Source organism: Cupressus sempervirens, chromosome 9 (assembly GCF_028749045.1).
Source record: "Cupressus sempervirens isolate cs-2001-9-10 chromosome 9, ASM2874904v1, whole genome shotgun sequence".
In the NCBI taxonomy this organism is placed as follows: domain Eukaryota; kingdom Viridiplantae; phylum Streptophyta; class Pinopsida; order Cupressales; family Cupressaceae; genus Cupressus; species Cupressus sempervirens.
This window is the reverse complement of record NC_143126.1, coordinates 510,308,225-510,380,313: the sequence shown is the minus strand read 5'-3', so window position 1 is coordinate 510,380,313 and position 72,089 is coordinate 510,308,225. Positions and strand designations below refer to the sequence as shown.

Here is a 72,089-nt window from a genome sequence, read left to right as displayed (position 1 = left end):
AAATAAATAAATAAACTAAATCTTGGAATCTTTACCATATATTATGATGATCATACTGTTTCTTGTGGTTTTTTCTAACTTGTTAAAATTGATATTATGCTTATGCATTTATCCACCGAACTCATATTGTTTTTGGGGAAAGGAAGGAACGATTAGGTTAGTTACATTTTGGGGGAAGGTGCTATAAAATAATAATAATAATAATAAATTCAGGGGGCTGTTAATAAAATAATAATAATAATAAATCCAGAGGGGAGTGGCTGCAGCGACTGGAAAGAAAGAGTGAGAGTGGTAGCGGCAACTAGAAAGAAAGAGTGAGGAAAACAAGAAGTCCACATTCGACAGCAAGAAACTTATACGTTCCTCTCCATTGGGTACACAAACTGCTACAAATCCCAATTATAACGAAATATTGGGGTTATTGGGTATTGAGAGTTTGAGGTCGTAAGTGGTTAGCTTTCTTGTAGGGAAACGTACAACAGTTATCTATTTTCTGAATCACTTTGGGTGTCTCAAAACAGGTCATTAAATACTCTAGTGCTAATTCTTTTGTCGATTGCAATGCTTTAAACATGTCATCCACATAGTAATAATGGCAATCTTTGGAGGGATGCCTTTGAAACATAGTTAAGCTCCACACCAACACGAGCCTTATTAATTTCTTCTAGATATAGTTGCTTTAGATTGTTAGGAATCATAAGATGTATGCAGAACTACCTTAAAAATATTGCAAATGCAGTCCATTCCTAATATATAGTAAGTAGAAGATGGATACTTGAATAATTCTGTTAAAATCATTCTTTGATCGTATTACATTAGTTATGTTGAACCGTGTTTTTTTTTCATCCTGTGGGTAAGATTGGGATTCTAGTTTGAGCATCTTAAATATAAATGATAAACGGAGATACAGCAAATGACAAATGTGTGATTAATTTACTTCATTTAGATTTTAGTGTACTATGATACTTGTGAAGTAAAGAAGTGAGAAACGCTATTCCTTTACAATATCATTGGGAAACCTCTCCACTATATATATATATATATATATATATATATATATATAAAAGGTGAAATCATGGCCTAAGTTGAACATATATCCATTTGATACAACAACACATGTTGTTTTCAGTACACCTCTACATCCAGGTACATGTTGAGCTTTAAATTGTAAAGACTGAAATCCACAACAATTGCCAGATATGCAGACAACCCCAAGATGCAAAAATACATGAAATTTGAAAAGTCAAAAGTCAATTTTATTCACATAAATATATAATTCAATATCCATTTCTCAGATGGAAAATCAATACATATCAACAAATGGTCGAGAATAACTAGAAACACAATCATTATTACATATCATCATTCTTTCTAAATACACTTGATCATACAAAAAGTCGACCACATATCAACACCATATACAAAGCAAGGCATAAATGCTAGAAATGAATCATATGAACATAACATCTTTTGCCCAAACTATGTCGACCTGTACGTCAAACATGAATGTATCTTCATTACATGATATGATATAAAGCATATATATAACATAAATCACATAAAATAACATGCCATCGAACCTTTGTGTCCATCTACATGTAATCTTGTCTCCGAGCCATCGAAACAATGTCCATCTGCTATCATGAGACAGAAGACTGGTCAAGGCACTTTTACCACCCTACCATGGAGTGGTTAGCTCCCTGAGGTTCTTCGGTTAAGGAGAACTACCCAACCCTGGCACGAAAAGGCTAGCAACTCGGTACAATTGGATCTGAAAAATTTGGTGCAGCCTATGTGCCTAATCTACTTACACATATGTCTAGTAGAACATACACAAGGATGTGGAAGAGGGAAAACAATGTAATAATAACCAATGCATCTCAAACATATGTATAAAAGTTTTACCGAGCTTGGCCAAGCATCATGAACCAGTTAGTGTAAAAGACTGGTAGGTAATACTTAAGGAAAACTAACACAAGTTTTCGTAATTACCCTCCTCTTTTATCCCACATTCAGCACCCGTCTTACAATCAAATGACATTTCCAAAATAATTTTATAAAACCCAATATACACCTATTTCAAAAAAATGAAACTTGTAACAACTTGATTATTCTTTGGCAACAAGCATTAAATTCATATCAAACTACAAGATTTAAGAGTGAGTAAAATCTGAAATTTTAACTAATCTCCAAATAAAAATGTTATTTCTAATGATCACTCATATGAGTAACATAACAAGACATAAATCATGCTCAACATGCTACCATTTAAATTGAAATTTATGCTTTTGAGTAATATTTTTTTCATTCATGGTTCTTCCTTCGATCCGAAGTGGCACTGTCTATACATTTAAACAATTTTCTATTACTCTACTGAAGGGTGTCTGTGAGTTCTTTTATCCACATATATTCTCGTCTTGGAACTTCCATTGGCATGACATGTAAGCTATTCTTTTTTAAACCCAGCCAGCCAGTTAAATGAAAATGTTTCATGTTTGGTTCACCTTTTACATCTCTAATGATGAATTGGTCTAATACATTTAAAAAAGAAACACACAAATGAGAACCTAATGTTTGGTATCATAGTTGCTGAAATCTGAACTGGACGCATTTGCCAAGATTACATGGTTTAGAAATTGTCTAGTAAAAGAAGAAACTCGGCATGAGTGCTACATGGATGTAAATGCAATAACCTGGTGTTTCCGCATTACCAATGCCGGTGAGAAAAAAAAAAAAAATTTCAAATACATGGACCTAGTTGTCTTGCTGTTTCATAAGCTATTTTTAGCCTCGTAGACGTTAAAATTTTATCTATCTATCTATCATATGTACCCTTGTTTAAATCTGTACATAACACCTACAGCTAGCTAATCAAGACTCAAAAAAAACCTAAAATCAACTACAGTGAACAAACTCCATTCCTACCATTCAACATAAATTGAAAAGGAAAATAATAATAAAAATAAGGTAATAATTATTTATACGAGCCATCCCTAACTGAAAAGAAAAGGTAAGCATCTAAATTATCCTTCTACAGGTTTTTCCAAATTTGCTATTGGATCACAAATAAATAAATAAAAACTTCACTTTATCAAATCTGTATCTTTCTTTTTCTTTTAACTGTCCAAAAACATTGTAAAATCTCAAACCCACAATACATTCTCTCCTGTAGTTAGTTAATTGGAAATAACTTAAATCCTCCTACTGTGTCTAATTTCCAAGCATTATAATTTAAGAGCTCATTGTTTAAACCATTGCTGATCACCTTTTTTTCCTAAAGACTTGCTAATCACATTTTTTCCTGAAAACGTCTTTGCTCCCCTTTCTTCTCTCTGTTTTCTTCCAGTTTGACCCTGGTTAAATTCGCCCTTTTCAAGTGGAATAAGTTTAGTCTCCTCCTCATGCCAAGAGATCCACTATTTACTCCCACATGCCTACTCCTTTTTCCCATTATGCTTGTAACTAAAGAATCAGAAGGAAAAAAGATTGCCATTTGGCTAATCTGAGATTTTCAAACTAAAAGTTCTATTCAATATAATTTTAAACTGACTCAAAATTACTTCCATTTTTATCGTCTAAATTAAAACTCTATTTAGCACAGGATTGTTAGTATCCTACGGTTTCAGATTGGGTCACTTCCTTTGACTTTTCTTGGCATTCCTATTGCTATTTCTAGACAGCCACGTCTCTTCTGGCAAAATTTGATTACCAAGCTTCAGGATAAGGTAAATCATTGGACTCATAGATGGCTTTCTACTGCTGCCCAGGTTACTCTTCTTCAAGCTGTTATCCAAGCTCTTCCTACTTATAGAAGCATGGTTCAGGCTGCTCCTATTTACTTTCTCAAGGAGTTTGATGCTCTTTCCCGACAATTCCTTTGGAGTGGTAATTTGCGTAGTACTAAATGGAGCTTGGTTAATTGAGCAACTGTTTGTAGGCCTAAAAAGGAGGGTGGTCTTGGTCTTCGATCTGCTCTCTTGAGTAGTCAAGCTTTGGTTGCTAAACTTTATTGGCGATGGTGCTCTGGGCAACATCAACTTTGGGCTCGTATTATCACTCATAAATATTTTCATGGTGCTGATCCTTGCTCTGTTTCTGCACTTCCTCTTGAAGGTCGTGGCTTAATGGTTAGGCATACTTTGAAGACAGGTGTGATGTTGGTGAAGAGGGGTCTATTCTGGATATGTAAAGGAGGTTCTCAGGCTTTGTTTGGGTCTGATGCTTGGGATGGATTCCCTTCCATTTTATCCATGTACCCTCATCTTCAGCCTCTTTGTGACTCTTTTCTTGCCGTTGGATGGGATAAAGTGGCTCATTACAAGACTCCTTATCAATTGGGACCTATTGTTGGTTACAGATGGAAGCATTCTTCTGATTGGCCTCCTGGAGGTACAGATATAGATCGTCAAGAGCTTTCTCAAATTCTGGCCTCTAGAGAGTGTTCCTCTTTGCTTGGTCCAGATGTTTTGGCTTGGGGCAGTACCTTGTCTGGTAAATATCATGTCTCTGTTGGGTATCAGGAGATAACTAGACAATTATTTGAGGATGCTGAGGTCCCTTGGTGGAAGCAAGTTTGGAATAAAGTTTCTTGGTCCAAGTGCAATTTTTTCATGTGGCTAGTGGCTCACAACCGTTGTCTTACCTGGGATAATCTTTGTAAACGTGGATTTCAGGGCCCCTCTTATTGTGTTTTGTGTGGTAATGGAGAGGAGTTTGTCTCCCATCTATTCTTCCATTGCTCCTATTCTACTCAGATATGGCACCTTTGGTGGAGCGCTTGGGGTTGCTCTTGTAGACATGCTTCCTCTTTGCCTGAGTTCTGGGCCTGCTTGGGTAGTGCTCCCTCCAAGTCTTCTTCTCTCCATGCTGCTTGGATTGCTGGCCCATCTTTCATGCTTTGGCATATCTGGTTGGAGAGGAATCGTCGCATATTCCAAGATGTTCGGCTTGGTGTTTTGCATCTTTGGTGGAAAATATCACATTCTCTTTAGGAAACTATTCATGTGAAGTGTGAGCTTGATGGGGGTATGGATCTGGTTGATCTTGCTATCTGTAATCGCCTCAATTTTCATTTTCAGGATGGGGCTGCAGCTCATAGGTTTCCTTCTGTGTCCAGGCAGCTTCACCATCAGAGGAAGGGTCGGGTTAACCGGGATGGGCATTGGACTCCTCCTCCTTGTGGAGTTCTAAAAATTAACACTGATGGTTCTTCCCGTGGGAATCCTGGCCCTGCTGGTATTGGGGGAGTGGCTCGTTCTAGTTCTAGGGATGTTAAATTTTTCTTCTTAGTTCATAAGGGTGATTACACTAACAATCTCATGGAAGCTCAGGCTATTTTATATGTTGTGGAACAGTGTTGCTTGCGGGGATGGAGTAAGATTATATGTGAGTCTGATTCCTAGGTGGTGGTGAACATGCTTTCTTCGCAGGAGCTTCAGGATGTTAGTTGGCAGCTGGCCACTATTTTTAAGCAGATTGTTCTCTTCTCTACCTCTTTTCAGTTCATTAGGTTCACGTATATTCCTCGTGAATGGAATAGAGCTGCTGATTGTTTAGCCAAATGGGCTTCTAGTCATGATCCGGGTTGGAATATTAGTGATAGGAGGCAACTGTCCTTTGAGATGGTGCAAGAATTTGATGATCTTGTTGCTCAGGATCGAGCTCCTTGTTGAGCTCTCCTTGTTGTATTCATTTCTATCTTAATAAATTTTTACCCCTCTTTTCTCAAATTAAAACTATTAATTACCATTTAAAAGCTTCTCCGATTGAAAACAACTATTTATTACCTTTTTAAATTAGAGCTTATAATTACTTATAAAAATAATAATTAAGAGTATATTACTTATTTTTAAATCTAAATTTTAATATTTAAAAAATAATAATAGACGATCTACATAATTTATTAAAAAAAATTCAAAAGTAGTAATAACTAAATCTTTTCTTTTAATCATTTATGCTACTTATAAATACTTCATCATTTAACTCATCTAGATAAATTAAAATTCAAAGCAATGATTTAAATTCAAATAAAAACAACTAAGTGTGTGTGTGCGACTAAACCATACAAATTTCGAACCAACCCTACCAAGGAGCTAAACTCCTCTACCTCAACCACCCTTCTACCTTCAGTACCTGCACACTCACAAACTCAACACCACCCAATGCATCAATAATGTCATCATTATAATAAATAAATAATATCCTAAATACAAATTTTTTAAAACATTCAACATTCATCATCAGATATAAACATATAAATGAAATCACAATTTTAACCGTCATGCCAATATAATGACTTATCATAATGACAAAATAAATTAGCATTACCATCTAATAACATATATGTTCAAATTCTAATTAAAGTCTATAAAGTATTTGACTCAAGTCTAGTCATACATAGTCTTAGTCAAAAGGTCAATCACACAATTAAGTTTGTATAAAGAGCATGTCGAATTTTGAGTCATGACATAAATTAATATAGTAAGATAGGTTTTCTGATACTATGGTAGTGACACCCGAATATAAGAGAAGAAATGTCACCTCAAAATTAGGGTGGTTTGAGAAGTTATATACATCTATAATAATCTATAGGATTTTGTTACGTATGAGCTAAAACTTAATTGGGTTATTGTGGGTTGGTTGATAGATCACAGCATGGATAGTATGCCAGAATATTTAATGGTCGAATGTACAATAATCTTACTATTGTATATGAATTACTATTGCTCAATTTTTAACATGAATTCGGATGTAGATTACTCTTACTTGTTGAACATAAATTTAGAGATAGAGTGTTCATATTTACTGAATGACTCAGAGATAGATTGTTAATCGATTATTGAAGTTCTAAGTGGTGATGTGTAATTCTTTCATGGTTGGGTGTAATGTGCAATAAGGGAGGGCGGGGATGGATGCAGAATGTTTTGCTTCTCTTGACCTATCAGAATTCTAAGAATAGGATTCATTATGTTTTATTTCATTCTTTGTATTGTTGATGAATATAGTGCTTGGATAAGTCATTTTCTTGTGCATTTAAGTATGTTATTTTTCTGACATGTAGCATATGTATGTGACTATGCTTATTTCATCTTGCATATGTGTAGATATGCTTTATTTAAAATAAATTTACATGTGGGTAGATAAGTTACACTTTTTCTTTCGTTGCATGTGAGTAGATGTGTAGTGTTCTTTTCTTTTCCTTGCCACATTTCGTGATTAGGCTACTAGGTACATGGTTATATGTAGTATGTTTCACAGCTACACCGGATCCATCTAATTCATCTTGTTCTGAGAAGCTAGGCATCTCATGTCAGGGTCAAGGTATTCTTCATGTCAAGAAGAATCTCAGGGGAGTAAACACTCAGTGGTTGGTGAGGTAAAAGTGCCTAGGTGACACTCCCATCTCAAATAGCAGATGGACGTCGTCTGATGGCTTTGCATATCGGGTCACACAAAAGGACACATGGAAAGATTAAGTAACCTATCTCATGGTTTGGTACCTTCATCCTCATGATGAGTATGGTGATATTCAACTGATGTAATTTTTTACTATTGGATAATGTAGTTATAAAGATGGTGATGTACTCTTGTTCATGCATATGATGGGCATATGATGTAAAAGCAATGTAAATTAGCACCATAGTTGTTATGTTGTTTTGTACCAGTTGACAACTAATGACTATTGTTTAAACTCAATTATTCAGATAATGAATAGTTTCTTCTGACTTTTCAACTACATTCTTATTGGTTCATTTCCACATTTTTTGTAATTGTATGATGTGGCATTTCTTGTCTAGGACATGATTCTTACTATGATGATTTATGATTTTTTAAAGTAGCTAACAATTTAAATATGTGAAGGAAAAAAAGGTGGGATGTATTTTTGGGTGGGATAGATTGTATTGAGATATAAAATTCATGTCTTAGAGTGTAATATTGTTGTTATTTTGTTAGACTATTTTTCAAGTAAAAAAATTATTTTTATTTATTTAAGTTGATTATATTTTAAATTAAGAGAATTGATTATGTATAGTTAATTTTGAAAAAAAATAATGAAACTAATATGTTTTTGATGTGATATCTACTGTTATTTAAGATTTTGACATAATTTCATTAAAATTTTGATTTTATAATTTTTTATTAAAATTAATTCTTTCATAATCATGAGCTTCTTGAAATCTAAATAAATTAATATTATGGTTTATTTTTCAAAATACAATAAAATATAATATATTTTTTGTTTAATTAATCTCCCAAATATATTTATTTATTAGTAATATGACTAAATAAAAATGATTCCATTTCTCTAATAATACAATCACAGATGGGAAGCTATTAATATGCCTCTCAAGCTATGCTGGGATCCAACATGCCTACCAAAGGCAGGAATTTTCCTCTGGGCGGCAATTCAAAAGGGGATTCTAACAATAGATAGACTAAAGAAGATAGGAATTGAGGGACCATCAAGATGCTATTTATGTAAACAAGATATTGAGTCAACAGAATACCTATTATTTCAATGTTTCTTTGCAAAAGAATGTTGGGAATGGCTCCAAGAAAAGCTTAATTGGACTTCTCCCCTACTAGGGGATCTTGAGAGCCTCTTGAGAGGATGGCCTAATGGATGCTCATTTAAAATTTACAAAAAACTATGGAAGATTAGTCCATCCATACTTATGTGGGAGATCTGGAAAGAAAGGAACAAGAGGATTTTATGTGACTCGAAACTCAATATATCATCATTACTTAATAAAATAGAAGCCTCTATGATAGAAGTCGTGAATAATTATTTAAGGAGAATGATAAAAGAGGAAGGATCCTTCACAGAATGAGATGAAAAAATGAAGCGAAATTGGAACAAACTTATAAATCCACCACTAGTATACAATAAGAACAACCAAAAAGCTAAGGTGGAATGCAAATGGGAACCTCCACCCAAAGGATGGTCAAAATTGAATTTCAATGGAGCATCTAGGAGAAACCTCAGAACTTATTAATTCAAATTCTGGAAAATGGGTCATCAAAAGAGCCAAGCCTATGGGTATCATCTCGAACAATTTAGCAGAATCAAAAGCCCTCCAAGAGGGTCTTCAACTAAGTTTAAATTTAGGAATTAAGAAACTAATAATAGAAGGGGATTCCCAAATCATTCTTAATGCCTTAAGGGAAAGAAAAACCCCAAATCGGGTGTTGAATTGTAAACTATAAGAAGTATTAAAATTATATGGCCTATTAGAAGAAGCCAAAATTTGGCAGATATTTCAAGAAAGCAACATAAAAGTAGATTATCTTGCAAATAAAGGAGTTGATGGAGAGGATATATTAATATATCGAGACAAGTAAATAGATGACTTAATACTAAAAATTATTTATCCTTAGTATAAATATCTCATATAATATAGTTGCTAACCACATCAATCTTTAAGCTTAAAACTTCTTTTTTTAAAATACCAATTAGGCTACAAAAAGGCCGATGTCCTTGCAAATAAGGGAGCGGATGGAGAGATTATATTAATTCATCAAAACAATCATTCATATGACTTTATTTTTAAAAATTAACGTAAGTATACCTTTTTTTCCTTTTCCCCCCTTTCTTTCAGCCTTTAGGCCTTTAACTTTTAATTATTTTCGGCAATGAGTATGATAATTTGCAATCATGGTTTCAATAGTTTACATTCAATCATGTAGCCTACGCTTCAATTTTTCTAGTTGTTTCTAGATCCTTTGTTTCTAGCATCCTTAATAAAAGGGGCTTCCTTCTTAATCGCACCCTGTCTGTCGCTTGTGTTCCCTATTATTTGGGTCAATATCTATATTAAATGGAATTGGCAATTGTTGTCTTCCATGCCCTGGAAACGTGAACCATGGCATTTAGGGAAAATGTAAAACTAGAAAGGTGGAATAGAATCCTGAATCTTATAGATGATCTATCTAGGGTTGTAATTAGCAAAGTGTTAGGTGAGTGGTCTTTCAATTACAACTTCACTTGGTGCACTAAGAGCTCGGTCATAGGGTTTTTTATTGCTTGTCTGGCTAGGGATAATGTAGGTCATTCTAAGATTATTAGCCTCTATCAAAACATCTTCGACCCAACATGGTTGGAGGGGTTGGAAAATGCAGTTTGTAGTATTAATCATCAGTTAGGATTCCCCTTCTAGAGGTCTATATGAGCTAGGCTCTAGGAAGTTTAGAGCTACCAAATGTTCATAAGTGTCTTATCATGTCAATTAGGGACAACGTATTGTTTAACCTTAAATGGCCAAAGATGGAAGCCAATATCAACTTCCTCCTGTGTTGGAGAGGGATTGTGGAGGAATAGAGTATGATATGACTCCAAAATTATTCAAATATGTACTCTACATATGTTGAACCTAGGGTGGATTTGGACAATCTTAATGATGTAGAGTTCATTCTCCCTAATCTATTCAAGTCTAGCAAAGAAAAGACGGCATATGTTTTTCCTCCTGGGTGTCTGGCAACAAATTTACAGGAAGCTACAAAAATCATAATGGTATGTGTGAAGGAGGAGGACTAGGCTCTATCCATGGTTTTTATAGTATTCGAGTATCAAGTCCTCAAGTGTTGCCTATTGTTTTTGTTGGATCCTAGTTTACTTGTGTTTCATCTGTTCCCCTTGTATTTGGGATCCTTTAGTCTCAACTACACCAGAGATTTTTGGGTTTAGTAGGCGACTTCATTTCTCTTGGGCTCCCCTATTGGATAGGGGGTTTTCTCTATGTTGTTTTTTGCCTTCATATATAGTTTGTCTCTGTTGTTGTCTCAAGGATGTATCTGTTTTTGTAGCTTGATATCATCCTTTGTTGAATCTTTTTGGACAGCCTTCAAAGTCTCTATAGACATGTAAATTAGAATGTATAGGAACAATTATGAATATCTCGAAGCATCTTATGTAATTCTGTATTGTCAATATTATATAATATTAAGGAAATCGATTTTGTTGCTCCTTGTATTGATTATATTTCTCTACAAAAGTTAGTTTGGTATAGGAAATGGAGTTGCATGTTATGTAAAAATTAATCTTTAATGTTGAGCATTTTTTTTCTTTCATTAATCCTGTAAGTTTTTTGGTCATTATGATGAGGAACTTTTGGTTCCAAAATCAAGCATTATGTATCTTTATGCATGTTCAATTGGACCCATCATACTTTAAACCTAAAAAGGAAGCAAAATCAAAAGAAAATCGTAACAGTATGTTAAATTTTAAAAAATTTCTTGTATGTTAATGGCTAAGGAAATAGAGATGAAACTCATCTCATCTCAGGCTCATTTGATTAGAAGATTAACCTTGTCATAATTTAAGAGGTTATCAGAAACTCGATTTAAAGGGCGATCTTTCTAATATATCTTATTTTAGTACGAATCATAATATCAAATAGAATCTTTAATTATATCCATATCAGTCTAAGAGACATAAGAATTTTTCTTTAGTGTATCTCATAATAATGGTTAAGTAGGTTCATTCTTCCTTACAAATATATAGTATAACTTGGGAACCTTAACTCTTTAGATCATCACAATCAATCAAGCACCACCTATTAGGAAAACAGGGATTCCCAAATCTGTTGATACTATTTTCTAACAGTACTAACATTTTTATGAGTTTTAATATGAGCAAGTAAGAAAGGAGTAATTTTGAAATTCAGTGTTGTTGTGGTATAATCTTTTCCAATGAAAATGAAGATCAGGATGTCTTTGTTTCCCTCTTTCTTTTTTTGGAAATGTTAATGCGTCTTTAACAATGTTTGTTGTTCTTCCACAGTGTCGTGAAAAAAATGGCAAGCGCGAGCAGAGGTAAGGGAGGGTTTCAAAATTTGAATTTCAAAAAGGGTGGGATTCTTTAGGAATATCGTAATTGGAACCCTGGACTGGAACACAGGTCAAAGGTGGGGGACAGTCAAGTATCTTCTAGTACAGGGGGTCAGTCAGAGAATGTTGATGGGGACCTAGATGCTCCCCCCAAGGGAATGGCCAAGATCCTCTAAATGGTCATCTCTTTTTGGGGTTAAGCCCTCAGGTAAGTCTTCTTTCCCGCCTGTTAAGACTCTTCCTGAGACTGAGAAAGGTTCTTGTGCCATTGCCATCTCGGATGAAATTGTGGATCATAACATTCGATCCATGGCTTCTACCTTGATTGGTAAATTTTTGATGCCTAGACCAAACATAGATGATGTCAGGACTTTCATTAAGAAGAAATGGGCTCTCAAAGGTCAAGTTTCGATCACAGCTATGGCGAAGGGCTTTCTGTCATTTGAATTCACATGCATGGAAGACTTTTCTAACATTCTATGTGAAGGATAGTGGACTATTGGTCGTTCCACCCTGGTTCTCCAAAAGTGGTCAGCTCAGTTGAATTTGAATGAATCATTCTTTGTTCAAGCCCCTATATGGGTTAGACTTCCCGAGCTGCCTTTATAATTTTGGAATGAAGATGTTTTTGTAGGGCTAGCCAGGACTTTTGGAGAACTTTTATCTATTGATCCGATCACAGCCTCTAAAAGACGTCTCAACTATGCTCGCATCTGCATAGGGGTTAGGGAAGGCACAGACATGCTAGAAATAGTGGTGTTTCACTCCAAACTTGGAGTGCATGTTCAGACACTGATCTATGAAATAGTGCCTTTTTCCTATTTCCTTTGTCTCAAGGCCGAACACAAGGTAAATCAATGCCCTAGGGCTGACAAGCAGAAGAGTAAGGCTCTTGAAGACAAGTAGAAGAGTAAGGCTTTTGATACCTCTACCAAAGCAAAGAAGAAATCCAAACTCACTAGCACTTCGGTCAAGGGGAAGAAGAAATTGATTTGGAGACAAAAACCTTCTAAGCTGTTAGAGACCTGGGAGAGCAAGGAGGATAAGAAGAATGGCAATGGTCCTAATCACCCTGTCTCGAAAAAGCTGGATGGAGTCTAGAATAGTGCTACAGTACCAAAGGAACCTACTATTGTAGACCCAACTATTGATGCCATAGTTGTGGCAGGAGACAATGTGCCGGTTGAGAAAGAGCATAATGTAGAAAGGTAGGAGACTCCCCATTTGAATGAGGAAAGACAGGAGACCCCCCGAATGGAGATCACTTGGGTCTCTAACTCAGGATCCCTAAAAAATGGTGATGTTGTTCCCCTGAGGTCAGAGGATCACAATCGATGTGATGGAATCACTAATCACAATCAACGTGATGGATTTTCTGGTAATGGATCTGGTCAGGAGAGAAGTTTGGCTACTCCTCTTAAGAATCTGCCAACATCCAATGGGGTGGGGAAAAAGCTCCTAGAGCTTATTAACAAATCCTCCCCAAATTAGATCTCTCAATGGGAAGATTGGATTGATAGTTGTTCTCAAGATAGTATAAAAGGCTAGAGTCTGGTGAAAAAAAAAAGAAGAATCAAAATTGGGACCACCCCCCTTTGTCACTAGTGACAACTAGAAGCAAGGTTAAGGCTGATGTTGGGGTTACACCCAAGAATCCAAGAAGGAAAAAATCTAATCAGTTATTGCAAGAAGAAACCACAAAAAACTTGGCAGATGGGAGCCAGAGAACCATCAAGGAATTCTCTAGAAGTAAAAAATGAAGATCTTATCTTGGAATATAAGGGGCCTAAATGGGGCTCATAAATAGGAGATAGTTAGGAATATGATCAAAGATCAAAGACCTAATTTTTTGTTGATCCAAGAAACCAAGATGAGAAAAGATGTGGTAGGCAAACTCTCTTTCAATAAATACATGAGCAGTGAGGCCACAAACTCTGAGGGAGCTTCAGGAGGGGTGTTGATGCTCTATAACAACAAGGTGTATCAGATCTCTACCATTTATAATGCAAGTAATGCCCTCCTATGTAAGGTGTCCCACATTCACAATGATGACTCTTGGTTTATTCTAAATCTGTATGCCCCCAACTCTAAAAGGGAGAGGAAGGCCTTTTGGGCCAAGATTTTAGAAGTTATTAGCATTAATAACATAAACAAAGGGATTATCATTGGGGACTTCAATTCCCCCCTCACTAATGATGAAAAATGTGGAGGTCTTGCTCCAGATCAGTAAAGTAAGTTAGATCTCTTGAATTTCATTAACAATTTGGCTTACATGGATGTTGATCTCTTGGGGGGTAGATTCACTTGGTCTAACAGGAGAGTTGGAGGGGAATGCATCCAGGTTTGTCTTGACAGAGCCCTTATTTCCCCGATTTGGTTGCAATCTCATTCCTACAAACTCTCCCTTCTCCCCAGAGTGGGATTGGACCATTCCCCCATATCACTCTCTGTTTTCCCTTTAATGATCAAACGGACTTTTCCTTTTCAGTTCAAGAAAATGTGGATTTCCCACCCAGCTTTGGAAACCAAGATTTCTTCATGGTGGAACATTGAGGTGAAAGGTACTGCAATGTTCAGGGTAGCCCAAAAATTGAAGAATGTGAAAAGAAATATTAAAGTCTAGAACAAGTCAGACTTTGGCCATATTTTTCATGATAAGGATGAGAAGACTAATCAGCTCTGCATAGTTCAGGAAGAGATTCAGCAACTTGGATATAATGACTTGAATTGGTTGGAGGAAAGGTCTATTCTCTCTTACCTCCACAACATCATTTCCAAAGAAAAACATTTTTGGAAACAAAGATCAAGAGTTCATTGGCTGAAAGAAGGGGACTAAAACACCAAATTCTTCCATTTATCCACCCTTAAACACCATGCTAACAACAGGATCTCTAGCATCAAGAAAGGTCAGACTGTGTTATCCAAGGATGATGAGATAGTGGAAGAAGTTGTGCAATTTTTATCCTCTCTTCTCACCAATGATCCTTCTCTCTTGGTGCCTAACCAAGAGGACATTTTACCAACTATCCCCTCTCTGTTGCAAGCCCACCACAACTCTATGTTGAAAGCTATCCCATCCCCAGAGGAAATCTTTCAAGCTCTCAATTCCCTTCCGGGCAATAAGGCTCCTGGCTCGATGGCTTCCCGTCTTTTTTTTTCCAAGTGTATTGGGAGATGGTCAAAGAGGACGTTGTAAAGGTTGTGCAAGAATTCTTCAGGGCCAGAAATCTTTTGAAAGAACTCAATGCCACTTTTTTGGTTCTCATACCGAAAATCTTGCAGGAAAATTCGATGGATAAGTTCAGGCCTATCAGTTTATGCAATTCTTTCTATAAAATCATATCTAAAGTCCTTACCACCAGGCTCCTTAGTGTTCTCCATCTTATTATTTCCCCACAGCAAACTGGTTTTTTCCCAAGGAGGCAAATTCTTGACTCCATAATCATGGTGCACGAGGTGATTCACTCTCTTGAGGCGGGCAAGAAGGAAGGCTTTCTGCTTAAGCTGGATATGTCTAAAGCTTATGACAAGGTGGACTGGAATTTCTTGATGGCTGTCCTCCAAGCTTTTGGTTTTGATGCTCAGGTTTGTAATCTTATCCTTCAGCTTGTCTCTTCCCCTTCTTTGTCTATTTTGGTAAATTGTTCCCCCTCAAATTTATTTTTCCCTTCGAGAGGGCTGAGACAGGGTGATCCCCTATCCCCGATTCTCTTTATCATTTTGGCTGAATGTTTGGGAAGGCTTATTCTGAGAAAAAGATAGGACTAAAGTCTGCAAGGTCTCAAGCATTCTTCTGGTCATTCTTCTTTCACTCACTAGCAATTTTTGGATGATACTATTTTGAGAGGAGATGCTTCAGTTCAAGAGGCCAGAGTGTTTAAGGGTTTGTTGAACTCCTACACTAGGGGTTCTAGCCAAGCTATAAACTGGGATAAGAGTTCGATCTACTTCATTAATACACCACTGGAGAGACAGAGGAAAATTGCTTGGATCCTGGGAAGTGGTATTGGGACCCTTCTAGCTACTTACCTTGGTTTGCCTTTGGGGTCCAGATCCCCGGATTCTTTTTGGAACAGCATCATAGATAGATTCAATAAGAAATTAGTTGGCTGGAAAGGTGCCACGCTCAGCTAGGCAAGCAAATGCACTTTGGTGAAATCTATATTCCAAAATCTTCCCACTTATGCTTTAAACCTTTTCGAGATTCCGGCCAAGCACGCTGATAGAATGGCAAAGATTTAGAGGGACTTTCTCTGGATAGGGGTTGAAGAGCATAAGAGATAAAATCTTGTTTCTTGGGACCATGTTTGCCTTCTCAAATGCTATGGGGGTCTTGGCATTAGAAAAATCAGACATCTTAATATTGTCGTATTAGCCAGACAGATCTAGCACATTTTTCAGAGCACCGGAATGTGGAGGAATATCATGATTGAGAAATACCTGTTTAGGCAGTCTCTCAGTTTCTTGCTCGATGAGACTGAGTCTCCTCAAGGATCTTACATATGGAACAAGATCCTAAAGGCAAAATTCTTGGCTAAGTCCAAGGCTAAATGGAAAGTTGTCAAAGGTGACAATATTTTGTTTTAGCAGGACAACTGGATGAGCTTGGGACCTCTTATTGATCATCCTAGTTATGGAAGATGGGCAGAGTTATGCATAAGAAAATATGGCCCTAAAGTTAGTGATTATAGATCTGGCCTAGGTTGGCATGACCTATCTTTGATATCTCCGGACCTTAATTCTTTGATGATCAGCCTAAATGCTATAATTATTAACAGCAAGAGGGATGATGTCATTTGGGGAGATAACCCAAATGGGCAATACTCTGTGGCCTCTGGATATTTCTCTTTGTGGGATAGAATGGAGAAACCCATCTAGGCTAAGGCCTGGACTCCTAGTCTTACACCAAAAATTAACATCCTTTTATGGCTTCTTCTCCAAGACAAAATTCTCACTTTGGACAATTTGGCTCAGAGAGGTCAGATTATCCCCAATAGGTGCAGTCTATGTAAGCATAATTTGGAGACGGTCAATCACTTATTTATTCACTGCCCCTTTTGATCCAAGGTTTGGAACCTTCTGACCAGGGATTTTGGGGTCAGCTGATGTCCCTTGGCTAACATCCAGGAGTTCTTCAACCAATGGAAGAGCTCACACCTTGGCTTGATAACATAGTTAATTAGCTCATGGTCCCTTCCGCACTTTTGTTGGGGAATTTGGAAAGAACGTAACAACCAAATCTTTAGAGACAGAGAATCTCCCGAGTTTGTCATTGCTGAGAAAATTGATGGATTAATGAAGGAGAACTTCATTATCACAAAGGAAGGAAACATTGAAGAAGGTGGGATCAACAGAGAAAGGAAAAAGGACAGGGACAGGAAAAGACAGGAGGCCAGGTGGTTTTTCCCCCCTAAAAATTGGCACAAAGCAATTTTGACGAGGCGGCCAAAGGGAACCCCGATCCTAATGGCAGTGGAGGCATCATCAGAAATAGTTACGGAGGAGGTGTAGCGGTTCTATCCTACCCTCTTGGTCATCAGACTAATCATTTCGCAGAAGCCAGTGCGTCTAGTCACATTGTTAAGCTGGCCCTGGCCTTTGGGATCGAAAACCTCTGGCTGGAGGGGGACTCTTTAAATATCATAAATTAACTTAAAGGTCAGTCTAAGCCTTCCTGGACTATAGCGAATGTGATAGGGAAGCTAAAGTCTGACCTAGGTAAATTCAAAAAGATCCATATTAGCCACGTGTACAAGGAGGCTAATTCAGTTGCAGATTGGTTTGCTAATGAAGCGGTAGCCAAAAATTTGATGATGACGTGGCATGTCGGTGACGGCTTTTTGACGGCTATGATGATTTAATCCGGCAGGACCAAATCCAAGGAAGTACCAAAATAATCCCAATTTAATAATGGTTAGATACACCATATTGCACGTCGAACTAGGAGTTATTAAAAATCATGCGAAACTCTTTTCAAATAATTATAGCGTGTACGTTTGGCACGCTTTATGAGCTGTCATGAACAGAACCACAAAAATTTGCAAAAACATTTTTGAGTTTCGCATTTCGAAGTAGGCCAAAGTTTGTAAATCTATGAGCAGTGAGGGGCTTTTTGAACTAGAGGAAACCATGGTAGGTGAGAGAAGTATAAGGGAGCCGTCGAGGGAGGCGGAGAACAAAAGGAAGGTTTGGCAGAAACTGGAAAAGGGCGGTATTACTAAATTTCTAGAGAAGCTCCATGGTTTTGATGTGGGAATCACCAAGTTAATGGTGGATTCATGGAAAAATGGGAAAGTAAAGATAGATGGAGTCACCCACCATGTTAATGCGGAGTTGATTGCCCAAGTTACGAAGATCCCTCTAGAAGGGATTAACTTCTTCAAGGATAAGAAAATGTCGGCCAATGCTGTCAAAGAATTTGTGAAGGAGGAAGATGAAAGGAAGAAACTTGTCAAGGCAGGAACATATTACGAGATGGAGTCCATCAAAAAGTTGTGGAGGTATGTCCTTAGGGTCGTCATTGAATATATTTCTCTGGACCCAAGATTTGATAGGATCAAAACGCATCATTTCGTTCTGCTTAATCATTTTAGGCATGGTATCAAAATCTCTTTTCCTTTTTATCTTTTCACTTCTATGAGCAAGGTTATCGAGGGTTTTAAGAGGAAACCCACTGCTAATCTCGCCCTTCATGAAGGATTACTCCTCCTGGTCTATGAGTATCTGAAGACTCAGACAAGGGGAAAATCCCTCAGTGATATTGGGTGTGCATCTGAGGAAACTGGGAGTTCGGACTCTAAGGAAGTGCATACCATAAAATCTAATGACGAGGATAATACCTCCTCTAAAGGAAAAATTGTCACCCCTTTTGCTTGCATCCCCAATAGAAAGAGTCCTAGAAGCCTTCCCCCCATTCCCCCCAAGTCTGAGCCTCAGAAGGAGGACGACGACGACGATGAAGATGAGGAGATAGATTCAGAGGAAGAGGAGAAGGGGGAGGATAATGTGAAGGAGGAGGTAAAGGGGAGGGAAAGTGAAAAGGAGGAGCAGGTTTTAGTTGATATACCGGGGAACCCCAGGAAAAGAAAAGTTGATGAGGCCTCGCTGCAGGAAGATACCAATGTCCAAATTCCAGAGACTCTTGGCCTTGGCCCTGCTCTTTCTCTGCCTGAGGAGAGGATAGAAATTATGGTGGAAAAAAGCAGGGAGGTGATAACAAAGAACAGGAGGAGGGCGTGGAGGAGGTTTAACACAAACACCACGAATATGGGGATTGTCAAGGAGCCGCTGAATATCCAAGTGATGGAAGACATTGATGGCAATGCCCACTATGATAAACTCATTGATCTGGCTTTGGTCGTTATCTCAAATCTTGCGCAGGAAACTGGGTTTAACCTTCTGAACAATGTTAAGAACAACATGATAGACAATTTTTGGTCTATCAAATGGTTGTTTCATGAAATTGAAGACCTTAAGGGGAAAAGAAGCCAAGAAGGAAACCAAAAAAATAGCAGCGACCAAGGGTACAACGAAGAGAAGAGAAACCAAGATGGAAGCCAACGACACAACAAAGTCCAGGGACACAATGCTAACCAGGAGGACAGAATCACCAAGGTTGAACAAAAAGTCCAAAGGTTGGCATCCACCCATCAGAACCTAGCTAATCAGATGATTGCCACATTGAATACCTTGAACGAGAATACTGTTAGTCTGGGGGATTCTCTAATGAGTGCTAGATTTGGCAAGGATACGATGGAGAAGGCCAGCTTGGACATTGGGCAGGCTGAGGATGATTAGAAAGAGACCAAGGATCAAGCGAACATCCAAAACCAGGACCAGGAGGGCACGGACAACTGAAAGGCCAATGAAGCTGCAAAGACCCTACAGGTTCTTGATAAAGAGAATTAATATTTAGTGTTATCTTTTTGTTTCGTCTCTTTATAGGGTTGTTGGCTTTTTGTCTCCTGGCCGCGGGCCTGTTGTTCATTTTTGGCTTTTATAAGTAGTTGCATTGTAGTTGGACTTTATTTTATATCTATATTTCATATATGTTGTAAAAACTTTCGAGTTTCAAGATCCCTATAAAACCTGTTTTACTTAATAAAAAACAATGTTTGTTGTTCTCATCTTCTTTTAGACATTCTTAACTATTCTCTTGTATACAAAACAACTTCTAAATCTTTTGAGACTGGGGTATGCCCCTTTTAATCATGTAATAATAAAGGACTATGGTCTCGGGCAAGACTAAAGGTTTTTTTCTCTGTTCTTTCCTACTAGTGCCCGTTTGAGAAGAGATACATGTACTTATTTTATTTAATTAATATAATTCATAAGGCTTCGGTCGTTTATAGATCGGAAAAAAAAAAAAAAAAAAAAGATTCCATTTCACTCTATTTTAGTTTTATCCCTTTATTTTTAACTTCTCACTTGAGAATGACTTTATGTAATGCAATGGTCCTCTTAGTATTTGTTTAAGATTTTAAGGGGAAAAAATCATTTTTGAAAATTAAAACAATAATTAACCATTCTAAAGGCCTATCTTAGAGTTAGTGGTGACAAAGACATGATTTTGGCAATGTCTCGGTTTAACCAAATATGCATGTGAACACGATTGAACTAAGTAGAACCGTGTCATTATATCATAGACATGCAAATGCATTCTCCTCACACTATGTCAAAGACATAGAAGTGATTTATCTATATAAAAGGCATTATAACTTGATTCTCACATCTTATCAAAAATGTATTAGCCTCGGCTTTGGCTGTCCCATCACTTCTGATTGTAACTATTCGTCTCCTACACCTAAGAGTTAATTTCTTGTGCAACATATTCATAAACTTGAACTCATCTAATTTGTATTATGTAGGGTTGCATTTAATCAAATTTTACAATTGGTCATCTTCATATCTTCTAGGATCACACATGAATAAATTTGATAATTTATGCAAAGGTAGAGACCATTACATAATAGTTGAACATAACATTATAATCTTTTAAAATAAAAGTCTTATGCTTTACATGTAAGGTTGCATTATACATTTCATTATCTATTTGAATTATATGTTAAAGAACTCTTTAACCATAACTACCTATTCCTTAGCCAAACATGCTAAAGAAGAAGCCGAACAATCTCAATTGAGTGTCATGTCGGATGAAGCAGAAAATGAGGAGGAGAGCCAAGAAGAAATAAAGGCTCAACATAATGGATTGCGGATAAGAATGATAAATGTTACCAGATGAAAATTCTTTTTTCAAAGCCCTAGCAAATCATCTTGAAGGACCAAGATCAGCACTCAAACTATCGTACTATGGTAGTGGACTACATTATGAAGCATCGTTCAAACTTTGATCCTTTCTTTTCTTAGGAAGATGACATGAATTTTGAAGAATTCTATGAAAAAGTGGCAGAAGATGGAACTTAGACAGACCATTGCGAGATTTATGCAACCTCATGGTGACTCGAAATAAAATTCATGTGCACCATTTGATGGGCCAGGTATCCCAAATCTACAATTTTGATAGTTCTGAAACACCCACACTCCATGTCTAATATCATGATAGAAACCACTACAATACTTTTGTACTCCATTAATTACAATGTCAATGCTCCTGTAGCACCCATGTTTTTGGAGGAAGTTAATCGAAGTACAAGCCATAATGACCAAGAGCTTATAAAGTTCATTATAAATAAAAAAGGGTGCAAAGATACTGACAATAGTTGCAAAGAAGATAAATTATTGAAAAGACGAGATGAACCTCAACAAAAGAAAAATTTAACAAGGTCTATTCCATGGGTACCAAGGACAAGAAAATCATAAAGATTTAAAAATTATCTTACCAATATTTTACTATGCACAGAAAATATTATGAGCAAACTTTTTGTGCTCATACATGTGCAAGCACACCTTTGCATCTTCCCCATGACAAGTGTCCTTCCCAATACTTCCATCGAGTGCCTATTTTTACTAAGTTGAGCCCTCAAACCAACTCATCCTCTCATTCAATATTTGCCCTTATGCCACTTTGAATTTTAACCATCCAATTCATCTCCTCTAAATCTATAATTTGGTGTCTTCTCCATTCATCTCATCATCACTTGCAATCATAAGTTCATAGTGCCCAACTTTGCTTAAAGTTCCTCATATTCTTAATAAGGCTTCAAGAGCAATCCACATTGCAGCAAACATTAAAGAGCAAATCAAGTAGGCATGGGTGCACTCATTTTGGCTCTATTATAATACTTGAGGCAATATAGATTCCTATAATGCTCGAGGTAATATAAATTCTTAGAATTGAATTTGGTTTCCTTTTTCATTTTAAAAATACATTTTCCTTGTGCACAAAAAGATATCATCAAAAATATGAACTCAAAATTGCAAGGGCCAAAACAAACATTCACAATCAATAGTGCCCTTGGCGAGTTCGAAATCTTGAAATCAGATTGGGATCTAGTAATAGTTAGATCAAAGGTCAATCTTGTACTCATGGTCATGTACTTCATTTTTGGCTCTATTCTAATACTTGAGGCAATACTAGATTCCTATAATGCTCGAGGTAATATAGATTCTTAGAATAGGTTTCCTTTCTCACATAAAAATTATATTTTCCTTGTGCACGTTAAGATATCATTAAAAATATAAACTCAAAATTGCAAAGGCTAAAACAAATATTCATAATCAATACCATCCTTGGTGAGTTTGAAATCTTCAAATCAGATTGGGATCCAGTAATAGTTGGATCAAAGGTCAATCTTGTACATATGGTCACCTACTTAAATGTAAGGAGCATCTCTTACACTATGTCATGAGTGTATGCAAACACTATCCACCCAAAGCACCGATGCTATACCATACAATTTGTCTTTTGAGAGAGTGGTCTCCAAACCAGTACCATATCACTCCTTGCTTGGCATAATCTTCATTTTATCTTCTAAAATTGTGCTTCCACAGTTTGAACGTTTTTAATATAAATCCCCTGGCCATTTCTCCACAATATTGAATCTCTGTAAACTGTAACCAACCTAAGGGTAAACCGTCCAGGACTTCATTAGTTAGAAACCAAATTTGTTTCTTGGATACAAATCCCTGAGCACGTTGACTGTGGTGGTATATAAGTTGACTACTAAGTAGTTCTTGAAAGACAAATGACCACTTGACCATTCAAGAAGTCCTTGAAAGACCAATGACTAGGTACAAGCATCATTATCATGTCAACATTAAAAAAATTTGGAAACAGAAAATCAATCTAATATAAATCAAACATGAATACTTTACCTGGTCATTAAATATCCTTATTGCTATTTGAGTGTGGATGAAACTGCCTGAAAATAGAAATAGTCTATGAAATACCAGTGGACACATGTCCCATCGATTTCAGCACACAATCAGTTGTAAGGAGATGATCGATTTTAAGATTCTTAACACAAATCATAATAGTTTCATTAAATCATACTACTTGGCAGCAAGTACCGATATAAGATTTTTGAACAGCAACATAAGGATGTCCAGGTGCAAGCATTCTATTTTATGAACACAATTCACAAATAGCCTTTATAGATGTAGAGTTCTTTAGTTCCTCCTAATCCATAAAGTGACAGTAAAAGGGATAAACGACAAATGACTTTAAAGTCTCATCTATTACCATTAGTAAACATTCTAGCCTCCTATCATTAATCAAAATTTTAGCAGTGTCAGAGAAATTACCACCTGTCATGTTGTAGCATTTAATGTTGGCCAACCATGATATATGCCCCTATTTATTCCTTGGAATTCCACCTAAAAAATTCCATGAAGATGAGTATACATAGCCTCATAGGTGTGCATGATCGAATAAATCATCAAAAATGCTGTTTACATCAGCTGAGGTCTCTTGACCCCAAGTTGTGTAACCAGAACGACTGCATGAGAAATAAAGCATACCAGGAATGCATCATTAGCTAAAAACAAAGTAACTCGGACAGAGTGCCCCACATGAAGAGTAATCTTAGCATAACTATCCACAAACAGGAACTCGCTTGATGGTATGCCATAAATTTGTCTTATACACTGGAAACATTTTCAAAACAAGTTTAAGAGTAACCAGCATCTACAGCATTCATCCATCCACTAGAGACAGGCAGTGTTCTACATTTAATTTTTCCCTAGATCTACGTGTAACTTTGCAATTCCATTCTGAACATAAAAAGTCCAGCACGATTGGAAACATCAAGATTATAACTAACAAAACTAATTTGTCCGTGTTGCAACAGTATCCTGCACTTGACCTTCCGCATGGTGGTTGTTCATCATTTCAGAACTTCTCCTCCCACGTCCTCTTCCACTATTATAGTTTCTGCGATAGTAATTTCCCTGATCATAATACTGGCCACGACCATTCGAATAGCCACCACCCCTGCCAAAACGACCTCGCCCATTTGGATAACCCCTCCCTCGCCCACCCCCATAACCCATACCACGTCCTCCTCTCTGACCCTGATAACCCCTTGATGATCCACCATTCTGGGAATAATATTGAGAATGCTGTTGACTCTCATTATGTTCCAATTCCTGTTGCTGCTCATGAACCTTAGGGTCCAGTTCCACCTCTTGATGGTCGTGCACAGGTGAATGTTGTTTTTGTTGTGACGCTTGAGGCTGAGACATCAAGGGTTCCATATGAGACTCCTTTTGTTCTACGGAAGGATCGAGACTTCGATTCTGGTGTGCGTAACTCTATAGAATATGACAAGAAAAAAAGGAAAATTCAGCTTCTAAATGCTCGAAATAAAGCCATTTTGGTATTTTACCAGCAACATTTAGGTGAGCTCGCATGCAAAGGTATCAACATCAATAAAATGCGAAATTGTATAATTTACCTGAGTGTCCTTCGAGGTAGTTTCATTCTGTTGAACATAGAGTGCAGATTGATTGACCTCCCCAACAGAATCCAATGGACCTTCAGTACTAGCTGGAGCACCATTATATTCTTCTGTTTGGTAAAATTTCTGCTCTTCATGGCTCTGATCCTGCACAATTTCTTCACCTTCAACACAAAATACTTGCTTTTGATTTGTCAAATACTAAGGAAAATTTTGAAAATAATGTCGTGCTTAAACCATAGCCAAGACAAATAACTCTTTCAACATAGTATTTACTAGTTTATAGCTGACAGAAAGACTATTAACTAGTTTAAAGCTGACAGAAAGACTATTAACTAGTTTATAGCTGACAGAAAGACTGACCATTGTGAAATTCTACGGCAAAGATGTATCCAGGATGTATGAGAATATGTGAAATTAATCTTTAAAACAGAATTCTGTAATACAGAGATAGACAGCGGACGAATAAAAAACCACGTGTTTGTGAGACAGCTATGCAGATAATCAGAGATTGACGTACACATTAACAGCAAAATTTCAGCAACAAGCAAACAAAGTCCCTGCATTTGCTTCCTATTAGACTAATAAACAAATTTAGGCACAGCGATAACAAAATGACTAGTCAAATCCCAGGTGTAAAAGCGGATAACCACAATGTCAGATTACAATACTATCAACAATAGTGTCTGCAGGCCACTTTGATTTTGGTAGGTAAAAAGTTTGACCAAGCCTTAGCAAATGCAAAATAAACATACAATAATGATTGACCTTACATGATGATGAACCATCTTGATCAGAAAAAACATTAAGATTGTGCCTACATTTTCCACTTTCCACACTCCAACTTTTATGCATGGTATGAGAGGTGGTTTTCCATGCCATCGTACGAAGAAAACATTATCAACTTTGGAGTATATGAAAGGGATGTCACATGAAAGACAGAAATGAAAAGTACAGGAAAAAACACCCTCAACCAGAACATCTGCACAGTAAAACAAAAAAAGCAAATTTTGATTGAGAAATAACAAAAAATAATAATGACATTGCAGGTGTTAATGTAGGTCAACATTTGCAATCAAACTACGCTAGTGTCTGCCATTATTTCCTTGGAAAATACACTACGACCTGTTTGTCAACTGTAATAAAGTGATTGTCATCATATATGATAATCGGATTGAGTAATTCCAGGGATCCTTTTTTTCTTTTTTTTTCTTTCTTTCCTACCCTCAGCAACTTATTTTGTTTTTGATCCCTATAATTTCAGTGCATATATTCAAAAATGTCATCCATCTGCGGGAAAGAAGGCAGGGTTCCCAATCGGAGGCGTAGCATACCCAGTAGTAAGTACAACCAATCACCTCAAAAACCATTCCCTGGCTGATATGTTATGTCACTAGATCAAGTGGAGAAGACAAAAGATTGTTCCAAGCTTACGAGGACAAAAATGACACAAGATTCATTGCACCCTGAATTGACAAGTCTCTCTTATGTTGGCTCAAGTGATCCCCGTTCATCAACTGAAAAGAGTTCACGCCAATTTATTCACCTAATTTTCGTATTTCTCAACTCTATACGTGTCAAGAACAAGGAGTCAACAGCCAGGTAAAAATTAAATCCTTCCTTAATACACTTCTTTAATAAATTATTATTTTTATTTCATTACCCCTTAAGGCTTAGAAAGTAATGACTTATTTGTCAATTTCTTACGGTCAGATTATAGTACTCACACACCAAAATTGAAGTTGGTCATTCATGTTTTATGCCAACTATAGTAGATCTATGTGTTAAGCACAATTGGAACTGGTTTGAAAGCACTCACATGAAGAAAAGAGACTAGCTGACCCAAGAGTACAACTTAATGACCTTGTCTTCAAGCAGTACAAGCTTCAGCTTTCAGTCAAAAGGTGGAGCAGAAAGAATCTCGTGATGCCACTGGCTTGCATGAAATCAGTCCATATTTGACTGGATTGCCAAGGATGGGAAGCCCATATCTATTAACAAATATCTCACAGAATTGAAGAGACAAGAACTGAATCATTGGAAGAGAACATGCTTGATGGTGCATTCATCCCCAAGGAGGATTTTTACCCACCACTTTGAGGCCAATGTCTGAGAACAAGGTAAAGAACAAATCAAAAATAAAATTGATCGACTTGTGATCTTCTATTTGGAAGTCCAATCAGTATATGATACTATGGTATGCAATTTACCCTTATTTTATAACTCTAATAGAAAATAGACATATGACCTCTCTAAATTCATTCATTATGCTTCTTACACTTGAAACATTGTTTAGTTTATAAAAATATATATTTTAGTTGCTTTTATTTGCTTATATTTCCACAAGTGAGAATCCAAGTCAGCCAAAAGCTTTTGACAGCCAATATCTTGCCAGGTCCAAATTTTTGAGCTATCAACATAAGATTTATTCATATTAGTACAATGAAAGACAGGTATAATTTATTAATTTGTTATATGTCATACCTTGACCTCCTTTGACTTATGTGAAGGTGACACATAAGAGGCCATGGCAATCCGAGATCCCATCAATACAGAATTTCCTTAGGACAATAATCTGACCAGATCATCTGCTTAGCTAGTATGCATAGATATCATCATGATGACATGGGTAGAGTTGGAGGCAGCAGACGAGGTGGACAATCATCAAACATTCCAAGGAATTATTTTCCTACAACAGTAACAAGTGAATGGTAGACCCAAGTGTTCTTCCTTCAGAATTTCAAAATAGGATTGCCCTTCTCATGGAAACGAAGGAACAGAAGTCAACTCCCCTCTTTTCAAGGATCTGGCAGCCCTTGAGCCACCTTGATCAGAAAGAGAGAACAGTGCAAAAATAAATCTTCCTTTTTCCACTTTCAAGTCTGAATGTTGTGGAACATATTTAGTTTTTGGATACCATTAAAGGAAGAAATGGCAGTTTTGGAGGCTATGAGAAGCACAGCACATGAGAGAAACCCAGGTAAAAGGTGCACAAGAAATATACGCTGTCCCCATACACATCAGCTAAGTCACAGAATACATCGAATTTCATCCATGAAATTTGAATTTCAGTGGATTTTCACCATTTCCAAACTTCATCCGAATTTGATGATTTTAATATAATATTGTTATTTAATTAATATTGTTTTCTTTTAAAATGATATTGAGTTATTTAGTTGAATTTTTTAGCAATGTTCAACTATTTTGAAAATTCTGTGGACATATTACTAATATTTAAAAATACATAAATATACATAACTTAAATTTGACATCGATCTTTTTTCTAAATCATACCCTTGTATTTCATTTGAATTTTATTGATTGATGGACTCGAATTCGAACTTGAACCTTGTGACTTAGCACCTCAGCCACCTAGAAAGTTAAACCTTCTGATTGTAGAAACAGTACTATCGTATTACGCATTAGTGAGTGAGCAAGAGTACAGAAATAACATACTAGATAATTGTAGGAGATTTCATTGTGGATTTGCAACAATCTGATTCTTCTTTTTGAGACAAACATTTGAGAATTATTAATTTAAATGATGATTTCGTTAAAATTCGCTACATCATTTTTCCCTTTAAGCCCTCTATAAATTCTTTTGTTTTGGATACATTTAAAAAAATGTCACCATTGTATGGTGCATGAAACTTCTTGTCCTCGAGATTTTCCCCTTGGGTGGCATGAGAAACTTTGTGGAAAGAACAAGAGAGCTGTTTGAAGAAAGGGTATTCTAATATTAGGGCATAGATGCATTCATCCTACTCATTACATTAACACTAGTTCCACTTATCATTAAAGTGTAAAGAGAATGTGAATTGCTGAGCCAAGTAAAGGAAAGAAGCATGACGCTTAGCCTACCTTGTGAAAAAAAATGTTCACCTCTCCACCAAAAAAAAAAGGATGCTACCCTTTACTTTGTGTAGTCATTGGGACTTCACCCTGCAGTGTCGAGTTTTGCTCTAAGTCCCTTTCCTTTTGTGTGTCATTTTTCGCTCAAGTCCCTTCCCTTTTGTGTGTCTAAACCTATTTCTGACCCAATACTTCAAAATTAGAATTGATCTGAAGAATTTTATGAGGCTCATTAGTTGTTGAATTCGCCTATGTGGGTCTACTAGCATTCCCCACATGTCTACATTGTGTCATATATTAAAATATTATAATGTTTCTTTAATGGTCATCTTAGTTAGTCTTTAGTTTATTAAGTAGTTTTATCGTCTTTAGTTTATTAGATAGTTCATGTTATGTATATATAGCTGTTGGAACTATAGAAATTGACACTATGCCATTACACACCAAATCCAAGGCAACCATCAACATGGCAAGCATGTACAAGAATATTATTAATGTTTGCACGAATTTAAACATTTCCAACAGCTTTCCCCTTGTTTAGCAACACAATTGTCAAAGATGATGGTAGTGAACAAGGAACAGGTGGATATGTTCTCAAAATTTATCATTTCCACCGTCTCAAAGCTCCCCTTAAAGCTAAGACAAAATACATTGAAGAATCTATACAAAACAATTGGCTCTTCAATCCAATTAAGTCTACAGGTTGTTCTATAGCACCAAATGTTGAATGCTATAACTATGAAATAAGGGATGCACTTTAGAATAGAAGAATTTTGATATTGTGCATCTTCAGCAATGAGTGTTGAGTGTTGAGTGATGGGATACACTTTTTACTGGGGATGGGGTCTATTTTGCACATCTTCAACAATGAATGTGTTTGTGATTGTTTGCAACAATTTAGGGTAATATTGTAATTGTAATTAGATATTCCGTTGCCCTACTATTGACACAAATGTATTGTGGGTCTGATTATTCTTGTGACAACACATAATGTATTACAAAAGTTTTGTAATTTACCATCTATCCATTCATATGGGTTGTCACAATTCTGTTTATGGATTTCAGTATGTTTATTGTCATGATGCAATCTTTAGATTCCATATAGCTATAAGCCTACTTTTGTTAATGCTTTATGAAGTATATTGTCTTTCCTCTTTGTTGTTATGACTCCATTGCAACAAACAATACAGTCACCTGTCTTTGTTGTTTAAAGATAAAGCTCTTTTATTTTGACAACATTTCTATTCTAATTAGCTATAGGTTAAGATTACGTTTTACATGTGTAAGGTTCAGTAATGTAAACCAAGAAAAAATTCTTAGTGAACCAAAACTGTTAAAACATCAAAGAAACTGAGCGTGTCTATTGTGTCTAGCAACTACGTAAACATTAATAATAGAAACTATTGAATTATTGGTAAACCAGAACTGTCAAAACGTCAAAGAACCTGAACATGTCTACTGTGTCTTATTGTCTGGCAACTAAGCTAACACTAATAATAGGAACTATTAAAACCTTTGTTGTTTACAGGTGTGTGGACAAGGTGTGTGATCAACTGTATAAAGGTCTTCTGCAACCCATTACACCTGATCTAGTGACAAGGAATAGAATTAAGAGTACAGTTGGGCACGGCTTCTATTTGTTACATTTGATGTATAAACCTATTTAGGTTACCCCTGCAGACATTCTCTCTGGTTTAAGCCAAGCCCAAAGCACAGGAAAGTTTACCCACTCTCAACGTAGGCCTTTGGTCATCCCCTCTCTGTTGATGAAGGCCATGTGACAAGCATGTTCTAGGATTGTGGACATGCAGTTTTCAGACATAACATGGTCAGCACAATCTTGTGTTTAAGACGGGAAGAAGTTACATGCTACCCCTTTAATTCATTTCCTACCTTGTTATTCTTGCATTTGAAATAGGAGATATCATAAAATTGATAACCTAATGAGAGAAAAAAGAAAGTGTACAAGGGTTATAATGTAGGGCTTTCAAGGAAAAGTTGACAGCTTTTCCTTTCATTTTGCTTCTCACTCCATTAGCATTTCTATAATGCAATCTTCTTACACTCCTCTCTCCATTAGCATTTCTATGATGCAATCTTCTTACACTTAGCTTGTTCTCAGATTACGTTGTTAATTGTTCAGTGTTTTAACTTTATAATATAAACACTAACTTCTTATCCCGGACTATTAAAAAAATTTAACTAAAGGAGTGTGACAATTTGAAAAAAGTCAAATCAGCTTCTGCTAAAACAGAAGGGAACTGGTTCTTGAAACTATTTGGTTGTGTTGATTTCATCTTCTCAAGGGAGAGAGGTCAACTGGAATACTTTTTGTCTTAGAGATTTGGCATTATGAAGAGTTAATTGGAAAATGTTCAAAGTTATGCTACTTCTCTAGAAATAGTGCAGCTTTTTGGATTTGATTGTGTGTGGCATGTTTGCATCAACATTTCAAATCACACTCAGTGATTCATCTTCAGGATGAGAGGAGTATGAGGAAATGATGTATCACTGAGTGTGATTCAAAACGTTAATGCAAAAATACCACATACAATCAAATCCAGAAAGCTGCACTAAGATTATGATGGATTGTGGAAATCCCTTCACGATAATTCCATACAAATTATGCAACCTTTATTTTGTAAGCCCTTGGGAGAAGAGATTGCATTACATAATAAAAACTAAACAAAAATCTTCCTCTTACCCACACGTAGCGATTGTGATTAAGAGTACACTGCTTGATGTAAATGCTGCAGTGTCATTTCAGCATATTCTTGTATCTCAAGTGGCACGTGCATTGGACTCGTGCCATGAAGCATTTCCTCAGTATTAGAACACATGCTATCAAACCTTTATGACCACAAGATGTACTCATGAGATTAACCTAAAAGCACATAAACTGCTGTAGATTTGGATGTCACTAGTGATAGTGCATCCTATTCTGCTGAAGATGATGCCAGAGCCTTACTGCCTCAAATATTTTGGATCATTTCTTATAGAAGTTGAAGCTGCCTTATGGACTTTATGCTTGAAACATATAGATCCTTTCATAAGCATCTAGTGTTAAAATCTAAAGAATATTTAGTTCTGGACATGTGTGTTCGAAATATTTGTTATAAAGGAAATATCTACCTTAAATTGTTGAGCAAACACAAATTCCATTTACATAATTGATCCTTGCAGTATGTGAAATAAGGGACTAATGTTTATCTAGATGTGGGACTAAGCAATATGGTCCATCTTCAAATTCCAATTAACAGACCAGAAGAACCAGGAAACATTCAATGTTGAACCATCATCTAAAATTACTTTGAAGTGAATAGAACATTTTGATCGATCATGATCCATCATCCGGTATTTTCTAGGGGAAGCACAATCTGTCATAAAGTGTTTCAGAAGGAATAAAAACAATTCAAGATATTTGTGGACTTTTCTACTGGAGTATTTCTCCAAATAAGCATCCTAATTTTTCATGTGCATGCATAAATTCTTCTACCTGATTTTGATGTATCACTTCACTAAATTTCTTACATAAAAAACTAAATATTTTGTAAACTAAATGAACACTCTAGTGTTGTTCTTTTCTTATAAATATTTAGCATGGTCACCAGGAGACCCGTCTCCCCCCTAAAAGTCGCGTCTCGGTCTCAGAGACTTTTTGCGTCTCTGGAGACCTCAAAAAAAGTTGGAGACTTCATGACGAAGTCCCCTGAAGTCTTCCCGTCTCCTAATCCAAAAAGTGAACTCTCCCCGAAGTCTCCTAGTAAAATATAAATGTAAAATATAATATTAAATAATTTTATATATTTTAGCCCTCATTTTAATGTTTTTAATACAAAAATTAAGACCACCGACAATTTAAATGATTAAATCATTTAAAATATTTTATTTAATAAATTAATAACTTTTAAAACATTAGAAATTTTTTTTTAAATTATTTTTATTCAACAATTTAAATGATTAAATCATTTAAAATGTTTTTGGAGAGTGATGATTTTTTGGAGAGCATGATAGCTAAAGACCTTGAGATGGATGATCACAACCTTGTGGAGTAGATGATAGTACCATCAACATACTAGTACTAGATATATTTCTGTTTTTTGTTTATTGTACAAAGTGTTCATTTTTGTTTGCATATCGACAATTCAGCTTCAAACTATACTTTTTTGAATTTAAAATTTCAATATGTAATGATAATCTTAGCGATTATCAATCTGATATGATGGTGATCATATGCAATATTCGAAAAACAAATATGTCTATGAGATACAATATTGTGATCATGTGAGTTTTGAAATCTTTGACTTTGAGTCTATTTTAATTTTTGATGTGACATTACTATTATTATTTACTTTAGTCTTACAGTATTACTATTTCCAAATTTTGTATTTACTTTTAGTATTACTCTTTAAACTATTAAAAAAAAATTTAAAAAAAAAAATTGCCGTCTCCAAGTACCCCCGTCTCCTATTTGAAAAATTGCCGTACCGGTACCAGTACTAGTACCGGAGACCTCGAAGTCTCCCCGTCTCCCGGTGACCTTGATATTTAGTAAATTGTGCTTATTCATAGAAATAAAGTATTGAGGATCTTATTGGAAATTTCATATACACGATTGTTAAATATCATCAAAGAACGAACATCAGAATAACTCTTTCTTGTATAAGTATCTTTGGCTTTTGGCACAACATAGCTAATCAATACAAAATATTTATGATGTGTTGCAAACGAATGAATTACTATCAATATTGCTAGAATGCATTAACATCAATGCAATTCAAGAGCCCTAATAATACATCTTAACAAAACAATGTTGAAATCCAACCAAACAACAATCATACAAAGTTTCAAACAAGAAAAATTAAAGATGACTTACAAACAAAATGCTAATTAAAATTTTACGTATTAGGGTCAACAATATAACTTTCTGGGATAGTGCTAATGGCCCACTTTCAAGGGAAGCAAGTTTCTTCGAGATCTAAGGGACATCCTATCTTCCCTCAACATCATCATCATGGGGAAAGCCCCACAAATGACATAAGGAAGACAACTCCTCCCTTCTGCTGATGGCAATGGGGGTGGCAAAGGGACATTACCCCAAAGTCTCTAAGACTTCAGAACATCCCCACCTCTAAAGACAACAGTTTTTTTGGAGGTAACGTTCCATTAAAACACCAAAAGAAACAAATCCAAACCTCGGCACAAGTTTTCAGCTAAAAGAGTGTACAACATCAAATCCTTAAGATATGATATTTGAAAGCAAAAAGAAATATAATATCAGATAAAAGAGAACTCAACATTGTCAATCTATTATAAACAAGGGTGAAATATCCCACACCAATGAGATGGTAACACGATATAAAAGCTAATGAGAAGGCTGTAATGGATACGAGGTGAGATGGGGACACTGATCTTGGAATTCTTGGTCTGGTTGAGAGGACAAAAATGTTCAAGCTTCTCCAATTTCCCTAGTTGGTTTGCATGTGCCACAGATAGCTCAGTTAGATTTCTGTCATCAAATTATTGCTTTTTTGTGTGTAAAGACCAGCTGAGAGTACAGAATTTGGCTTCTCGTTGCTTTGACTTTGAAGAGGATGTGAATTCTGGGTTGGTGGGATTGCGTGGAACCCTTGGAAATCCTGAATGGTGAATAATTCTAAGGGGGTGGAGAATAACTTGTGTATGCAGAGGAATAACAAATATAACATTTCACTGGCTATAGTTTATGCCATAGTGAACAATAATATAATTAATGCAGGAAAAGGGAAATGTTGGAAGAATCGAGAAAATTTAAAGGGATAGAAAATGAAGTTATTTCAGATAGCAAAAACCATACATAGCTCACTCTACTGAATTGCTGCACTTCTGCCCATCCAAGAAAAGACCTTTGGAATACCCCTAAATTTGTGAAGAGCTTGACATTAAAAGGGTGCAATATTCAGGAGGAGGATGGATGGGAATGGGAACCTGTTGAAGCTCACAAGGAAAAATACATTCAAACAAGCAAGGTAGGACAGACACAGCTCCATATCTCACCTGATGAAACTAAGACAATGTTTTGATCAATGGAAAACAATCAAATTATAGATTAAAATAATTAGCGTTTTTAACTGTTTGAATGATTAATTTGGTTTGGGTGCAAAAAAAAAATTTATATTTTCTGTAGGATGTGATTAAAACATGAATTCTTTAATTGTTTTGAATTTCAGAAGTGGCGAGAAATGCTGATGATAGAGGGTTTTTGACTGACCTAGTTTTCTGTTCAAGGTAACTCCATGAGATCCAAATATAGGCTTTGAACAAGTAAAATTGTAGGTCATTAGGCAAAGTGCATAAGGCAGTGGCTATCCAGACACAAAATTAGAAATGGCTGGATGGATGCCCATGCCATTCCTGCCAACACAATATTGTGCAGAAATCAAGGTAAATATGGATTGCTGTGCAATTTGGACTGCTGTGCAACTTGAAAACAATTAAAGATAATTTTAAAGTGTATTTGAAACGGAAGAAAGATTATTTATGATTAAATTTCATACATTTTTATACCTCCCCTTTCCTTTTTTTTGGTCGGTTAACAATTTCCCTTTCTTACGAAACACTTGTATGTTTTAAACAGATTTCAAGCATTTAAATATTTATATGTTTAATAAACAATTTTGAATGTTTATATAAATTTCAAACATTTAAATATTCATATGTTTTAAAAAAAAATTATTCTTCAAATTTTTTAAATAACAATTATATTATAATATAATATGTAATTTAGTAATTTTAGAATATATTATATAATAGTTATTTAATAATGCTGTTACTTAACTTAAAATATATACACTATACTTTTATAAATATAATTATTCATAAAATTAAAAAATTCCTATAGATTGCGTTTTAATATAATCATGATATTTATTATTACTAATATATAATTTTAAATTTTTTAATTTAAGTAAGATTTTTATTTAAACAACATGTAAAAATTAGACTTTTCAGCTAATAACAATCTACATAATATAAAAAATCTAACATTTACACATGCAACTAAAATAAAAAAAATCTAATTGAAGTATAAGAAATTTAAAATTTAAAATTTATTTAAATTGTTCATTGATATCATTGACTTTATATATATTTTTAAAAGCTACATAACCACAGTAAAACATCCATTGTTGAACAATAAAAATAATAGTAAATTTGATTAATATTTTTTTTGGAAAAAGGAAAATTATATTACAAAGTTGGTTTTTTAAATTTTATTATTATTGTTCAAGGGGTTTAGCTTAGTTGCTTGAAGCAATGAGTTCTCATTGTGAAGAACCTGGTTCAAATCCAAAGCGGGATATCTTTGTGGAATTCTAAGTTATGACTCTTGTTTCTATGTCGTTGCTCAAAGGAGCTTGAATAAACTTGTAGTTCTCATGTTGTTGCTTGAATGAGCACAAGATTTGTAAACGATTTCCATATAAATATTTATTATTATTTTCTTTAACTTAGTAATATTTATCTTTCTTATTTGATAAAAAAAATTAATCAAATTTGCTATCATCTTTATTGTAGAATAATAAATATTTTAATACTATTCAATTTTCAAAATTTATATAAAGTCAACTATATCAATGAACAATTTAAATAAATTTTTAATTTTATAATTAAATTAGATTTTGTATTTAAGCAACACATGTAAAAGTTATATTTGCGTAAAAATCTAATTTTTACACACGTTTAAATAAAATATAATTTACATATAAAAAATGTGAAAAATTTTAAACATTAAAAAATTTAAATATAAATTTATATATTAAATATAATAAATATTGTGAAAAAGATAATTTGCGTATCACAAATTTATATATAAAATTATATATTAATAATAATAAATATTGTGATTATCTTAAAATACAAATTAAAAGAAATTTTTTCATTTTAAAAATAATAATATTCATTAAAAATATTCTATATAACTTATAAACTAAAGTGACATTATTATATAATTTTTAAACTAACGTAAAATTATTAAATAATGTTATATAATATTTTCTAAATTTACTAAATTACATATTATATTATAATATAATTACTATTAAAATTTCAAAGAATAATAAAAATTTAAAGTATTTAAATATTTAAATGTTTAAATGTTTGAAATTTATTTAAACATACAAGAGTGTAGAAAAGGTAAGTATAAAAATATTTAGAATTTAGTCATAATATTTCTTCTTTTTCAAATTGCAGCACTTCAAAATAATCTTTCATTCTTTTCAAATTGCACACTTATCCATATTTTCCTCAACTTCTGCACACTATCGTATTGGCAGTGTAATGGGCACCCCTAGATGTCCCAAAAAACTAAACCAAATTGCTGAAAGGAATTATGTCAAACAGTTTGCATTCAACTTCTTAAAACCCCTTATAACTCCGGAAATCAAACGTTTATTTGTTTGTTGTGTTTCGTGCATGGAATTGGTATCATACAACATAAACAAAAAAGAAACTACAATAATATGCAAAGTGGAAATGAACGGCTGCTAATAAAATGTTATTTTCAGAATTCATAAAACCAAATACATGGCAGATTTATCAACTCACTAATTACTTCAGCAATATTGTCATAATACTCCAGCCCATGCTTACGAACTTGCTGCTACAATACTTTGTCCTCCAATCAGTCCACTACCTTCATAATACCATTCACTCCAAGCGGCATAAGCGTCGGACAAGTAGCGAAGAAGATATGAGCAAAATATCAAATCTGCCTGTAGCCGGAAATGCAACTAAACTGCCTGATAATGAAGCCAATAAGAAAGAATTCCAAAGGCCAAACCCCAAGGGAATGACATCTAGAATGTTACAAGAGAGGATAGACGTCCTCAAATGCCAAGAACAAAGCTGCATCTCACACACTAATTTCTTCTCATATTCAACCTGTCTAATGAAGCCACAAATGCTTCCTTTTATTCTATTCCCACGGGTCTGCTCAACTCATATGGGCAATGTGGGATAAAAGATGTGTAATATAAAACATATATTAAAATACCCCTTATGTCTCCCTTGGGTACACATCACCATAAAATAAATATTAAAGTAACACTTTAATATTTTACAATTAAATTAGACGTTACTTTAATAAAACTTCAGGCATTAAAATGTATTAGCAATCGGACTCCAAATAATGCGAGTGATAGCTCATCGGAAAGCTCTCATCGAGGAGTATCGAATCCAACCACCAAAATTGACCTGCACTGTGTCCTGCCGACTTACTAAAAATAGTAAGTATGCCTGAAACTGAGTAAATCAACTTCGATTTGGCCCAAACTGGAAATGACTAGGCCAAAACACTCCAAGATCCCATTAAACCCTTCGTTAGCCCTCGGGACCATGTAGAACAAGGCTAACGCACACACACTTGGTCAACTGCTAAAATGGGGACATTACCGGCAGGTATGGCATAGGGCATGCATCCAGCCATTTCTAATTTATTTGAAATTCGGAAATGGTGAGAAAGGGTGATGATAGAGGACCGACCTAGTTTGCTGTTCAAAGTTACTCCATGGGATCCAACAATAGCCTTTGAACAAGTTATATTGTAGATCATTAGGCAAAGTGCAAAGGGCTGAAAAGTACAACCAATTTGCCATATGTGGATGCTAGATTGTTTATCAGTCCATGGTCAATGAATCACCTTCCTAGTGCTCTGAACATTGAAATCAATGTCAGAAACTTCATTTGTCAGACTGTCAACGTTAGTGGTGAATTTTTGCATTTCTGCAGCACAGATAATCACTTGCACATCAATTGCCACTGAATAGTAAACCTATCCTAAAGGGCATTGATATGGCAAATGGTAAGGATATCCCTCATCCTGGAAGAACCTTACCAAATTTATTACAGTTATCCTGCTTCCTAAGTCTGTGGTCTAGCTGAAGCCAGCCATATGCCACATGTGGATGCTAGATTGTTTATCAGTCCATGGTCAATGAATCACCTTCCTAGTGCTCTGAACATTGAAATCAATGTCAGAAACTTCATTTGTCGGACTGTCAACGTCAGTGGTGAATTTTTGCATTTCTGCAGCACAGATAATCACTTGCACATCAATTGCCACTGAATAGTAAACCTATCCTAAAGGGCATTGATATGGCAAATGGTAAGGATATCCCTCATCCTGGAAGAACCTTACCAAATTTATTACAGTTATCCTGCTTCCTAAGTCTGTGGTCTAGCTGAAGCCAGCCATATGCCACATGTTAAGTAAACCTTCTACTACATCATCCTCAAATGTTAGACTTCAACATAATGATTAGGTTGTTTGACCTTTAAATAACTCGTCCATAATCCCTAAATACTTAAAAGCAGTAAGAAAATGCACCTTATAGTTTGCCTCTTGTTCCCATGCACTGAGGTGAATGAAGATGATGGGGTTTCCTTGGTGCTGCCATGCACTGAGGTGAAGGAATATGATGGGGGTTGCTTCTTGTTCATATGCACTGAGGTGAAGGAAGGTCTTAGGCTAAGGTAGTTGCTCCACTCTCTGTTGTGCACAAAGGTAGTAGTGAGAAGACATAGGTAACAAATGAGCAATAGCATTGTTTAGAAGATGGTTTGAAGTTTGAGCATAGTAAAGATTCATAGAAAGAAAAAATCAAAGCATTCACAAGAAGAACAAGCAGTCTCATACTGAGTATTGGGTTCTAGTCAGATTATTAAGAAAATCTGAAAAATCCTTTGGAGGACAGTGGGATGGATGTAGGAAAGAGACAACCCAATGAGACAGCAGGAAGCAGAGAGTGTCGTCCCACCTATGGGTTTGAAACCCCTCACAATATTAACTGGAAGCTTTCGGTTTGAACAGGAGGACGTTTACAGACAGGACAAAAAGGCACTTGGAGGAATATTCAGGAATCCACAAAAGATATCAATTTATGTGTATTACAAGAAATCATCTGGAACTATAACAGTTGCAAATGCAAATGGCATGATGCTATACAACTATGCACTATCCATGATAAAGTTAAGGGGGGGCTTAATAATTCTTTTTAAAAGGTTTGAACAAGAGAATTGAAGAAAAGATTTGTTCTGTTTGTATTAAGGCCAACTGGAACATTGCATTGTTGAATCAACCAGAGAGAACTGAAGAAAGGAGATGCAATGCTTAAATAAGGCTGACTGGATCACTGCTTTATTTAACTGAACAGACAGAAATGAATAAATCTTTTAAATTATTAAAATAAGGTGTGAACAAAGAGAATTGAATAAAAAGAATGCTCCGCTTGCAATAAGCTAACTGGATTCCAACTTTGATTTGTATGTGCTCTGAGAACTGTAATGAAAGATCCACTTCGTTGGATGTGCATAGTTTCCAAAATGAAAAAGATTCTTGCACCAATCAAGAAGCCAGTTTAAATTAAGACAAATGTGAATCCTTGTCTTAAGAAACTAATAAATAGTGATTGACCCACGGAGGTAAGGTATGAGAAAAATCAACGGCATTCAACAGAGTTGGTGCAATGTCCAAGGGGAAAGTTAAAAATATAATCTAGGAAGGGTACATTTATATGGAACAGAGAACAAGTTGTGATCCCTCGAATGAATAACTGTAACAGTCAATTTGTTACCTTTACAATCTCTCTCACGATCATTCTGTTGACCACTCTTTTTCCTGCCTCTTTTAGCTTTCCAAACTAACTAAACTTTTAAGGGTTTGTATATGCCCAACACTTCTCAATTTAAGGATATTGTTTAAATAGCATTAAATCTCTGGGGGGCTTCATGAATGACCTTTGGTTTGCAGTCTAGAATTTGAAAACAGAGGAGCTCTATTGAGAACCTTCAGAGACTTTGAAACTGTACAAATGAGCTATATTAATGAACAGGAAGAGGATCTTTAAGGAGCAAGAGAGTTTAACAAAGATTGAAAAGAGATTACAGGCTCAACTGGAAAATGTTGAACTTTTGGAGCATACAATGAAAGTAAAGCATCATATAAGATCCTTGCAGAAAAATCTTGCTCAAGATGCCACCCTTAGATCTAGGCTAATCTGGAGTACAGTAGGCACTAAGTGGTTTACATCTAAAGTTACTGGTTCTTCAAAAAACTTAGCTGACTCTAAACCTAATTCAACCCCTATCTAGATTCAGAATCATTCTTCCTGTCAATCCATCTAGGGTTCAAAAAACCTGTACATGTTCATCCATGACAAACCCAGGGGAACTTTCGATGAACTGAGATGCATTTTTAGACAGACACAACAAATCCGAACATTTTGCATTATTTTTTCCTTCTTTTAATGAACCTAGATGCATTTTCAACCTGAATCTATTCACATCGTGATTTTTTTTTTTTTAATATCTCGTACATCTAGACTCATTACTTTGATATTGAAAATTGCATACCCTGGCAGTTCTATTGTTATATTTTGGGCTCATTTAGGACCAGTTTGGCTGCTGGCATTAGCAAATGCTGTATTTGTTTTATATCCAGAATTTGTCAGATGCTGGATTTGTTAATTCGGAATTGGGTTTTGTTGAGTAGGAAATATGAAATTCAAATTGGATTTAATTCCAATTCTACCTCTTGAGGTGGAATTAACAGATCCTCATTTCAGACCAAAATGGGAATTTGAAACTCGTATCCCAATTCCAGTTTGACACATCCAAACTGCGGAATAAATATTTTTAGATTTTGTTCCTACCAATTCTGGTTCAATTCCACCAAACAAACGGGCCCTTAGTGTCCATAACCCTTAGCCTGGTTTTAGGCTAGTAAGGCCCATGCCTTAGCCTTTTCCTACACTCAATACCTAATTGCATTTATGTTTTTGTCATTCCTTAATTCGTTTGTGCAAACCAATGTCTTAGTCAAACCAAGCCTATGGATAGGAGTGTTTACGAAGACTTCAGTAATACTGACTGAATTGGAAAGTGACTTTTCAGGGAGACAACTACTCTTGAGGAGCAAGTGAACATTTTTTTTTTCTTCAAAAAAGCAATCAGACTTTGAGAACTAGGGTTCAGGTGTGTTAGCACCTAAGTATAATGAGGATCCTATATGGGATGATTCCTTTTGATCATGATGATCCCCTAATTTTATAGCATGATGTATGCCACCGGGACACTATAATAGAAGATAAATTTGAGAAGTTGGATGGTGATCTTGCAAATAGATCTGAATTGCATGGAACTGATTCTGAGCACAAGCTTAGTGAATAAGCTTGTTTGAGTTAGATACTAGTCTCAATGTTGAGCATATTCATCATATTGGTAATGGACGAGGCATGTGAGCTTTTGAATAACCATGGAGACATCAATGACAGCTAGGAAGAAAAATCTGATTTCTGCATGATCATTACAGCTGTTCACTGTCCTTGCAAGCTAATGATTGGAAGAATCAATTTGTAGTGTCCAATGATAACCCATTGTTTGAGACGGATTTTAATATGACATATGACAATCCACTTTTCCAGTTGGATGATGGAACAACTCCTTGTTGTAGCATCACACTTACCAAAAAAATTCAACACATGGGATTCAAGAGAAGTTTCAGGACTTCAGCTGGAGTGTAGTTTTCAGCTTGGTGATGATCTAAACTCGCATTATTAGATGATTAATAAATCTCCTAGGACCACAAGATATGAAATGCGCAAATAAGGAGACAGTTGAAGATTACAATTGAAGGGAGATGACATTATGAGGCATCATTCCTAACTACATGAGGGAATTGAAATTTTTGAATGGCAATTGTTTAAAATGTGTACCTTTCTAGATATGTTGGAGATCATTGTTGATTCAGTGTCTGTGCTTGGGATTCTCAACAAGGATTAATGGAGCTTGTTAAAAATGGTGACTTATGGTTTAGTGTTTAGGGTTTAGGAATGATCTTTGCAGGGACTTAAAGTGCCATGCCTTTTCTTAACCAGCCATTATTATGTGATTCCATCTGTTCATCTACTAACCGGATTGGATAGATTTCAAGTCTTGAGCTTGCTGTTTGGCTGCAAGTTAGTCACCTCACATATCGGTTTACTCTCATTTACGAGAGTTGGCACATCAACATGAATCCTTGCCAAGGAAGTGGGTTTCAGTTGGACATTGTTTGGAAGTGTTTCCCAGTCACTTCTAAATTGTTTATATGTGAAAGCACACAAGGCATGCTTACACTTGGTGATTCCATTGGTACTGAGGTTGTCCCTTCTGTAGAGCGTTTAAATCAGATTGTACTTCGCTAATTCCAAATTGAACAGCAGTGATTGTTTCATCAAACCTTCCTAACTCGGAGAGTTCATTTTAAAAAGGTTTGTAATTTTCACTTGAAATTTACTCTCAGCATTAGTTCCAGACAGCAAACTTCTGCATGCTTCGGTTCATCATACAGACACTCTTGGAGTTGGAATAGTGAGAAGTTTTTTAGGGCACAGTTCACTGTTCAATTATCTTTTGCTTTCATCTCGGTGAATGGTGATTGCTGCAAATGTTTCATGGTGATGGTATGTGTATCTTCAACAGATGTCTTGCCAATTGCAGTGGGTTGAGTGTTTAAGCGTGAGCAGAATAGTCACTTTGACACTTGGAGATTGAGCGTCAACGATACATTTATAATTCATGGTCACAGAGGTATTCCTTGGTTGGCAAATCTTAAAGTTGGTCTCACTGACACCTTCTAAGTTCTATACCAGTCATGACAGTGATCGATATGCTCTTTTAGGATATCATGAGGAATGATGATGAGGTTTATTTTGTTTGAGCAGATTATCCTTCATGTTGCCAAGGATTGTGTTTGGAAGTAGGGTTTCAGTTATGTACCTTACTAGGATGCTTCAGCAGAAGATGTTTCATGGTTTAGATTTCAGCCCTTACAGGTGTTTCAAGGTTTTGATGTGGTTCCAGGAGAGGAAAGTGCAATTGTAGCATGATATTTTTACAGATGTGATCAGAGTGCAAAGCATCTATATGTTGGTAATTTTTTGAGATTGTCTTGGGAGTTGGGTCCTTGGGATCATATTGATCAGCAATCCAATTCAATTTGGTGCATCTTTCTGGTATTATTATGCCATTGTTTGAGACAAGCAATCTTTGCAAAGGGAAAATTGTAATGTCCCTTTTTTCAGACTCTCTTGCAATGCAGTTAGGACTAACCTTTTAGGTGTCTGTCAGTTTGATCAGAGTGGTGGATTGATGTTTCCAATGAGCCCAGATGGTTTGGTGAAGTTACATGACACTTACAGATGTTATTTTGGCTTCCAGTTTGGTCACCAAGGTTCTTGGAAGGACCGTCTATATTTAGTTAGTCTTGGTCAGTTTGTTTATCATCTTTCATCATCGGGATTGCTCCTGGACAGTAAATTTATGATTCTGATGCTTTTCAACCATTGTCACTACTTGGGTGACAACGGTTTAGAGATACTTGGATGTAGTTTAGAGCTATATTTAATTGATTTCACTTCGGTGGTCATTTTAAAATTATTTGTTGAAGATCTCAATATTATAGCTCATTGGAAAGAGAACGAAAACTTTTAAATGATGAGACACTAAAAAGTGATTTTAAGCATCAGAAATGTTTTAAAAAATAATCACTTTTCACTTTTGGAGTTAAAAGGCTTATTTAATTAACGAGTGGATTTTAAAATTGAGTTTTTTAAAAAGTTCTCGAATAAGGCTATAAAAGGTGGTTATAAGAGCTCACATGGAAGAATACAGACTATACAGTTTATAAGTTTATTGCATTTCTCTGATTGAGAAACTCTTGTAGTACAGGAGATTGAACACAGTTCATCTCAGCCTTTGGAGGACGAAATGTCAAAAACTCTCTTTGGGAAGATCAAGTTTCACTGGCAGAAGATCTATCCTAGCTGGTAATTTAAATAAACCAGTCAGTCTTACCAGCTGGATTCAGCACTTAGATTCACAAAAAATTGTGAGGTCTTTGAAAACAAATTTCAGAATGTTTTGTGAATTTCATTTCAAATTAATTTTTCTCTAGTTGGATGTATGGTTTCATTCTAATTTTGTGTGGTCTTTGTTGAGAAAAAATTTCAGATTGTTTAGTGATTTTTATTAAATATCAGTGTAACCCACGTGCACACACCCAAGTCAAAACCTTGAAGCACCCGGTGTGTGTGGGGTGCTCCCAGGGTGCTCTCAGGGTGCGGCCGGCTGAATGGGCAAAAAAGTTTTTTTTTTAATAATTTCTTGCATTTGTTTTTTATGCAAGCTAACCCTAATTGGGTGTTGGTCCCATGTGATCTATTTGAAGGTTTAATAAGATCAATACATAAGTAGGAGATAACTTCCACAGCAAGTCAAATTGTGATATTGCTATCAAGATTTAACTATGTGATTTTGAATCAAACTCATTGACCCATGTTTCATGAGTAGTGATTCACATGAATCCATCTCTCATGAGAATAAATGGAACACTTAGCACTCAATGGATCTAGGTGATGCTCAAAGGGGTGAAGCATGGGAAACTCCGTAGTTAAGCGTGCTCAGGCTAGAGTAGTACTAGGATGGGTGACCTCCCGGGAAGTCTCGGTGCTTCACCCCTATGAGCATCACCTAGATCCAATGAGTGCTAAATGTTCCATTAATTCTCATGAAAGATGGATTCATGTTGAATCACTACTCATGAAACATGGGTCAATGAGTTTAACTCAAAATCACACAGTTAAACATTGATAGCAATATCAAAAGACCAATACACCTCATTTTCCATTTCACCATTTCATTTCATTGTTTTGAAGCAGCAAGGAGCAAAGTGAACAAAAGAGTTTGGAGGAGTTTGTGAGAGCTTAGCGGGTGATTTTGCAAGGGGATGACTAGATAGCACTTGGGATGATTTGGGATTCCATTCTCATTATTGACATTTTGTGATTTTGTTGATTGTACTCACTTTGATTATTTGATATGGCTAAGATACATTGTTTCATTTCACTGTTTCATGCTACTCGGCTGATTGTCATCATCAGCATCTTTGTGATATATGATATTCATATTTGAACAATGAATTTTGAATTTTGCATCTTGAACTAAGTTAATTTGTTAAATGGTCATTGGTAATGGTTATGAAGTTTCGAGTTTCAAGTTTGAACTTATGGTTTGTGAATCACATTTCAATTTTCTCTATTCAACTATATTTGGTATGTATATAATATATTGAAGTATCATTTTGTAATTATTATTTTTAGTTTTATATATATATACACTATGCAACCCCCTTCCCCCCCTGCACCCCGCAGCCACACCCTTGCCCTCCCCCCGCCATCCCCAAATTGAGGCCTTTTTTTCCCGCACCCGGAACTCGTCCCGACATCCCCCTGCACCGCCACACCCCCGCGCCGGTGTAACACTGTTAAATATTAATATTTCTTTGGTTGGTTGCATGGTTTCATTCTAATTTTGGCATGCCCATAATATCTAAAGATTCAAAGCTTGAAACATATCAGCTCGAAGGCTGCTACATGGTAATACCTTGGATACCACCTCTAGATACCTTGTTTTGATGTCAACAAAGAATTAAAGGTGACTTGGGGGATTCCAATTTAAATATTATTTATATTTCTTGTGAAGGTGACTTAATGATTAGTGTATTGCCCATTAGAGAGTCTATTTGTTCTTGATATCTCTCTTCTCCATTTGTTGGGTGAATAACTTCTTTTTCTATATTGGCATAAACAGTATACTTTGGAAATGCTTTGAGAGTTCTGTGATGAAATAACCTTTGCCAATCTTGACAAACAAAAACCCTGTACTAATCTCACACAATAATAAGTTTGTTTGAGTTACAAATACTATAACTGAATTAAACATTAATCTACTCAACAGGTAATAAAACTTATTGATTGAGATAGTAGTTATTCAAAGAATCGTACCCAAACGTTTTCCAAATATTATTTGAACAAGATAAATACCCTTACAAATCTGGGCTTGTAAGCAGATCTTTTTTACAGGTATGATCGAAATCGAAGGTATGATGATGCATCTTAATCAGTTGGTGAAGTGATGAGTTGGCAGTTGTATGATCAAAGCAAGTATAGTGAGCGGATTCCACAAGAAGTTGGAGAAGGTCAAACACATTTTGACTATTCTATGAAATTGCACAAGAAAACAACCTAAAGTTGATCAAGGTAGTGATCGAAAAAGTGTTAGGTGTTGGAACCAACCTTGCCATTACATCAAAAGCTCAAACTGTCATAAAAGTCACAACAGCTAGAGACAAGGATCCACAGGAGGTAGTTAAGCATGTGTCACAAATCCATTGGTCTATGTTGAACAATACCTTCCCCTAGAGGTGACGAAGGCACCAACAATCCCCCCCCCCCAGCATGACCCGAGGGATTTGAATCCGTAACCCAGTGCTTTGATACCACTTGTTGGAATCACTGTTGGCATTATACCAAAAATTGAACTGTCAATGAACATCACAACAAGTAGAGACAAGGATCCATGGGAGGCGATTATGCACATGTCACACATCCATCAGTCTATGTTGAACGGTACCTTTGCCTAGAGGGGACAAAGGCACCAACCTCCCAACAATAGGTACATTGGAATATGTGAATTGCATGTGGTATGAGTGCGGCAAATTTGTAAATTGAAAGGATGGCGAAAGATTAAAAAGTAAAAGGAGTAAGTATTTGTATGTTGGTGTTTGAAGAGGTAAGTGGAAGGGAGTGATAAATTGCAGTAAGAGATTTTGTGATTACAGAGGTTACGATCAAGGTGTGAAGTAGAGATTGAGCAATGAGAAGTTGCAGAGTGAATAGAGCAAAATGGACCTAACAAGAAAGCAGTGCTACTTACAGATCATTCAACTCATTGTTTCCTAACAATTACAACAAAAGTAATACCTTAACTGGGTGGACCTTAACTAGTCTCTTTGTGTAAATCCTTTAACATGGTGGATTCTCAGAAGGAGTTCTAAATCCTCTAATGAGATAGATCCTAGCAAATCTTTGTTGTACTCCTAACAGTGTAAAAATCACTCCTAACAAAGTGAACCCCTAGAAAGGGTACGTGTAGCTCCTAACAGGGAAAACCTTTTTACTGTAATGGAAAGGGTATGTGTAGCTCCTAACAAGGCAAACCTTTTAACTGCAATGGAAGGCTTGCTTGTGGGTGTCATCCCCACCATAGTTTTCTCCCTCTAGCCGAGGGTTTCCACATACAAAAATAAGTGTGCTATGTGTGTTGCTTATGTGATTGACCTCTATTATTTACTTCAGTTCCATTTCAACAGTTATTTGATATACGTTTTGGAAGTATAGTTCAGATATTCAGAGACCATTCAGACCGGTAATTTGAAATTGTTGTTTACTTTTTTGTACTGATTCACTCCCCCTCACCCACCGCCCCCCCCCACCACTTTATAACAACACTATCTCTGTTAGGATGTGGGAATTTACTTCCCTCCTTGCTAGCATGAAGAAGAAAGACAGAGATTTGGAATTTGAAGGTAGAAAAGGGCAGGTTTAATGAGATAATGGATGGATGTTGAGTTTAGGAAAGCAACGGCAATTAAGGAAGAGGCTGCTCAAGTCTTTTTTTTAAATCTGAAGGTAAATTCAGACTGCATCAACATTCCTCTGGCTGCTAGTCAATGTTAACATCTCTGTGGGATGGGTACAGTGAAGAGCAATCAATTTGTTTGGTCTTGTTTATAGGCTTATTAAAAATTCGCCAACCTAAAACAACTGACATTATTTCCAGTCTTGCTACTGTACAATCAGCAATCTGTTAATCGTTTATTATCTTTCAAATTGTATGTGTTGAAGTTTCCATTGTTTGAGCAAAGTGGCAAACTTACAAGGAACTGTGATAACAATTTTAAATTCAAATCATTCTCTAAACAAAAATGAACAAACATCATCATCTTTGCAAACATGAAACTGAGCATTCAATATTGCAAGCAAACTGTTTGAAAATATGCCTGAATACTATAACATTGAAAAGAGAAAGGGAGTGCAAAAGAAATTGGTGCATACAGGATGCACATTACAGATTTCCATTTGCTTTCATGAATTCAATTGAAACCCTTCGTGGGAGGGAAATCTGCTTCAAATCCAAACAGCTTGAAAAGTTAAGAACCAAGCTCTCCAGGAAGCTAGCTAATATTGCATTCAATAAAGGTGCAGTGATGCACACATTATTCCATCCTTTGCCAAAGTCTGCCACTATATTTCTCTTGCCACAGGACCATGCACAGGTTCCAATGAACTATGATGAAGAAATTGACCACACGGTCAAGTTCAGAAGCTATCAGGACAAGAATTTCACTTGACATAAGATATGTGCTAGGCTATTGCTCTGTGTAGACCTAGTAATGATACTCATAGCATTTCATTTATTGCTCTAGTTCAACATACACTTACCTTATGAGCACACAAATTTCTATTGCCTCTTTATACTGAAAGATCCCCTCTGATCTGACAACTACAAGTTTTGATTTTTTTGTGTTCCTTTGAATTTTCTGATTTTTTTTAGGATTTCCAATATTTTGTTCTTTTGTATTTTTTTGGTTTTCCTAGTTGTTTGCAATGTATAAATGAAATTGAAAGAAATATGAAGTGAAAACGCAAGTATAGATGAAATGTACAGCAAAGCATCAATTCAATGAATTTTTATATACTCGAAAATGCCAACAAACATACCATTATAAGTCTGCTGCAGATCTGAAATTTCTTGAGATATTCTATGGCACACAGTGTAACACAGGGACTCGCAACCCCTCCTAAACCTCAAAGAAGCTGTCCTAGAGACATCCCTGCACGAGGTACTTCGAGTATCTGAGTAGCCCCACCTATGCCATTCCACAACCAAGCCACCGTTGGGACAGGTACTTGAATTTCTATTTCTATTTTGATTTTTGAATGTTACTATTGGATATGTACTATGTTACTACATTGAGTATTCAATGGTTCTAGTCCTTGTTGCAAGCACCCCTCCCTAACCCATCATCCCCTCACCGCCATTCCCTGGCCACCTCCCCACGGTCCCGAAATTGAGGTCCATTGTCCCCCCGTCCCGGAAACTTGTCCCCATCATCCCAATGTACCCAAGCGCTGGTGCATAAAATAGTCTAATTTCATGCACAAAGCCAGTTCCTTAAATCTGATTTGTGACAGCAGGTCTGGAACTTCAAAAGTTTACATGGAATAGCTTCTCAAACCTTGCAACCAGCTAACTAAATGCTGCAATCAATCAACCAGATGTATGCCAGCCTGCTTTTGCTGATGTTGACAAATTAAAGGCTCAAAACAACCCAGATCTGCAATATACTCCCTTTCTCTGCTTTGCAATAAATCTAAAACACTGATTCCTTTTATCAACATGCTCAATACTGAATTCTGAATTAATTCACACTCCAAGATAAGTTGGGTTTTCATCCATCCTTCCAATCTCCAGGGAGTTTTCATTCCCAGAAGCCCTGATCAGCAAACTCTTCCTCACAGCTCAATTCCAATTTGCTGCTGCAAAAATGAATGATTACTCCCCGTGTTACTCTATTGACTCCAAACCCTAGTTGGCCCTTTTAGGGTTTTCAATTCATTTAATTAAGTTTTTTTTTACAAACTTATTTTTCCTCATCAAGTTCAAGCCCTTATTAACAATAATAAGTTGTTTTGAAAAGAACTTAATCTAAGCCTTTCTTATTCAGCATGTCCCATGGGGATCCACTTATTGGTTACTTTATTAAAATAATATAAAGCAACTTTAATAGATCTTTATTTTATTTATTTATTTACAACATTAAAGTCGTAACTTCAATATTTCATTTTCTTCTTGAAATCATCACACAGACTCTGAACTGAAACTGAGTGTTGCCACCAATCCAAGAGTGATGTCTAGAATATAGCAGGGCCACTGTCAGTCCTCTCCTAAATAATAGGAACCCTTCCTAAAATTTAGAAAACTACCTCAAAACGTCCAGAATGACTCAAAATGTCTCCCGGACCTCATATAAAATTGGGATCGTCCACAAAAATAGGAGACTGCCTCAAACTGTATGGAATGGTTCATAAAGCTCCCTACTAAGCTCCACAACCCCTGGTTGGATCCCCTAACCACTCTGCCGACATACACAAACCTCTAGTTATAGGCCAACCTCTGCTGAAGACTGAACCAAAGAAGGGACATTACATATACTCATACCATAGCATTTATTGTTCTATTTCTAAATACACTTATGGCCAAAAGTATACACATTTCAATTGCTGCTCACAGAAATAAATTAACCAAGCCCAAAAACCCAAAACCAGTACCAAGATCAATAACTTGGGTTTAGATTCTTCATCAAAATCTAAACAGCCATACATCGCAAGAAAAAAGCACATGGAGAGGAGAATTTTGTCTGATCCTTAAGAAATCAATCATGTGTTTTTCAATTTTATGCCAAAAAATCCAAAAAGCGACTTCTCCAAACATAGACTTGGAAATACTGAAAATGGGACATTTGTGCCAAAGCGATTGCAAAGTATCTTTCCAAAAATGAAGTAGACATAAATATATCAATTCAGATGAGATAATGTGTGCCACTAGGTCTTTCAAAGATTAAAAAATCTATAGATAATAATAGTACTCTGTCAAGCTCTTGTACCAAAAATGTTAACTAGATTATGCATTACCTCTTAGAAGTTTGTGAAGATACCATTCAATTTAATTCCTGCTAAAGGGTTGTATAATAAATGAGCCCACTTCCCAGGCCTCCATCATGACCCAACCAATAAAGGTGACGACCTTATGTAGAGCTTGAGCATTAAGAATTGCCAAGCTTTTTTTATTTTCCTATACAGAGCCAAAGAATTCTTGCCACAGATGATCACTTGTTCTTCAGAAGATTCTTGCTTGTTCAAAACAATAATAAATGTGAAAACTGTATTTCATTTGTAGTGAAACCAAAAACCATCAAGCACCTCTTTTCTTATAGTATGTACTTGCAAAATATGATGAGGGGCGATTTTAATAGGTGATCAAAGAAAATTTCCATGGGATTTCATATTGACAATAGTTATTGAGTTTATGTAATTCAAAAAAGTTGTTGGTTGAGATCACAAAAATGTTACTGATCCTCTGGAAAAGAGGAACAGTTTCCTTGCTTCATAAAAAGGAAGCAATCCTACTGACTTCTTAAGTGTAAATCATATATTTGAAATGTTCTCATAAGTCACATTTGTCCCTATCAGAACCTTCCAAAGGACCCCTAATATGCCCATTGTCATTCTTGGACAATCCTCAAAGCCCTAGTTGATTCATCCTTTGAAGAAAAGGAGCTTCAATCATCACAAATCTCTGGAGCCCCTTCTTTTTAACATTTGTCATCTCATCCCTGAGTCCTTAGAAAATAAACATATTATTTTGCTAGGAGTAAACACCATATAACCCCAAGCGTTTAGATTAGTTTTTAAAATGTGAAGGAATTTCAATCTTTGGAAACTCCCCTGTTCTTTTGTCACCCGTTGATCCTGGACTTGAATTCGTTTTTTCTTGCATACATCATCTGGAGTTGCCTACATCTCAATATATTTCATGATCATGCATTCCAACATCCCTGCATATTAACTTAAAGCCACTCCTATGATGTGCAGGTAGCAGTAAAAAGGATGTTTGACAAGTGCCCCTCAAACATCAACAAGTTGTTTCTGAAGCTCTTTCAAAGCCTACACATTTATCACCAGAATTGTAAATAGTGGTCTAATTTAAAACTTATAACAACCTAATTAAGGATAATTTTGCATCTGCTTTCTTTCCAAAGCACCAGGTAATAAAAACATATCTTCCTCTCCAAAGAACCCACGGATCCAAGATTTAGTGGAATCCAATTTAGTTCCGTTTCCAGATAGGGAAGTTTGCCAATTTGCATCTGATGATTGGGTGTTAGGCCTGTGTTGAATGTAGACTGGTGAGTAAGTCAAATTGGAAGTTGTCATGTAATCCACTGCCCACCACCATGTTTCTGTGGAAGGCCAGCACCTAGGAGCAGTGATTCATTTAGTTTTCTGGCAATCTTATATTAAGAAGATTGTATCGCAAGCTGTAAACTGAGAACTTGACTGTAACTATGAACCTAACCTTGAATTATAAAATGGCAAATGATACTCAAGCCAGTTTTCAAAGCATAAATTCATGATACAAAACCAGAACAAGAAATTATGTAGACCATAAAACAAAAAAGTCAATCTACAAGAAAGCAAATCAAACAACGATAACCAGTGCAACATGCATGAAATGGTTTTCCTTCTATAAAATTACTGTGTGCAATCTACCCATAATAATGGCAGTTTGTTTGTGAATGTACACTATTGATTTGTTTCCGCTTTGGAGCTTGCATTGCCTGAGGTGAAAGTTGAGTAAAACTGATTTCTCTGGGGCAGTTTTCTAATGCTTACTGGAAACAATTGGTAACAAATGGTGGAAACTAAACATAGTCTCATCTCGGAACCCTTTATCTTCCTCTCCTTAACCATTTGATCTTTTTTTGAAACTGATAGAGTAGGGGTAGATTAAAAAATAAAATTAGGTACTACCGTACTCATTTTGACGATGAATAAATTGAAATTTTTTTAGAGGTCATTGAAAAGCAACTAAAGAAATTGCAAACACTGAAAAATCAAGAATATGCCTGTCATATGGTATAAACAAGTACTTTTTAAATTCATCGTAAAACTCATATACAACTTAACACACCTCTGGTTTATAATAAATAGTTGGAGCTTCGGTATGATAAACGGTCCCTTCTGCAGAACTGTCTTGTGCTAAAACCTGAGTAACATATCGACCAGTAGCTGTGGCTGCAGCGGCTGCTGTTTGCTGACTGATAGTTTGGAACTCAGGGATCATGGTGAAGTACTCAGAAGATAGAATCCTGTTCAACTTCTCCCTCAAATCAGCATCTTTAAAGCATGGTAAAGATTAAAAACCCAAAAAAAAAATTTGAAAGAAACCGTGTGTAAGTATGTCGCATGCAGGAAAATGGCTTTAAGCAAGACCAGCAAATGCTGTGTTGTTGAAACTACAAGGGAAGAACGTATTGTCATTCAAATGATCCTGGCCAAAAACACCCTGTCTTTGACAGCTAGACAACGCTGTTAAATTTAAATACGAAGACACAACAAAAATTCCAATACTAACTCAATCACACAACTGTAATGATCATAAGAAGTTCACGAGCTTTATGTGTACTGGCAATGGGATAAACATAGGAGTGAAACTTTTAGTAGAAATAAGAATCTGCGAAGCAGACAGATGAGTATGACCCGGATTTTTTAGATGATATTAGAGTATGAATCAGGGATAAAATTAAACACAAGCCCACCCCACATTAGAATGCAACCCATGCTTAACAGCATTGCAGAGTGTGGTTGCAGATGCACCCAAGTGCTACTGAAAAGGGAACGGTTTGTAGGTATACACAAAATGCATCCTAGCCATAATTAGCATCATGGGATTTGACAAAGAGGGAAAAACAAGCAATACAATACAACGTCAAGAAAAAGCTGAAACTTTCTTAAATCAAAAAAACCATTGCCATTGGTCTGATCAAGGATACACGTTACTGAAACATCTGGATGAATAGTCTGTTCAGAGTTGAGCTGCCATTGTCGGGCATGGTACAGGCAATTCTCGAGAGCAGTTTTATGGGAAAGAGTTGCATTTTGTGGGCGCGAAATCATTAGAGACCCCAAAAAGGAAAGTTGGTCCAGATCTTCTTCCCGCAGAGGCTTATTAGTGTCATCTGTGACAAAATCATATGAGAGACAGGAGCTCCGCTCGTGCATTTTCGACCACATAATCGACGGCGAATCACTCTGTTCAACCACATTGAACAAGCGCCCAAAGTACAATATTTTCAACACTTCGGCAATGGAATCCTCTTCTGCGCCATCTCTTACATCCCGACAGCTTGATTCATTTGCTTCCCCAACTTCAACCTCCCTGCTCTCCTGGCTATCTAAGGTTGAGGTTCGTTTCTCATCCGCGCCCCTATCTTTGTCTTCCTCTTCAGCAGCTGTCTTAGAGCCACTCTCGTTCTCATTGTCCTCTGCTGACTGCAGATCCTTCTCCCTCTCACCAAGCTCTTCCTTGACAGCAACACAAAGAGGCTGCCTAAGTTTTTCATACTCCTCGATCAGTATAGCAACACTAACCTTGGACTTGAGCACATCCTCCTGCTCTTTGTTGATAGCTTTACCTTGATTTCGGCTTTCTTCAATCTGCAATATTCGGTTATATTTCTTCTTCAGAGCCCTAAGCCGCTTGTTCCACATGGACATAACTGGGCCGTCCTTAACAAGGCCTGACAGAGAAGAACTTACAGAGCCATCAGGAGCTGCTGCCTCTGCGCCGGCCATTCTGCAACCTAGTTAATCTGATGAAATAACGAAAACAAAATAGTCCAAACAACTACTCAACAACAAAACCCTAACTCTTGTATTTTCATATGCTCCTAATAAAACCCAGTTGCTTTCAAGGGTTTTAAGCTCAATCCGTCCAGTACCCAACTCCTATAATCTACTCCTCCTTATCAAAACTTCCACCACAGATGCTCAAACTTGATCAAAAGACTCTTCCCGGTCATTAATGGGCTCCCATGCTGTCTGAATATTGAACGTTCCTCCTTTTATTCTCTTCTGCTGTGGCTAAAATCTCTCGCTGCCTGCTCTGTCCACTAATCCTCCTCCTCTTTAATACTCCATTCCTTCCTTATTCACAAGTGACAGTAATTTCAGCCGTCTAACTTTAGCCCAATATAAATCCACTGCCCCGCCTACCCAATCAACAGCTTTTTCATATTTTTACCCCAAATTTCTTGTGATTGGTGACTTTTTTTTGGCTTTTCCTTGGCTTCTTTTAAAACTTCAAATCGCGAGAGGAATCCTTCGCTTGTCCCTGATTTAATGCACTAACACGCAAAACTTCATCTTTGTCTCGATTCAAAATGCTTTGGACTTGTTTTTTTTTTTTGGTTGGTCCCTATCCTATAGGGAAATAGTTTTCCCCTCACTTATGAATACATAGTTTAGATTATAATGTTTACTAAAATAATATTAAAGTTAATTTTTTAATATTCTTTTTTTTAAAGAAAATTATTAAGTTTTGGTCTATTGTATCTTTGGCATAAGACAAGTCATTGTGGAGTTGCTTTTGTCAATGTAGTCGTTATAGAGTTATCTTTTTAAGATAGTCAACATAGAAAGTAGTCTTTTATTTTCCTTCTTCTCTAGTTGGGTATGGTATTCTCTATATTAATTAGGAGCTTTCATAGGTTACGAGTTTCTACTACATATATGTTGGTTCACATACGTTGTTGCATATATTGAGGCATGAAGTATTTGCAAACATACCAAGTATGAGGAGTTTGAAGCTATGGTGCTTTTTAAGTAAGGTTTTTCGGACACAGATATTTTCCTCCTGTTTATTTCATTTGGAATTTTGTTTTATTCCATTTTCCTTTGATTTTAGTAGTGTGTTGCAAATTGAAAAATAGGTTCCTTCTTTTTGTTGTATTCTGATATATGTTGTACTTAGTCATGCATTTATGCCCATAACCCATGCTTTGTATTTTCCTTTTATGTGTGTTTGTTGGTGTTGAATAATATCCCTCGTGGATATGTCACTAAGCTGAACCAAAATGTCCATCTAGGGGTTGCAAAAATTGCTACTTCACTCTTCTTTTGTTTGTCCAATAACATAGATTTTTTTGGTGTTGTTTGATAAATGAATGAATTAGTGAGGATTATAAGACTTTGTTATGTTGTTGCATTTTGTGTCAGTAATGGACCCTTTTTCCCTCCTAAAAACCCAATTGTGCCTAAATATATATGATTTTTTTCAAATCCCTTTCACAGGTATTATAGGCTATGGCAATTGGAATTTGATATCACAAAACATTTGCCCAACTCTTTACGCTCCATATTTGTCAGGAAAAAGTTGTCATTTTTTTTCAAAATTGTTCTAATATTCCTAGCCCTCCAAATTCATTATTGTATTGGTTGAGCCTGAGCCTTAGTTGGTCATTGATAGCATGCATATAATCTTTGTACATAGTCCTCCACAAATACATTAATTGCACAATATATAGAGATATTTAGTCCTTCCATATGTTGCTTGTTGTACTTACCTTGTTGACAACAATGTTATATTGTGATATTGCTATTAGGATTTAACTGTGTAATTAACTATTGCTATCATGTTGAATCACTACTCATGAAACATGGGTCAATGAGTTTGACTCAAAAATTACACAATTAAATCTTGATAGCAATATCACAATTTGACTTGCTATGGAAATTATCTCCTACTAATCAACAATGTTATAGTTGACAACTCCAGCTACAATCTTATAAATTGTAAATAGGTCCATGAATCGGCATAGTTTTGTTCATTGTCATAGTTGTGAAGCTTTTGAAACCATACTCAAATCATGTCATTTTGATCTTAAAGCTTTCAACTTTCACTCAATTACCCATTTTTTACTAAAATAAAAAATAAGTTTCTACGTAATAAAAAACAAAGCAATGAAGTTGTGAGGCCTATTGTTTGTTTAACATTGAACATGCACAAGCAAAATAATAAGAAACAAATTAAAAAGCCAATTAAACATGATGTGTGTCACATGGACAAGAAGAGACAGGGTTTAACAAAGATTCTATACTTCTTAACGTAACAAATTTTAATAGTTCAGGAATCTAAAAGATTTATGGAAGGAATTAGTGTAGAACAAGACCAATTTGAAAGATTAATGGAAGGAATTAATGTAGAACAAAAATCCCACAATGAGCATAAATCCATCTTAGATCGTCATTAACACTTTGAGAAGTGGAAAAACCCCAAATTGGAGACTAAACTTGATTCCAGAAAGTGCAATAGAGCAGTGAAACTTATTTTCAGAAGTAGATTTTAAACATATATACAGAGACAGCAATAGACTAGCTGACAAATCAACCAATAAAGGAGTTGACAGTATAATTATAAAAGAGATATTTCTTAATAACATAAATTAAATAGGCAAAACCACAACACACCAACACTTAACAATCCTTAAACAAAGAAAATTATAAACCAAAACAAACAATTAGAATAATTTAAGCTGATAAAATAAACATTAACTTATGTATATATAGATATATTCATATAGGTATATAAAACTAGTATCTGCTTCAAGATAAGTGGTTATAAGGTTGTAAAGACTTATGGTTTGGGTGTTATATTCAGTGTAACTTTTTTGTTTTTAAATTGTTTTAGCATTTTATCTTTATATTTATCTTATATCTATCAATGACAAAAAAAAACCAACAACTTAATCAAAGCTACTAATGGAAGAGATTTATCTTGCAGGTCGACCAAGGCATGAAAAAGAACCTCAAAAGAAAAGGAAGAAAGTGTTGACCTATCAGTCAAGTTTTTTATTAGTGGCATACACTTATTCAATTTGTAAGTATCTACTGAGCTTATTGTATAGTTAATAGTGTTAACCAAGCATTTTAGTTGTCACCAAATTCTACAGTTACTACCGAGTCCTTTGGATAAATTCCAGTGTTTACCGAGCAGTTACAACTACTATGAAGATCCGCAATGTAAACCGAGCATCTTAGTGTATGTTGAGTTTACTAGTGTAAATTGAGTTGTGTAGTGGTTATTGAGTTCACAATTAATGTGATGCGAGTCTAGTGTTGACTGAGCTACTCAGTGTTAACCAAGTGACTCAGTTTATACCGAGCTCAAGGTGATAGTATTTACCGAGTCATTCAATGTAAACCAAGAGACTTAGTTTATATGACGAGTTTCACAGTATTCACCGAGTCATCGATGCAAATTGAGTTCAAGACTACTTGGAAGTGATCAATATGGACCGAGCTTCTACGTCTACCGAGTGCATGATGATGTTGAGCATTGACAGTGGATGCCGAGTATCAGAATCTCACCAAATCAGTCTTTAGAACCCAAGTGTCTACATTTGAGCCAACTTTGTAATATTTGTGTAAACTTGTATTGTAGCCAACTTTGTAATTGTATAATTGGATTGGTATATATGCAATGTATTGTATCACATCCAATGTGCAAATGTGTGTGTGGATATGCATGGAATCAATGTGATCATCAGAAAAAGAGCAGAAAGTGCAAATTACAAATGCTACAGCAATACAAGAAACAACAAAGATTCATCTATCACAACAAGGTGATTTGTACACTTAAAAGAATCTCATTTAGCAAACCAAGTTATAGATCTGAGATCGGCTACTGCTTCATCCTAACAGGTGGATCAGTCAAATCCTTTAACAAGGTAGACCTAATAGTCTTATGCAAATCTCTTTACCAAGTGCATACTTCATTGTATGTTTGTAAATCCTCTAACAAGGTGGACCTAGCATTCCTTGTTGCTCCTAACAGGGCTGATCATCAGAAGTGATCAATGCAAGCCTTAATAGGCCAACTTTATATTGCAGTACTAAAGCTTGTGGGTATCATCCCTACCCAAGTTTTACTTTCTATTTGAAAGGTTTTTGGGTCACCAAATCTTTGTGTTAAAGTGTTATGAGTGCTTTCATGTTTCCAGTTTCTCATGCATATAGTTAGATTAGTACTGGATTAATTGTTAATTGGATAAAAGTTTTAAAAGTTTTAGAAGTTATTGATTCACCCCTCCCCTCTCAGTAATTTAGCCTTTAAGAATATTTCCAGCAATAGATTATTTCCAACAATTGGTATTAGAGCTTTGTGGTTATCAAGCTTGAGCAAAGATCAAAGGCCATGGAGATATTCAAACTTGGCAAGGCTATTGACAATGAGAAGCTAGATTTGGAAATGGCTATTGCCCAACTCAAGAAAGCAAAGGAGCAACTCTCTCAAACCCTAAAAAGAAGAAAAGATTTTGCAATTCAAATGAATGATCATCTCTACATTGAAGAAAGAATTGAAGACCTTCATTCAAGAAATCCTAATGAAGCAAATGAAGCAATCGAATAACTCCTATAAAAGAATGGTTCACTGCAAGAAGAAGTAAGAAAACTAAGAAAGCAAGAAATTCAGCCAATCAGATTATGTAAAGTTATGGAAGACAAAAACAAGATAAAATAAGAGATAGAAGGAAAGAACAATGAAATCAAGCACCTATCCCTTCAGCAAGCAGACTTCGTTGATCAGCTTTCTAATGCAAATGAAGAAATCATGAACCTGAGATCTGAAAATGAAAGATTGTGAAATGACCTAAACTTTGAAAGGTAAATCAATGAAAGAATGATGAAATCCCAAATAGACATGAATCAGCTGAATGAGCAAAATCTCTATAGACAAAAAGGAAAAGTAGGAATTGGATATACAGAAGAAGGAGAATCATCCAAGCAAGGAGCTCAAAAGAATCAAAGACCTACTTGCAATCACTATGGTAAGATAGGTCATGCTTCAAAAAAATGTTGGAGCAATGGAAAAGCAAAAATCAATGGACAATGTTACAATTGTAATTAACATGGTCATAGAGCAAATGAATGCAAAGAGAAACCAAGATTTGAAGGAAAGTGTCACAAATGTAAGAAGCATGGCCACAAATCATCAGAATGCAAAACCAAGATATTAAATCCAGCAAAACAAACTGTGAAAACTATATTTGGTTGGGACTACAACACCTAGTGCAGATATCATTACTGTGGAGAATTTGGACATGTTGGAATAAATTGTGTAAAGCATCACTTGAGGAAAAGAGATGCTACTAAAAGATGTTTCATTTGTACTGAACTTGGTCATCTTGCCAAGAGCTGTATGAATATTGGTAGAATTGAAGATGAAAAGAAGGCAAAAGCTGATAACATCCGAAAACTGATGAGACAACAATGGGTTTCAAAGTCTACCAAGAATGCAAGTCCAAATAATGATGAACAAGTCACTCAAGAATTGGGTGGCTCCATAATTTCTACTTGAGTTCTCAAAGGAGAACTGGGACTAAGCTATCCAAGAAGACATCCAAATCAGTTCTAGTTGAAAAGACAAAAGATCCATATTTGTATTCAGGATACAAAGGGATCACCAAGTGAAAGGGTGCCAGTTACTACCGAGTCACTTTCGTTACCAAGTGAGGTTGGGTCACAGACTCTACCAAGCAAGGTCGAGAGTAACTAAAATTTCATATGGTTATCAAATGATGAAAGACTCTACCAAGTAATCAATGCAAGGAAGTGGATGATAGTCTATCACTTTGATCTACCATCTGTATCGAACATTTATGGAAAATTTTGATAAAAGGAATGAAATCGAAGTCATTTTCACCGTGAAATTTCAAGAGCATCCAAGTGATTTGAGTGAATTATTTTTTAAAGATTTAGAATTATCTCAAACCCTACCAAGTGAAGATGGTGTTTTGAAACTCGAGCATCAACACCTGGAGACTAAAGGGTTAACTCATATTCCTCACATGCCCCATGAATTTCAAGTAAAATGGATTACGTTTATTCTTAGTCGGGTGCATAATGGACAGGTATGGTTGGAGCAACCAGTTTTGATCACAAAGAAGATGATTCATCGAATTACTGGTCTCCCAATGTTGGCTAAGACTAAAATGACCAAAACCCTAGGTCAGGTTGAACTAGTAGAGGCATGAAGATAAGTAGTGTCACTGATATGGAATTAAAGTTTAGCATTTATATCATTGCACACAAGATTTGCAGTTCAAGTCGGTTGAACAGTGTGTCGTGTGAAGTAGTTGACCTTGCATATAAGGTAGTGAAGAACAATCTTTCTCTTGACCTTGTCAAGCTACTATTGAAGTAGTTCAACAAGAACATGGAAAGCATCAGAATGTCAAAGAATAATCCTTGTAAGTTTGGCTCTCTGTTGACTTGTTTATTCTTTTATGTTCAAAAATTCTTCCCTTCAAAAGGTTCAGTTCTATGGAGAAAAGATATGCCAGTTCTCTACCGAATTGATGAATACATTGTTGAGATGGGAGAGAACTACAATAGTATCATGGAAAACTATTTTGATGCATTTAAATAGAAAATGAATAATAGATTTAGAATTCCAAGAAAATTAGTTGAAGATTACAAGGATGATGTATGTTTCATGGAAGATAGTGATAAGGTATACATTCAGGCAGTCAGGCCTAGAATTGCATGGGTCAAAACTCTTGGATATGAGGTTAATATACATGAAACTAAGGATATCATAGAGACACTTGTAAGTAAACCAGTTGATCTCAAGGCTACATAATTTCGTACATATGATGAAGCCAAAGCCAAGATAGAACTAGAGATCAAGCTCCCTTAGGCAGTAAAGAAGTTTTTATAAAGTAGGCATTATGCCTACTTTATATTGGATAATTTAAGCTTTCGTTAACACATGAACTGCATGTTTCCATGGTCCATAACTACGATAATCTCTCTATAATAGTAGATAATGGTTGTATTTAAAAAGAAATGTTATCATCCAATAATAGAATGATGCAAGATAGGATCCATATGGATGGATTAAAATGTAGTTCATAGTATATAGAAGGCAAAAAACAAATTATGTTAATCGGGAATAGCAGATTAACAATTGTTATGCGCAAAGAATTGGACAGGGACTCTTATTCGTAATTTACCCTTTACTACTTCAACAGGACCTCAATGCACAACATTTTTACAACAATAAGTAAGAAGACAAAATCATAAGAATAGGGCTCAACACAAGTAGAGAACATGAACTTTTTAGCACATTTCATCACCTTGAGAGATTTTAAATTTTAATTTTAATTATATAGAGTTCTAAATGTTACACAATTACAAGATATATTCACAATTTATAAGGGTTACTACCCAACATCACATAAACCATGATTACTTAGCTACAATGTAAATACCAAGAGAGAAGGGAAATGGTGATGATGTTTTCAAATTTCCACAAATGCTTAACGGTGTGTGTGTGTGTGTGTGTGTGTGTGTGTGTGTGTGTGTGTGTGTGTGTGTGTGTGTGTGTGAGAGAGAGAGAGAGAGAGAGAGAGAGAGAGAGAGAGAGAGAGAGAGAGAGAGAGAGAGAGAGAGAGAGAGAGAGAGAGAGAGAGAGAGAGAGAGAGAGAGAGAGAGAGAGAGAGAGAGAGAGAGAGATTATCTAATAAATAGTTATTATTTCTTAGTTAACATATCATGGACATCAAAAGCTTAGTAATGATTGGATGGGGGAGTGAAATGGTGATGATGTTTTCAAATTTCCACAAATGCTTAACGATGTGTGTGTGTGTGTGTGTGTGTGTGTGTGTGTGTGTGTGTGTGTGTGTGAGAGAGAGAGAGAGAGGCAAATGTCATTTCATATTAATTTTGAAATATTTACAAATACCCCATTCAAGTGTAGGTACCGGGGGGAAAAGAAAGGGGTTAAGAAAACCCCCAGTGTAGCATGAGACCGAAGTCTTGTTCAAGATGCAGGTGCCCAATAAAGGGACTTGAAGGGTGCATACCCCCTTTTACAAATTGTAAAAAGAATACACAATTCAGGGTTGGTGCTTAAGGTTTATTACAAGGATCTCTAGGAGAGAATTTACATAATTATAATTATGTTTGAGAGATTAATCCTTTTCTGGTGATGAGAAGCTTTTGAAATAGCATATGATCCTTCAACCATTAATATAGACAACCTTGCCAAAAAACACAACCCCTTTCTCCATACTTTCAAATTTAGTTAGTACTTATGATGAATCCAAATTGAATGAAAGAAGCTCAAATAAAAAAACATCCCATAGATGTTTGTATGTCCTCATAAACCTCATAAGGGAAACAAGATAAAGATTTCAAGTCATAGCAGCTTAAAAAATATTTGTGTTCCAGGCTATAGTCAAGCTGCAATAACCCACTCAAAGAATGAAAGCTTAGTAACTAAACCAAATATTCCAATTTAGTCATGTTGGAAATATAAGAGGAGTAATTGAGAGGGAAGGGGTGAATTCGTTATCACAAAATAAATCCCAAATCCCTTAGATGTCAATACAAAACACAAACTTTGATGAAGTTGTTGTTGCTTAGTTAACACACAGGCACTCGGTTAAGACTAACAATATGTTGTAACTCGATAACCACTAAAATTACAATTTTTACTCAAAAAATACTGAACATGCAAAACTTAAGATATTATCTATGATTAACCTTAATTAACTTAATTGCATACACATAAAATAAATAGCATGTACACAAGTGACACCAAGTTTAACATGGAAACCCAATTTGGGAAAAACCACCAATTGCAACTAGTTACTGATTTTCACTCTTACGAAGTGAGCCCTATTAGGATCCAACCTTATTAAAGGTTACAAAACACACTATTAAGTGCGACCCTGTTAGAGGATTTAATTACCCTATTAGGAGTGGACTTGGTAGAGGTCTTTAAACACTTAAATCTAGAAATGTCACCTTGTTAGAGGATTTAGTTCATTGCTACAATAGTTAAAGAGTAACAATGACATGACCTAATTTCTGATGCAAATGTATTGGTGATTTCAAATCTCAATCCTGGCTCAAATACTTGATCCTTTCTGATCGAATGTAACTTTGCAACTCCTCAAGGATATTCTACTTCTCCTTCTAATTCGCTTCCTCTAAGCATCTCTTATTATTCCATACACTTACACACATTCAATCCACAACTTGAACTTATAATTATATCATAAAAATTATCAAGTCAGCTTGAATACATCTTGGAATAATTAATATTCATCTCCTCAGTCAGCTAGAACCAACAAACAAATCAATTAAACTCAATATGCCAAAACAAGAAAATCCTTCGTTAGCCAACCTTGCTCGGTAGACACTAACTTAGAAATGATTTTTCTGTGTTAACCAAGTGAACTCGATTAACACTGCATCTTCGCAAACTTCCTTTGGTAATTGAGTAAGCTCGGTTAACATTAGTTCCATCCAACTTTCCTTCATTAATCTAGTGAGCTCAGTTAACACTCAACTTCTACTAACTTCTCTTCAATGCCCGAGTGAACTCGGCATACACTATCTTATGAATTTGGCAAACACTGGAATGCTCAATAGACACAGGAAATTGTCTTCATCACTCGAGTGAGCTTGACATACACTAACTAGTAAAGATATGACATTTTGTGTAACATCAAAGACAATATACAATTGATCAATTGTTTTCAACAATCTCCCTCTTTGGCATTCATGACAACACATGTCATAATACAATGAAATTTTTAGAGCAAGATAAAGTAAGGAAAATATCCTTAGTTTCATTTTGATTCTCATCCATGAGAACTCCCTCTATCAATGTGAACTCCCTCTGACTTCAATTTCTCCCTTTGTCAACAAAATCTATCCTCAACATCTTCTTTTAATAGCAAACTCTGCCTCTTTGATATCAGACCAAGTTCTTCCTCTTTGACATCTTCAAATAATTTTTTTGTGATAAGTATACTCTCCCTCTTAAGAATTTTTTTGTGATATGACACATCAAACTCTCCCTCTTTGACATCTTATGCTAAAGACAATATTCAGTTAATATCGATGTACCTCAAGTACTGATTCAAATGCAATCCACCCTTTCATTGCTACATCAACTGACTGATCTTCAACATGCTCTGGTTGATGCATCACTAAACTTTATTTAGTGAGCTTCAAATAGGGGAATGTACCCTAACTTACTTCTTAGATATAGAAATGCATCCTTAGGTAATGGCTTAGTGAATATGTCTGCAATTTGTTCTTTAGTGTTCACATATTCCAATCTTACCTCTTTGTCTTGCACCAATTCTCTCAGAAAATGATATTTTGTTACAATGTGCTTAGTCTTGGTATGCATCACAAGATTCTTTGATATATTAATTGCACCAGTGTTATCACAAAAGATAACCACTGGATCCTTGATCTCTACCTTCATACCTGCCAATAGTTGCTTGAACCAAACTACATTGGAACAATTAATTGTTGCTACAACATACTCTACCTCTGTTGTAGACTGAGAAATGTAGTTATGCTTCTTACTTGTCCAAGACACTAGTCTTTTACCAAGAAAGAACACTCCACCATTGGTGCTCTTCCTGTCATCAACACTTCCTGCCCAATCAGCATTTGTGAAGGCTTTTAAATCTAAATTGCCTCCTTTCTTGTACCATAAACTAAAGTCTTTAGTACCCTTGAGATACCTCATGATTCTCTTGATTCCCATCATATGATTTTCTTTAGGTTTTGTTGAAAATCTTTCCACCATACCAACTGTTAATGCAATATCAAACCTTTTATGTACTACATATCATTGTTTTCCAATCGTTGATCTATACAAGGTCTGATCTACCTCCTTGGAATCATCATTTTTGGAAAGCTTATGTCTAATAGACATAGGTGTTCTTACTGTCTTGAATCCTCCATTCCAAATTTCTTTAGTATCTCCTTGATATACTTGGATTGAGTAAAGTAGATGCCATCTTTCTTCTGTTGAATCTACAATCCAACAAAGAATTTTATCTCTCCAAACACAAACATCTCAAATTCCTTACTCATTTCCTCTAAAAAAGCTTTGCACAAATCATCATTTCTAGTAAACAATGTGTCATCCACAAAGATCTCTGCTAACACAATCTTCTTGTATGGTCCTTCTTTGATGTATAGGTTGATGTTATCATTTATTCTTTGAAACCTAGTCTTTAGAAAATAGTTATGAAGTCCTTAATACCAAGCTTTGGGAGCTTGCTTGAGACCATACAATGCTTTGTGCAACTTGTAAACCATATCCTTTTTTATAGGATCTACAAAACCTTCAGGTTGCTCTATGTAGACTTCCTCTTTAAGAATTCCATTCAAGAATGCAGATTTGACATCCATCTGATAAACTTTAAATCCTTTGTGTGCAATATAAGCAAGTAAAGTCCTAAGACCTTCTAATCTTGCAATATGAGCAAAAGTTTCGCCATAATCAATACCTTCTTCTTGAGAATAGCCTTTGCATACTAACCTTGCTTTGTTTACTGAAACTTCTCCATCTTCATTCAACTTATTTTTGAAAACCCACTTTGTGCCAATTACGTTCTTATCCTTGGGTCTAGGAACAAGAGTTCAGGTCCTATTTCTTTCTATTTGTTTTATCTCTTCATTCATTGCCTCAATCTAGCTTTCATTATCCAAAGCATCTTTGACTGGTCTAGGTTCAAATTTAGTAAGAAAACATGTACCTTTCAATTTGTTTCTTGGCATTGTTCCACCTGACATCTCCAATGATATGCTCAAGTACATGGTGCCTTCTGACATGTCTTGTTAACACAAGTACTTTGGATCTAGAACTTGTTCCACTTGCCTCACCGTGATCTTTTGCATCATGCTTGGGTCCCACTGTCTATGACATTTTGTGTAACATCAAAGACACTATACAATTGATCAATTGTTTTCAACAAGTCTGGCATTGTAATTAACAAACTCTTAGCAAGATTAATAGACCATTAAGATTTAGAACCTTGATATTAGATAGAGGTTCAATTCTAGTTAGATAAATAAAGGGTTCAATGATTTTCAAAATTTTAACAAGTAACGAACCATTTCACCGATAAATTTTAAACTTACCTGCTCCAATCTTCATTTAATCTTATAGCTGACCAAAAAGAACTCTATCCTTATACAAAAATAGATTCTTACTCATGAATAACCAAGATGCTAACCCTATTGCAGGCTTCAAGAGTCATTTAGAGCACTAATCCACATAAAACCGCTTTCTAATTAAACATTATAAACTAAGAAGGATGAAACTAAGCACCAATAGAGGTCTAAAGACTAAAAGGCCCAAAATTCTTCCACAATATCGCAATACCCCTTTTTCTTCTTTATAAATTATATTTTCAAAAGAGTTAGGGAAAATTCAAAAACCTTTCGTCTTGATTTATTGAATCCAAAATGCTAATTGATGTCAAGAACCATATCGTCAGACCATCATACTGTTTGAAAAATTACCTAAATATTTAAGAGAGCAAATAATTCATAATGTAGCATTAATTTTAAAATGTTAACAAACTATTGTCGATAGAGGTTTTTGAGTGCTCCACCTAATATTTACAACCTTGAGAAATCATGTTGATTTCAAGTATTGTCCAAGACTTAAAAAGCTTAGTACAAGGATTTTAAAACAAAATTGCTAGTAAGAGGTAGAGTTTCCAAAAGATAAAGCAACTTTATCATTTATTCTTCCCTAAAAGTTGCTTGCAAATCCTTAATGGCAGCATGAAGGGATCTTTCATGCATAGTCCTTTCTTCTTCAAAGTACTTTTCCAACCAATCCTCCTCTATGGGATTTGAAATCACAAAGAAGAAGAGAAGGAAATAGAGGTTCCTCTAGTAGACCTCCATGTCTTCCCAAAAGACCTAACACATGTGAAGATGATAGGGTAAGTTAGAATTGGTTCCCCACTAATGTATAGCATTGTGATTGACCACCAAAAAATCATAAGGTCTCCGTAGATATTCATCAACATTGTGTCAAGACCACCCAACAACTCTTCTACAAACAACTCTCGACAAAGGTTGACTATGAGATAATTATCAACATAGAAATGTTGAGCTACTACAATAAACATGGCTACTATATCTACATTGGAATGAAATCTATTAGGTCAATTGATATACTGGGTGTCCAAGTATTGGAGAACCACTCTCAAGATAACCTTATTTCTAATAGGCACAAATTGCCTTATCTTATCAATCATAATTGGGCTATCAAAAGGCATGAGATGGGAAGGGGTAGTCATCTTGACAGGGGTGTCCATGGCTCGAGGTATGCAAAATGAGACCCAACATTCCCTTTAAAAAGAAATTAAAAGATAAAATGTCATCACTTCTTGATGAGTTAAGAGTAATTAAGCCTTGCACCTAGAAATAAGCAAGACACGCACAGTGAAGACACACCACCCTGGCCAATACTAAAAGAAATTCAAATAATATTAAAGTACACTTAATGAGTTTTAATTAGCCACTTTATTGAAAGGTTGGTAAGGACATTAGACATAAATTTTGATTAATGTTTTAAAATGATGATATAAGATGAGGATACAAATGGGTAAAGATGAGAAATGTAATAGTATCCATTGCCCCTAAATTGGAAAATGATCAAAGTTGGCATGGATGGGGATAAAAAATAGTATCACTTTTCCCATTTTCTCCTTTATTAGCCAAATTGTCAATCATATTGTCTCCTTCTCTACAAATATGGTTAATAGTTATCTTCTCAATATTTTTAGTTAACTCCAATGCCTTTGTTAGTAGAAAATTCAATCTCCAGTTAGGCATAGATTTATTTATGAATGCATTAATTACTATTTATGAGTCTCCCTTGATTTCAACCTAATTCAGGTTAATTTTTTAACAAAGCCACAAACTCTCTACTAAGGCTCTAAGTTCAACTTCATTATTTGTAGCCTTGCCTATACATTTCATACATTTTGGCTAAAAGTTCACCTTGATGATTTCTAATACAACAACCATTACTTGTTATACCTAGATTACCTTTAGAGGTACCATCAAAGTTAAGTTTATCCCAATTCTATGCAGGGGGGACCAAACATAAAACACCCTTTTTTCTTTGGTATCCTTACCATCATTTCCATAAAATGAGGGTAATTTAAGTCCTGTCCATTGGTTCCTCATTTTGTCATACCAGGGAGATTGGTTTTGTTGTCCCATTAAGGTTTATAATTTAATAATTGAGGGTTTCAATTATGGATATTTCTACTTCAATTATGAGCTACTCTCATGCCATACTTGTATTTTTAAATGTACTATTGTTTCTCTCCTTCCATAACTCCCAAAGAATTATGGAAGGAGATACTATCGACAAAGCATAATAAATACTTCCAAAATTTAGCTTATGCTAATAGAGTAATAAGGGTGATATAAAGTTTGATAAAGCCAATCTATAATTCATTTTATTAAAAAATGAATGCCAGACTTTTGAATCATATGAGCAGTTCAGTAAGATACGATCTGCATCTTCCTCAAATATATGACATAAGAGACACCTAGGGGGGTCCTCAAAGCCAATCCTTCTAATTATTTCTGCAATTATAATTATTTTTTTAAGAGTTCACCGGGAGAATGCTCCATCTTTACGCAAGCATAGGGAGTCCCAGCATAGGGAATAGGGAAATTCTACCTAAGGGTGATGCCTTAAATTATAGATAGAGTTGTAGCCATCTTTTGAGTTATATTATCCATTCTTGGATCCATCCCAACTTTGTTTATCTTCTTGTCCTGTAATGGTGATATTCCTTTCTCTTAATATTTCAATAATTTTGTCTTCTTCTTGAGGGGGGAGATTAAAGGCTATGAATGGTTTCCATTTCCAACCCGCCACAATGTTGCTATCTTCCTCAACATAGTTAATGAGAAATGAACCAAGTCTACCTTCCAAAATTGTTCTTGGTGTTTGAATTTTTTCCATGTTGATAATAATTTGTTATCTTTCCCAAGAGTTCATCCAGAACCAAACCTAATCCCCCTTGCCAATTTTCCCTGAACTTTATTCAAAATGATTAATCTACAACTTAACATAAAGTTCCATAAGTTAGAACCCCTTGGAGGATTTATGGTTCTAAGTACATTGAGTGGGTCATTACAGTGTAGATATTTATCATACATGGATCTAGCCCATTTTAGGTGGGGAAATCTAATCATTCTCCACATGAGCTTGGCATTGAGAGCCATTGCTTGATCTTTTAGATTTTTGACACCGAATCCTCCCTTTGTCCTCGGTTGACAAAATTTATCCCAAGCTAGGAGGGATGTTTACCTTTTACCTTTAGAGCCTTGCCAAAGGAAGTTTTTAAATATTTTGTTAATATTATCCTTATTTTGAACTGGCAATTCTAGAATCGATAATTGGAAGACTGGAATACTTGATAAGATTAATTTGAGTATAGTTATTCTTCCTGCTATAGACAATCACTTTCCTTTCTAGGACTGAACATATTGAGTGTATATATTTGTTATATAGGGATCTAGCCCATTTTAGGTGGGGAAATTTGATCATTCTCCATATGAGCTTGGCACTGAGAGCCATTGCTTGATCTTTTAGATTTTTGACACCAAATCCTCCCTCTATCCTAGGTTGACAAAATTTATTCTAGGCTAGGAGGGATATTTACCTTTTATCTTTAGAGCCTTGCCAAAGGAACTCTTTTAAGATTTTGTTAATATTATCATTATTTTGAACTGGCAATTCTAGAACCAATAATTGGAAGATTGGAATACTTGATAAGATTGATTTGAGCATGGTTATTCTTCCTGCTAAAGACAATCATTTTCCTTTCTAAGACTAAACTCTTGCTTTGATTTCACCTATTAGGATATCCCAGCTAGAAAAGTTCCTCTTCCCCTATTCTAATTGATTACCTAGGCATCTGCAGGGTAGAGATCCCCTCTTAATGTTCAGGATTTTACTAATTTTCAATTTTAAAGCAACCTTGGTATTAAAAAATAATTTTTTTGAATTAGATAGGTTTATTTCCTTACCAAAAGCTATCATGTAAGTTTGGAGAATATTCTTAAAATATTTTGCTTCTTTGATGCTAGCTTCCCTGTATAATATTGTATCATCAAAAAATTATTGGTGGGCAGTGGCATCTTCCTCTTGGGATAATTGAATGCTCTTACGGGAGTGATTAGTTTTATGGTTCTCCAAAGCTCTACCCAATGCTTCAAACATAATGGTAAATAGGAAAAGGGATATAGGGTCTCCTATCTTAGGCCTTTTAAGGGTGAGAAGAAACCCTTTGGAGTCCCATTCACTAGGATGGAAAACTTGGGAGTTGAGATACATTCAAAGATTAGATTAATATATTGCTTTGAAAAGCCAAAAGCTTGTAAGTATTTACAAAGATATATCTAGTCAACTTTATCCTAAGCCTTGCTAATGTCTAATTTAATCAACATACTTGATGAACCATTCTATTGAATAGAATGGATATCTTCTCGGGCAATGACTATCCCATCATAAATGGATCTGCCTAGGACAAAGCTAGTTTTATCTTCACCAATAAGATATGGTAGAAGATTCAACATCGGATTGACCAAAGTCTTAGATGGTAGTTTATAAAGAGTATTGCATAATGCAATTGGTCAAAATTCCTTAAAACTTTCCACTAAGTCTTGTTTAGGAATAAGAGCAAGAAAAGTATGGTTGACTCATTTGGGGAGGCTTCCTAAATTTCTAAAGCTCTCTAAGGCCTCTAGAACCTCATTCCCAAGAAATTCCAATACTTTTGGAAGAAGTGGGATGGAAAACCATTAGGCTCGGTGGATTTATCTGGGACCATCTGGAAAAGAACATCAGTGACCCATCCTTAAATATTTTATGTAGTAAGACTTTGTTGTGTTCATCAGAGATTAATGTTGACCCTAAAGGTAATCATAATATTTTTAGTTAGTGCAAAACACTTAGTCATTTACAAGGCAAAGTCGGTTAGTCAACACTACAACCAAGCTATGTAAAGAAGAAATGTACACATTTAGTTGTTGCCAAGTAGTAGTGTCTACCAAGAAAACCAATAGTCACTGAGTATATAGTGGTTTTTGAGTTATACAAGAGGCAAAACATAAGCTAAGTGATATAAAGGCCAAGCAATATAGTAGA

The 72,089-nt window shown here is 35.6% G+C and overlaps 2 protein-coding genes across 2 annotated transcripts in view; one reads left to right on the top strand and one right to left on the bottom strand.

Annotated features, from left to right (window-relative positions):
* LOC149539589 (uncharacterized) overlaps nt 1-12,318 on the top strand; it is a 23,322-nt gene extending 11,004 nt beyond the window's left edge. The window contains exons 4-6 of the mRNA XM_089802594.1: nt 11,780-11,811; nt 11,897-11,937; nt 12,035-12,318. Of these exons, the coding sequence (XP_089658720.1) occupies nt 11,780-11,811; nt 11,897-11,937; nt 12,035-12,318 (357 nt within the window). The remainder of the gene's footprint in view (nt 1-11,779; nt 11,812-11,896; nt 11,938-12,034) is intronic.
* An 11,412-nt stretch (nt 12,319-23,730) lies between these two features.
* Nucleotides 23,731-55,175, bottom strand: LOC149539588 (uncharacterized). The gene is made up of 4 exons (XM_089800820.1): nt 54,067-55,175; nt 53,205-53,410; nt 24,681-24,830; nt 23,731-24,537 (listed from the first exon to the last, which is right to left on the bottom strand). Exons 1-4 carry the CDS (start codon nt 54,866-54,868, stop codon nt 24,052-24,054), a joined length of 1,644 nt encoding a protein of 547 aa, XP_089656946.1. The 5' UTR covers nt 54,869-55,175; the 3' UTR covers nt 23,731-24,051.
* Nucleotides 55,176-72,089: the final 16,914 nt, after the last annotated feature.

Coding starts and splice junctions, on each gene's coding strand:
- LOC149539588 (XM_089800820.1), bottom strand. CDS start 54,868: ATGGCCGGCGCAGAGGCAGCAGCTCCTGATGGCTCTGTAAGTTCTTCT. Junction 53,411..54,066: donor TCCAGATGTTTCAGTAACGT/GTATCCTTGATC, acceptor CATGCTTTAAAG/ATGCTGATTTGAGGGAGAAG. Junction 24,831..53,204: donor CTATTTATTATAAACCAGAG/GTGTGTTAAGTT, acceptor GAAATTGTGCAG/GATCAGAGCCATGAAGAGCA.